Source organism: Carcharodon carcharias, chromosome 5 (assembly GCF_017639515.1).
Source record: "Carcharodon carcharias isolate sCarCar2 chromosome 5, sCarCar2.pri, whole genome shotgun sequence".
NCBI lineage: Eukaryota > Metazoa > Chordata > Chondrichthyes > Lamniformes > Lamnidae > Carcharodon > Carcharodon carcharias.
This window is the reverse complement of record NC_054471.1, coordinates 93,812,995-93,885,083: the sequence shown is the minus strand read 5'-3', so window position 1 is coordinate 93,885,083 and position 72,089 is coordinate 93,812,995.

The window sequence follows — 72,089 nt, the reverse complement described above, 5'->3', positions numbered from 1 at the left end:
CACAGGCAGACGATACTCCAAAAGGTAGGCGAGTATATTGATACAGGCCCTTGTGTGTGTTGAGGTCAAGTATCCTCCAGACATACTATCCAGCTTTAATTGTTGGTAAGTGTGGCTCATGTCCAATTTTGTATCGGATTTGCCTCCAGCTAGCTTTGTGTATAAGTCATCTATCCTCGCGATAGGATATTTATATTTATATATCCACCATATGAACACAGTCGACATCTCCATCCAGCAGCACCGCCACACCCTTTTCAAAGCTGCATGTGCCACCAGTTGCATTTTATTTTTCGTATCATCCGACGCCTCAACAAGAAACTTTTTCTCTTTCTCTCAAGTGCTAAGGAACGCAAGCTCCAACAACTCATCGACACCAACACCCATCCAGGACCCTCCAACTCTGCCTGTCCATCTGTCCGCACCCCATCTTCCAATCCCAGCCCTGGCCGTGTATTCACTATACCCCCTGACCTTCCCCTCTCCGACACTGAACTTTCAGTGCTCAGCAAAGGACTTAGTTTCATACCTTTACGCCCTCATCTCAATGAGTTTCAGGCTCTGCATGTTGCTGAACTCTTCTTCCTCCGTCTTCGTGCTCACTTCTTTGGACAGTAGTCCTCTCCCCATTCAATGGATCCTTTTACCCACCTCCAATATTTTCCCTCCACCTGGACCCCTCCCTCTGGATTCTTATCTTCTCTTGATCTATTCATTGAGAACTGTCGGCGTGACATTAGTCATCTCAATTTCTCTGCTCCTCTCACCCATTCTAATCTGTCTCTCTCTGAACTTACTGCACTCCATTCTCTCAGGTCCAACCCTGACACTGTCATCAAACCCGCTGACAAGGGTGGTGCTGTTGTTGTCTGCCGCACTGACCTCTACCTCGCGGAGGCTGAGCGTCAACTCGCAGACACTTCTTCCTACCTCTCCCTGGACCATGACACCACCACTGAACATCAAGCCATTGTTTCCAGGACTGTCACTGACCTCATCTCCTCTGGAGATCTTCCTTCCACAGCTTCCAACCTGATAGTTGCCCTCAGACGGCCTGCTTCTATCTCCTACCCAAAATCCACAAACAGGACCGTCCCAGCAGACCGATCGTGTCAGCCTGTTCCTGCCCCACAGAACTCATTTCTTGCTATCTTGACTCCCTTCTCTCTCCCCTTGTCCAATCCCTTCCCACCTACATCTGTGATTCCTCTGACACCTTACGTCACATCAACAATTTCCAGTTCCCTGGCCCCAACCGCCTCCTCTTCACCATGGACGTCCAATCCCTCTACACTTCCATCCCCCACAGGGATGGTCTGGTGGATCTCCGCTTCTTCCTTGAACAGAGGCCCGAACAATCCCCATCCACCACTACTCTCCTCCGTCTGGCTGAACTTGTTCTCACACTGAACAATTTCTCCTTTAACTCCTCTCACTTCCTCCAAGTAAAAGGTGTGGCTATGGGTACCTGCATGGGCCCCAGCTATGCCTATCTCTTTATTGGGTATGTGGAACATTCCTTGTTGCAGTCCTACTCTGGCCCCCTCCCACAACTCTTTCTCCGGTGCATCAATGATTACTTCAGTGCTGCTTCGTGCTCTCATTGGGATCTGGAAAAATTTATTAACTTTGTTTCCAATCTCCACCCCTCCATCATTTTCACATGGTCCATCTCTGACACTTCCCTTCCTTGACCTCTCTGTCTCAATTTCTGGTGATAGACTGTCCACCAATATCCATTACAAGCCTACCGACTCCCACAGCTACCTCGACTACAGCTCATCACACCCCGCTTCCTGTAAGGACTCCATCCCATTCTCTCAGTTCCTTCACCTCCGTCGTATCTGTTCTGATGATGCCACTTTCAAAAAAGTTCCTCTGAAAAGTCCTCCTTCTTCCTTTACCGAGGTTTTCCACCCACAGTGGTTGACAGGGCCCTCAACCGTGTCTGGCCCACCACCCGCGCAACCGCCCTCATGCCTTCTCCTCCCTCCCAGAAATATGATAGGGTCCCCCTTGTCCTCACTTATCACCCCACCAGCCTCCGCATTCAAAGGATCATCCTCTGCCATTTCCGCAAACTCCAGCATGATGCCACCATCAAATGCATCTTCCCTTCACCCCCTCCCGCGGCATTCCTTAGGGATCGTTCCCTCCATGACAACTTGGTCCACTCCTCCATCACCCCCTACACCTCAACCCCCACACATGGCACTTTCCCATGCAACTGCAGAAGATGTAAAACCTGCCCCTTCACTTCCTCTCTCCTCATCGTCCAAGGGCCCAAACACACCTTTCAAGTGAAGCAGCTTTTCACTTGCATTTCCCTCAACTTAGTCTACGGCATTCGTTGCTCCCAATGTGGTTTCCTCTACATTGGGGAGACCAAACACAGACTGGGTGACCGCTTTGCAGAACACCTTTGGTCTGTCCGCAAGCATTACCCAGACCTCCCTATCGCTTACCATTTCAACACTCCACCCTGCTCTCATGCCCACATGTCTGTCCTTGGCTTGCTGCATTGTTCCAGTGAAGCTCAACGCAAACTGGAGGAACAGCACCTCAACTTCCGACTCGGCACTTTATAGCCTTCCGGACTTAATATTGAGTTCAACAATTTTAGATCTTGAAATCTCTCCTGTATCCCCACCCCCTTTCTGTTTCTTCCCCCTCCTTTTTGTTTTTTCCAATAAATTATATAGATTTTTCTTTTCCCACCTATTTCCATTATTTTTAAATGTATTTCCACCCATTGTTTATCTCTACCTTATAGCCCTTTTAGTATTCCTTCACCCCCACTAGAGCTATCTGTACCTTGTTTGTCCTGCTTTCTACTCTTAATTAGCACATTCCTTTAGATAATATCACCACCTTCAACACCTCTTTGTTCTTTTGTCTGTGACATCTTTTGGTTATCTCCACCTATTACTGGCTGCTTGTCCCAACAACCATACCACCCCCTCCCCCCACCCCTTAAACCAGCTTATATTTCACCCCTTTCCTATTTTTACTTAGTTCTGTTGAAGGGTCATGTGCTCCCCACCGATGCTGCCAGACCTGCTGAGTTTTTCCAGATATTTCTGTTTCTGTTTTTGTTTTGGATTTCCAGCATCCGCAGCTTTTTGCTTTTATATTTATATTAGGATATTTATATTGTTTGGCTGCCTTGTTCACAGTCAATTTATAATCCCCACAAATGCATATAATTTGGTCTGGCTTCACTCCTGGGACTATGGACGTTGCCCATTCGGAGACTTGGACTGGTTGGATGATGCCCAGCTTTTCTAACTGGCACAGTTCTGCATCCACCTTCTGCGTTAATGCATAAGGCACAGGTTCTGGCCTTAAATAAATAGGGTATCACCTGAGAATCCACATATATTTTTGCTTGCAAGCCTTTTCCTTAATTTGTCATGAAATACACTGCCATATTTCCTTAGCAGTTCAGGAATTCCTCCTGTTCTCAAGTAAAATATTTCAGACCAGTTACACTTAATTTTTTTGTAACCAGTCTCGGCCCAGAAGACTAGGTCCTTCGCTTGTCACTATGATCACTGGCAGCTGGGCTATCTGTTGCTTATAAGACAGTGATACTGTGGCAATGCCCTTTACCTGTATAGATTCTCATGCGTTTCCCTTCAATTGAGCTGTTTTCAGCTCCAGATTCAGTGGCTGGGTACCTTCATTTAGGTATTTAAATGTGTGCTGTCCCACCACTGTGGTTAAGGTTCCTGTATCTAACTCCATTATTAGCGACTTTCCATTAACTTGGATTGTGACAGTAATAGGTTTGGTTTTACAGCTGTGGCATTCTGTAGGAAATGGATGTCAGTATCGGCAGCTTCAGGTTAAGTTGTATTATTCAATTCAATCATATTGTTTCGATGCTTTATGGGCTGTTTTGGATTTTGTCCTGCATTGCTTTACTATGTGACCTTTCTTATGGCAGCAATGGCACTCTGCCTCCTTGAATTTGCAGGTGTCCAGTATGTGGTTACCCCCACATCTGTAACAGATTAACCTTGGAGTTTCTGCCTGAAATGCTTCTACTAGGTCTTTTTGTGTTTCTAACAGCGGACATTGCCTCTCGCTTCGCTGCAGTGTCTCTGGTTTTCGTGCCACGCCCGGCGGTAGGTTCCCACCCCACATGAAGAACAGCGCCATGTTGTGTTCCTGTCAGCACTTTCCATGGCTAGTGCTATTTCCATGGCTTACTTCAAATTGATGTCACCTTCTGCGAGTAAGCAACACTCAATGGTGTCATCGTGAGATCCACAAACTAATCGGCCCCGCAGCATATCATTTAGTGTGCTTCGCAGTCACAGTATTCTGTCAACTGCTTCAACTTCGCTATTTCGGTTGTGATTGACTCTCCCGATGCCCTAATTCTGGAATTAAACTTAAGCCGTTGCATTATTATGGATGGCTTCGGCTGGAAATGCGTTTTCATGAGGTTCACTAATTCATTAAAGGACTTAGAATTGGGCACGTTCGGGGCTGTCAGGCTGCAGATGAGATTGTATGTCTTGTTACCACATACACTCAGAGGATTGTTTTCTGCTTTTCCTCTGCAGTAATTTTGTTCGTTATGAAATAAAAAACAAGGTTCTCCACTTACTGGCTCCAGCCTTCTACAGCTGCGTCATAAGGGTCGATCTTGCCGAAGAGTGGCATGACTGGCGAGTAGTCTTTTCTTTTTTCTTAAGATTTGATGTACTCAAAGTAACGAGGTGAAGTGCAGCATCAGAGCTAATTCACCCTCGTTGCCAAATGTAATAACTTGACATACCAGAGAGGTCTCAACAAGAAACAATTAACTTTATTGTAGAGAGCTTTTCAGATGCTACATGCTTGAACCAGATCCTCGACAAGAAAGTCCCACCCCCGCGCTTAGGGCACATTGGTTGGAGCCAAGAGGAACAATCATGTGATAACCAGACAATAGGAGAGGCTATACCTTCAGTTACCACACACTCTGAGTGCAGATAAAGCTAAAAATATTGGGAGCAATCTGAAGCATATTTCTAGAGGACTAGTTGTCAATCAACAAGGATCAATGGTGCAATCTTGTTTAAAATGCTCAATGAATAGGTTTGCATGCCACCTGCTTACTGAGGCCTTGATAAAGGTTCAACCAACTACAACTTAATTACTACCTATATCCTGACTAATTACCTGATCAAACAGCCAGGTTTATATCTCATAGCTTATGGTTTTCATCTTAAAACTTGACCATGAAAGATAGCTTCCATTTTAACTCTGGTCATTTTTGAAATGTTCTATGACAGGAGAAAAAATGTTCTTAGCTGGTGCAATGACAAAAACTCTTTTTTTTTAAGAAGTACTTTAGCAGTTTCACTTGCTTGAGGCAGGGAAGCTCACATATTTTGGGCATGCGAAGCAAACAGGAGGTGAGTGTTTGGAAAAAGAGGCTATGCAAGGCAAAACACCTGGAAAGTGTGTACCAGGAAGATCCAAGATGGCATGAATGGATAATATCAGAACACGGGCTGGCCTTTCTATAGGACAGGCAGTGATGGCAGCAGAGAATGGAAATCAGCCGACAAAGATAATTCATTGTGCGGCCAAACCTCAGAATGAGGATAGATGAAAGACAAGACAAGGCAAGACACTTTACCGGTTGTGTTACACCAGATGAATGGTTTGAAGCAAAAAAACACGGTTTCCTTAGAATTACTTACAGCAATGGATATTCCACGTAATATGAAGGACGAAATTAGATAGCTGAAAATGAGAGTGATGATTGCAATGTTCAATGTAACGTAGGCAAAACACCAATTTCATGCTGCCTGCTCATTTGAATAATTTCTGCATGCAGTCAGTGCTAGCTGTTCTGCACATTGGCTGCATATATCAGCAGGGAACCTGGATCTTAGCTTCGTAGCGGCACTTAAAACTAGTCTTTACTGCTTAAAGCCAACCTGTAAAGCATCAAGCGAGGGATGCATTGTGGCTAGAGCAGGTGCTGGAACTCTTGCAAGAAGTGAATGTGTCATAGGAAAATGTGGGAAAGACAAAACATGTGAGAGTGCAGGCTCCAAGTCTTTCAGATCCTGCTCTGAAAGCCTTTCTGCATGAGGTGGAAAGTAGGAGAGATGTCCTTTATCTGCGGGGATCAGGAGGTCCTCCAGATGCAAGGCCATGGGAGTAGGTAGCCATAGGGGTCAATAGCAGGAATCAAGCCCCAAGGACCTGGATACAGTTTCATAAGAAGATCAATGACCTTGAACAAGGTGTCAAGGTCAGTGACTGCATTTTCAAATGTCGTATTCCATCACCTGTGTTACCAGCTTCAGACACTGCTCCGTGTACCAAACCCTCAACATCACCTATTAACAATCTCTATCTTCAAAACTCATACCTAACATTCATAGTTTCACCTCACCATCACACACACAGCATTGCTGCAAGCCTCACGTGCACAGCGCACATCTTGCACAAAATGTTCAAATAGGATGTCCAAACCGGTCAAGCAGATTGTACCACACTCACTAACACTTGTCCCTTTCTCTTGCAGGGCAAGGCAATGCATTACTAGAGCAACAGGAGCTACTTGGAGAATGATATGCATGCCTGCATGGCCTAATCTCCATGGAAGAGATGGTGCTGGGAATGCAGTTACTGGTGTTGCCATTGGATGTGTTGCTCACAGACAGTCCCAGCAGAAAGGGGCTATCTCCACTATCCTGCTAATGCTCCTGTTCCTCAGCTGCTCTGGTGGCAGGAGCTTTCCCTTCATTTTGTTGAGGCTCTACAGCATGCAGAGGATCATCACAAATCTTGACATCTGCTCTGCTGGGTACTGCAGAGTGGTCCAAGTAACAGATATTGTGCTTCGATATGCTACTGGTCACTTTTCGTGTGGCAGAATTGTTTCCAATGAATGCATGTTGCACACTGGATTCATCAGCCATGTGGATCGCCTTTCTCATCCAGTAGCCAGCCTTTTGCTTGCTACGGTCACCCGAATGGAATTGGCACAGCAGACTATCACAGAATGAAAGCATCATGGCTGCTGCCTGGATACCAGGCAATGACTGCATGATTTGCTGCATGTGGTCACCTACCAGCTAGACACTGAGCGAGTGCGATCACTTTTGGTTCCAGAATAAAGCAGAGTTGACATACAGCACCAGCAGTGTGATGTGTACAGTCAATGGCACCCTGCATTGTGGGGAAGCCTGCAACCCCAGTGAAGTCAGATCCTTGCATCACCTGCTGGAATTTGGGAAGAGAGAATGATATGCGGTTAGTTCAAATTGAATAGTGAGCTTCACTGCCCTGCCCCACACAACAGTGGGCAGCAAACTGAGATTTTGCAAACATCACCCGTTTCAGCCTGGAAGGAAACAGATGTATAAAAGTTCTTTGTCATTATTGATAGCTCATTGTTCAGTCTTGGATTGTGGACCTCAAAGCATCTAAAGCAGGACTCTGAGAATTTACAAGAAATAGCCGTGCTACACCATGATGCTTGCATTTATGTCGTCCGTTATCATGTTGAAATATCTCAACCCATTTCACTCAATCACTGGGATTTTCCGTGCCCGTTGGCGTCGGGTGTGTTCAGTGGCATGAGCGGACAATATAGCGAGAAGGCCAAAAATCGGTTTCACAATGTCGTGGAACCAGTTTGCAATCGTCCGCTGATTGCGGACTGCATTCCCCACCATTGGACATTGGGAACGTTATTGTAATACATCAGCATAACATTATAAAGCCAGCCAACTGGATCATCTGCCCATGTCAGTGTGACGACATGCTGATGTGGTTCACAACAACATATAAAAGGTGTGCACTTGGCAGGCTGCACTTTTAGGGGAACTTGGAGGTGGCTCACCCAGGTCGCCTGTTGGACTTCAATGCTGAGGTGCCGGGGGGTGGGCAAGGGCTGCCCTGCGGTTGAGGTGACTTGGTGGGGGACAAGAGCTGCCCTGTGGTTGAAGGTAGCGCACAAGCCCAAGCGGGGTGGCAGGACGGTGGGGCGGACGAGGGAAGTGGCCATGCATTAGGGACACCTTGTATAAAGTGACCATTATTCTGCAGCTGAGGCAGTTCAGGCACAGCCACATTGCTATAATTGGATAAAAACAAAAAAACTGCGGATGCTGGAAATCAAAGTTCTGTCGAAGGGTCATGAGGACTCGAAACGTCAACTCTTTTCTTCTCCGCCGATGCTGCCAGACCTGCTGAGTTTTTCCAGGTAATTCTGTTTTTGTTTTGCTATAATTGGAGTTGAGCCTCTAGCTTATCTGCCCACTCAAGAAATGCAGAGGCATAAAAGTGTCATTAAGTGATCCAGAGCTTTTCACCTCTTGGGCACAGACTGCAAAATAATGAGCATTTTAGTAGACTGCAGAACAGTTGGATGACTGGGTACGTTGTACAATCTCCTTGCTAAAGCTGGCCATGGAGCAGTTACTGGTGGAGGTGCTCACAGCCCCTTGCAATGTCATCATCCTGGTTTGGACCAGTCTCCCCCATGGTTCAAGCTAACAATGTAGCCTTGCAGTGCAGGTTAGAAGAATCCTTGCACTGGAGCTGAGAGCACAGCATGTAGTCCAATGGGCAAAGCTGCTGCCAATCAGTCAGGTGAATTGGGGCGGAAGTGTCAGGGGTTTTGGGCAGCCATGCAGTGTACTAATCTCTGGCCATCCAAGTGATGGCCAGCACTCTCCAGGATGTGTTAAAGGACCTTCAGATTTAACCAAGAGAGATTTTTAGAATACCCAGGCTAACTCTTTTTCATCCTGCAGTGGGAGTACTGTGCGGCAGTGGCACCCTCCTCGGCCTGTGGAGCTGGAGCGGTTGTGGTAACAGGAAGAGGGGATTCAGATGGGCCAGACACTTCCGGAGTCAACTGGATGGATGCCTCCGGGGGGTACATCTGCTGATCCTCTTCTCCATGGGTGCCTGAGGCCCCTGGCTGTCACCTTGAGGAGAAGGGGTAGCTGGAGTGAGATTGAGCTGCCCAGCACCCCTCTTGCATACACACTGTTGGAGGCCAACTATGGCATCAGCGATGGAGTTGAGCTCATGCAGCAGTGCAGGAGTGACGTCCTGGACCAAGGTCTCTATGGCAGCCGCCATCCTACCAGTTTTGACCTTGGTGCATTGGCATGCCAACACTATCACCTCAGCCTGAAGGCAGACAGACTCCTCCATCGTGCCTTGCAATCTGAGGAGTGTAGCGGACATCCCTTCCTGATGTTCCTCAGCTTGCCTTTGCAGCTCCAGCAACTGTGACATGATCAAGTCCAGAGGTTTGTCATCTGACTCAGACTTAGCAAATTTCTGGCCTCCAGCAGTCCTCCGAGTGCCGTACACCTGGGAAGTCCCTGCCATCGCCTGCTGTGCATCAGGCTGTGTGATGTGCTCACCAGATTGTGATCCTGAGGCTATTCTAAAGCTAGGTCTCACTGAGGTGTGTGTCTCTGGGCTGGTGGAAGGTGTGGGTAAGCGCTGTGATGGGTCTTCCAGGAGCGTTCCTCCAAATTCAGTAGTTTCTTCGGGGCTTGATTGGAGGCTCTGGGTCATGGAATCTGTCAGCTATTTGGCAGATGTGTCTGTGAAAGCAAGGGGAGATAATTAGCGCATGGCAGTGGCCTGTGAAACAGGACACATCACTTACGGCATGGTTGTCTAATGGATGTTGCACTGCTGGATCCTCACCTAGTAGAGCAGCGCCGACCTCACCGTCAGCTCAGGAAAGGTCCAGATCCTCACCAGCCAGCTGGATGGCTCTGTTTTCAAAGTCCGTGAGGACAATGATTTCGGGCAATTTTTGAATATTACAATGTTTCATTCAAGCATTGAAGGCACTCTTATTTAAAATTTTATCTGGTGAATATATACTTCATGTCCTTATTAAGAAAGGGGATTTTCTGGCTTTAGTTTCTGTTATGACCGGTCCCTGAGCGATGTCCCCCAATTTGTTAACTTCCCGAATGTGACCCTAATTTAGTTATGCTCCTGAGTGAGGAAGAATGCGCTGGCTCCCCTTCTCTATTCAACCCCCTCAGCTGGTCACAACAAGGATAATTTAAAAAGGATCCCTTTCCTCGTGGATATGTTTTCTCAGTCCAAATGTATTTATGTTTTAGAAGGTGCCAATTTAACCAGACTTTCTAGAGTCAAAGGAGGGTAAGTTGATTAGTTACTAAAAAGACCCGAGAAAAATAATAAAAACGGAACACACACACTTACAGATCAGAGTTTTTTTTATTCATCCAAGGGATGAGCTTCACTGGCTGGGCCAGCATTTATTGCCTATCCCTAATTGCCCTTGAGAAGGTGGTGGTGAGCTGCTTTCTTAAACTGCCACAGTCCATGTGGTGTAGGTATACCCACAGTGCTGTTAGGGAGGGAGTTCCAGGATTTTGACCCAGCGTCAGTGAAGGAACAGCAATATATTTCCAAGTCAGGATGGTGAGTGGCTTGGGGGTTGGGGGGGGGGGGGGGGGGTTGGTGATCTTCCTGATGGTGGTGTTCCCATCTACCTGCTGCCCTCGTCCTTCTAGATGGTAGTGATCATGGATTTTGAAGGTGCTGTCTAAGGAGCTTTGGTGAACTCCTGCAGTGCATCTTGTACATGGTACACACTGCTGCTACTGTGCATCAGTAGTGAAGGGAGTGAATATTGATGGTGGCGGATGGGGTGCCAATCCAGTGGGCTGCTTTGTCCTGGATAGTCTTGAGCTTCTTGAGTGTTTTTGGAGCTGCATTTATCCAGGCAAGTGAAGAGTTTTTCCATCTCACTCCTGACTTGTGCCTTGCAGATGGTGGACAAGCTTTGGGGAGTCAGGAGGTGGGTTACTCGTAGCCTCTGACTGGCTCTTGTAGCCACAGTATTTATAAGCCTAGTCCAATTCAGTTTCTGGTCAATGGTAAGCTCCAGGATATTGATAGTAGAGATCAAGCAATGGTAATACCATTGAATGTCAAGGGTCGATAGTTAGATTCTCTCTTGTTGGAGATGGTTATTGCCTGGCAGTTGTGTGGTGTGATTGTTATTTTCTACTTGTCAGCCCAAGTTTGGATATTGTCCAGGTCTTGCTGCATTTGGACATAGACTGCTTCAATATCTGAGCGAATGGTGAACATTGTGCAATCATCAGTGAACATCCCTACCCTTGACATTATGATGGAGGGAAGGTCATTGATGAAGCAGCTGAAGATGGTTGGGCCGAGGACACTACCCTGAGGAACTCCTGCAGTGATGTCCTGGGGCTGAGGTGACTGGCCTCCAACAACCAAACTTCATTTGTGCTAGAAATGAGAAGTCGAGTAACAAAATAAAAGTAAACAAATGTACAAATCGGTCTTTGGCTTGTTGGTGAGAAGTAGAAGGTGAACCGTTGTGGCCATGAAGTCAAATGATTCTGGTAGAGCTGACTTTGGCAGTTGAGCAGATGTTTTGGAGACACTTGGTTCTGCAGGTTAGCTGAAGGTGTTGTCCTGTTTCCTTTATGACTGTAGCTTTGCTGACTTCTGACTTGCTTCTAGCAACAAAGAAATACTTTTTTACCTCTAAGCTGCAGGGATGCCTAGTTGATGTTCTTCAGCTGTGACCTTCACAGCATGCACTAGCACACCAGAACAAGAACACCAGAACTAGCACACACAGACTAAGTTTGCAGCTGGCTTTTTAATCCCTTTTCTTGTGTATTCATGGAAGGGAAAAAACAAACAAACATGTCTATCGCAAAGAATCTGCTTTCTTTCTACCCAGACCGTTTCCATATTCTGAGATATAACTCAACAGGAGATGGTTTCTGTTGAGATGGCAATCAATCTCCATTTTCTCCGTAACCACTGGAGATTAGAGTTCAGACTTTGGCATTGCATTCCTCCCTTTCAAATGGCTCTGTCTGAAGTAGGCCTTGACACCTTTCAGGTGCGACATTCTATTCTCTTTGGACTAGTTGGTCAAGTGTAATCCACATAGGAATTTTCCAGCAAGTGGTTACTTTACATTCCCAGCCAAATTTTGCATGTAGGTCTTTTTAAATAACACGTCTTTTTTAAAAAATGTTCAATATGTCCATAAGCAATTTGGACTGTGATCTGCTGTCATGACAGTTCACTGTCTTCAAGTTTGTAGAAGTTTCTTGAGGGACCCGGACCAACATGGTGACATCCAAGTTCATCCCATTGGTAATTTTCTGCAAGTCCATTGAGCCTTGAAGAAATTCATTGAACAATCTCCCAAATCAAAAGTGCAACACCTCTCTCAACTACACTTTCAATTAAACCATTGAAGTCCTAGTCACTGAATCTCCGCCAATTCTTTCCTTTTAGACTTTGATCTCTCCCATGCTGGAAGAGAGAGTACTTTCACCATTGATCAAAATTAAATGGAAATTTAGGAACATTACTGGTGTGAAGACAGCATTACCCTGATTAGACGATTCACTTCTGTTAAGTCACAGTTTCAAAAATCACAGTCCCACAACAACATAGGGCAGAATTCCTTTGCTAATTTGTATAAAATATGGGCTATTAAATATACCCTGATAAAAAAGCAAGATAGCTTTTAGAGATGACTTCAAAAGCAACAAAATATTTTAGTGCACGACAACATATGCCTGTCTATTATTAGTTGTGTTCAATTATTTTAGTATCCTAATTCAAATTCTTGAAATGCTCTGTCATTTCAGTTCTGCTATTTATGCATTTGGATGTTAATAATATAACCAAAATAATCCAAGCAAGCTATCATTTGATACCTCACTTTAAAAGACTGTTGTCTTTGGAAATGAGCAATTATCTGTTGATTTGCATGTTAAGTTTCCCATTTTAGTTGAGTTATGAGTCTCATGCTTTAAAATACACACTCACACAAAGGGCAAGAGACAAATGTGTAAATAAAAACACAAAAGAAAATCAGACATAAACTAAAGAACAGCATTGTATGTGCTGCTGCCGCAATAACGATTCCTCTTTAGGCTGCTGTTGGGGTACCATTTAACTCAATTTATTTGCAAAATTACATCCTTATAGACTTACAATGATTTTTATTGTCTGGTTTGACAAATCTTTCTTGTTTGGCCTTGTAATTACGTTGTACCAGTTACATACAATTAATTCAAAGCTGTTTTTTTCAGGGCTGGATGCCTCTTTAATTAAAAACAAATTGAATAAAACAACAGCTGTTAATGCGTTGGCCCAAGCAACCGTTACAGAGGTTGTTCTCTTAATCCACTAAAAACTGATCTTTTGTAATTTCAACACATTGATTTTCTTTCCTTTTTTATATCACTTCTAAAAGTAACATAAAAATTGTGACTGCTGAATATCATGAAGTATAATTGGGAAAATATACAAACATATATAGAACATTTTTTAAGTCATAGTATTCCTTCAGTAAACATAATGATTGTAAAATTCCATTTTTGGCATATCAAAACTATTCTAATCATTTAATGATTAAGCATGAGATGAAAACATTTTAAATGGCTTGGAATGAGAACTTTTTACTGTATTGTGTTATTGTAAATATAGGCACAATGGTAACATTGCTTTTCAGTAGAAGATTACTCAGGCTTCACTAATAGGGGATGCAAAAAAGCACAAGTGAACAGCTGATATCTTGAATGAGAACTTACTTTTACAAGCAGTTGATTTAGAAAGATGAACGGGTACAGCACATACTATATATACCAATGTTTGAAGTGCTCAATGTACAAGCTAACCCCCCACCGCACCACCCCCAACCCCCCAAACCCCCAGGAAAACTGTGCCCTCATAGAAGGTGAGGGTCAGCATTACAAAACCTCCATCTGCCACTTTCCTGATGGTTGGTAACCACAATGCATTTTCTTCTATTCTTTCTTATTTCAATCACTTCACTTCTTCGGGGCTTTAATACATGAGTGGTCTTTCAGACTTATTACTTCATTCCTGACTACTGCTGATGATTTGAAGTCTTTACATTTTATATCTGTCTTGATAAACCATCCCAAATTTTAATTCACTTGGATTTTAACAATCTCATTCCTGTTTCTAATTACCCCATGACATCTCCCTTCTTAATTTCTGTAACTCCTACAATGTTAGCTTCGAATGCACCCCCAATTTTAACTGTTCCACCATTTACAGCTTTGCCAAGCCCTAGGCTCTGTAATTCCTTCCCTAAACCTCTCTGCCTCTTTGCTTCTCTCTTCTCCTAAAGCCTATCGCTTTGGCCAAGCTTTTGGTCATCTGTCCTAATATCTTCTTCTGTTGCTTGGTATAAGTTTGAAATGCCTTGGGAGATTTCAGTTTTTTTTAAATCTTTGTCAGAATATGGTTCTTTGTGAGGATGCGGGTGCCTTGGGGCCAGCATTTTTATTGCCCACCCCTAATTGCCCTTGAGAAGGTGATGGTGAGCCACCTTCTTGAACTCTTACAGTCCATGTGGTGTAGGTACACCCACAGTGCTGTTAGGGCAGGAGTTCCAGGATTTTGACCCAGTGATAGTGAATGAACGGGTGATAGGTTTCCAAGTCAGGATGGTACGTGACTTTGAGGGAAACTTGCAGGTAGTGGGTTTCCCATGTCTGCTGTCCTTGTCCTTTTAGGTGGTAGAGGACATGGATTTGGAAGGTGCTGTCAAAGGACCCTTAATGAGTTACTGCAGTTCATCTTGTAGATGGTACACACTGCTGCTACTAAGCGTCGTTGGTGGAGGGAGTGAACATTGAAGGTGGTGGATGAGGTGCCAAGCAAGCAGGCTGCTTTGTCCTGGACAGTGTTGAACTTCTTGTATGTTAAAGACACTATATATTTTTGTTGTTCTCCATATTGTTGGCGTACAGGACTGATATATGGTTTTGGGAGGAAAATAATTAAAATACAGAGCACTAAAGGGGTCAGCAAGAGCTTACAGCAACAACTGATAGAAATCTACTGGTATCTATCATTGAAAATAAAATGGCTTCCCCTAGAGGTAAGCTGGGAAAAAGACCTGAGCACTTATACCCCTACCTTGAGCACTAAATGGATATACTTATTTTAAGGGTGAATAGGTACAGTACATACCTTATGCCTTGTAGAGCATACCTTGTTTTAACTATGTCTTTTATCCACACATTTTATCCCAAGTGCTTCACTTGGGGCAGAATTTTTCGTTTGGCGGACTGGCATGTGCTCGACCTGCTCGAACTTGAAATAATGTGCGTTGACATTGGCCGAGTGTGCCAATGTCAACCCGCACTCTTGCAATGTTTCACTCGGCAGGCGTGCGTGGGAGACGGAGGCACACCCGCCATTAATTAAGAAGCCAGTTAAGGCCCTTGACACACCAATTGTCGCCAATTTACATAGCCCGTGTGATTTTTCAGCCGTCGTCGGGCAAAATGGGCAGGTCACAATTTGCAAAAGCTCATCCACGAGCGGGATAAAAAGGGTCAGCTGCATTGTCAATGTGAGTAATGAGGAGCTTTGGAGCTGCTGGTTGCCTTTGTGAACTTCACAGCTTCATCTTGCTTCAGAGCTGCATTGTGATCATTTCTAGCTTTCATTTCAGGACTCACCGTTGTCTTCCAGGCCCCCAGAGGATTCAGGCTGTGTGGGCCCTTCCAGGTATTAGACAGCCTTGTGTAACCCTGGGAATGGGGAGTGTGGCCTCTGCTGGAGACACCTCTTCGGAGAAGGAAGAGAAGTGCAGAAGGGAAAGGAGGCCAGGTATCCCAATGCAGATTCCAGGGGAGCAAGCTTTGGGAGGGGAGGCACGGGTGGGGCAAAACCAGCAGGGCAGCCCAAGGTAGAGGGGCCCCAGAAGACGGCACTATCCTGCTGCCAGGGTTTACAGGCGACGATGCAGCTACCTCAACATGTCTGAATTGCAATGCCGAAGGAGGATCCAACTCTCCAGGGAGACTGTCAACTCCATTTTCAGAGGTTCGGGCCTGAGATCAGTTCCGACTGTATGGGTGGACACCCCATGCCAATGGCTTCGAAGGTCACAGTGGCCCTCAACTTCTATGCTTCCAGCTCTTTCCAGGGCTCAGTGGGGGATTTGTTTGGAGTCTCCCAATCAGCTGTCTACAGTTGTGTCAAGCTGGTGACAGATGCTTTGTTCAGGCAAGCATTGACTTTCATTCATTACCGCATGGACAAGGCCATCCAGACAGAGCAAGCCAGAGGCTTTGCAGTGATTGTTGGGTTCCTCTGTGTCCAGGGTGCAATCGACTGCACACATGTGACCATCAAGGCGGCAGCTGGTGAGCCCGGTGCCTTTGTCAAGAGGTAGGGATTCCACTCCATGAACATGCAGATAGTGTGTGATCACAAGATGCAGATTCTACAAGTCTGGGCAAGGTACCCTGACAGCTCCCCTGAAGCATAGATCCTGAGACACTCCCAGATGCCGAGGCACTTCAGTGCTCCAGCCCGACTGGATGTTTAGATGCTGGGTGACAAGGGCTATCCATTGAAAAGGTGACTCATGACACCTCTCCACCATCCAAGAACAGAGACCTAGCAGTGGTTCAACAGGAGTCAGGCCTCCCCAAGGGTGGTGATAGAAAGGACCATTGGTCTTCTCAAGATGCACTTCCGATGCCTGGACCATTCATGGGGCCCACCACAATATGCCCCAGGACAGGTGTCACGAATAGTGGTGGCATGCTGCACTCTCCACAATCTGGCACTGGCAAGGGGGGGACCCACTGGACGAAGAGGATCTTGAGGCAGTTGCACAGGCCACAGAGGATGAGTCTGAGAGCATAGACGCAGACCTGGGTAACCTACAGGGAGGCAGGGACACCCAGGATGCTTTGATCCAATGCTCCTTCAGCTAGGCTACCAAGTAAGAACCACCCCATGCCAGGGCTGCAACCTCCATACTCCATCCCAGAGAGGAGCATTTCCTTGGCCACCAACATACACCCTGTGCCTGTGCAATCAAGTTTCAGGAGACACAATCCATCATTACATAGGGGGAGGCGATGGGATAGTGATATTGTCACTGGACTAGTAATCCAGAGACCCAGATTAATGCGCTGGGGACCTGGGTTTAAATCCCACCACAGCAGATGGTGGAATTTTAATTCAATAAAATTCTGGAATTACAAGTCTAATGATCACCATCAAATCATTGTTTTTTGTCGTAAAAACTCATCTGGTTCACGAATGTCCTTTAGGGAAGGAGATTTGACACCCTTACGTGGTCTGGCCTACTATCCTAATATCAACTGGGATTCAAACAATATAAGGGGCACTGAGGGTGAAAAATTCATGCAGTGTGTTCAGGAAAATTTGTTCAATCAATTCAAACAAACCCAATGAGAGGAGATGCAATTCCAGACCTAGTCTTGGGGAATGAAGAAGGGCAAGTGGGTGAAGTGACAGTTGGCGACCAAATCGTGGACAGTGATCACAGTTCAGTTAGATTTAGCATTACCATGGAAAAGGACAAATATAAGGCAGGAGTAAAAGTCTTGAACTGGGGGAAGGCAAATTTGCAGGAATGAGAAGGGACTTGGCTGCAGGGGACTGGACAGCACTGCTGGAGGGTAAAACAGTGGAAAACCAGTGGGAAGCACTAAAAAGCGAGATCCTAATTGTACAAAGTAGACATGTCCCCTACAAAAATAAGAGTGGTACTGCCAAATCTAGACCTCCCTGGTTGTCTAGAGGAATAAAGGGGAAGATCAAACAGAAAAAGAAAGCGTACAATAGGCACAAAGAACTAAGCGCTGCAAATAGCCTAGATGAATATGGGAAGTGCAGGGACGAAGTAAAAAAGGAAATAAGGAAATCAAAGAGAGGGCATGAAAAAAGATTAGCAAGTAAAGTTAAAGATAACCCAAAGATGTTTTACCAATACACTTATGCTAAAAGGTTAGTTAAGGAAAAAATGGGACCTATCAGAGATGAAGATGGAAACTTGTGTATAGATGCAGAGGCCGTGGGAAGGGTTTTGAATGAACATTTTGTCTCCGTGTTTACAAAGGAAAGGGAGGATGTAGATATATTAGTCCAGGAGGAACACTGCCAGATATTGGATGGGATAGTCATAAAGAGAGAGGAAGTACTCGAAGGGTTGAAATCCTTGAAAGTTGATAAGTCACCAGGGCCAGATGGATTGTTTCCGAGGCTGCTGAAGGAAGTCAGGGAGGAGATAGCAGATGCTCTGAGGATGATTTTCCAATCTTCACGAGATACAGGGGAGGTGCCGGAGGACTGGAGAAATGCATACGTAGTTCCATTGATTAAAAAGGGATCAAGGGAAATGCCAAACAATTATAGGCCAGTTAGTCTTATATCGGTGGTGAGCAAATTAATAGAAGCAATCCTAAGAGATAGGATTAACTGTCATGTAGAAAGGCATGGACAAGTCAGGGATGGTCAGCATGGATTTGTCAAAGGAAGGTCTTGCCTCACAAATTTGATTGAATTCTTTGAGGAAGTGACAAGAAGGGTTGATGAAGGTAGTGCAGTGGATGTTGTGTACATGGCATTTGATTAGGTCCCACATGGCAGATTGGTCAGGAAAGTAAAAGCCCATGGGATTCAGGATAATGTGGCAAACTGGGGTTGGCTTTGTAACAGGAAACAAAGGATAATGATCAATGGATGACCTTGTGAATGGAAAGTTGTCTCAAGGGGTGTTCCACAGGGCTCGGTGTTGGGACCCTTGCTGTTTGTGTTATATGTTAACGATTTAGACGTGAACATGGGTAGCACGATTGGGAAATTTGCAGATGACACAAAGATTGGCCAAGTAGTGGATAGTGTAGAGGATAGCCATAATCTCCAAAATGATATAGATGGGTTGATGGAGTGGACGGTAAAACGGCAGATGGATTTTAACAAAGAGAAGTGTGAAGTCATACATTTAGGGGGGTCAAACAGTTACAGGGATTACAAAATAAATGGGGATATACTAAGAGGGGTGGATGAAGTGAGAGATCTTGGCGTACAAGTACACAGGTCCCTGAAGGCAGCAGTTCAAGTAGACAAGGTTGTAAAAAAGGCATATGGAATGCTGTCCTTCATTGGCAGAGGTATAGAATATAAAAGTAAGGATATAATGTTGGAATTGTATAAAACACTGGTGAGGCCACAACTGGAGTATTGTGTGCAGTTCTGGTCACCATATTACAGGAAGGACATAATAGCTCTGGAGAGAGTGCGGAGGAGGTTTACAAGAGTGTTGCCAGGGTTAGCAAAGTGTAGCTACGAGGAGAGATTGGATAGGTTGGAGTTATTTTCCTTAGAATAAAGAAGGCTGAGAGGTGACTTATTGAGGTGTACAAAATTATGAGGGGAATATATGGACTGGACAGGATAAAATTGATTCCCTTGATGGATAATTCTAGAACCAGGAGACATAGGTTGAACATAAGTGGCAGAATGTGTAGGGGGGACATGAGGAAGAACATTTTTATGCAGAGGGTAGTGGGTGTCTGGAACTTGCTGCCAAGAGGCAGAAACTTTAAACCCTTTTAAAAAGTACCTAGATCTGCACCTAAAGTGCTATAAGTGGCAGGGCTATGGGCCGGGTGCAGGAAGGTGGGATTAGAAAGGGGACTTGGGTGTCCTCGGGCTGGCATGGACAAGATGGGCTCAAAGGCCTCCTCCTGTGCTGTACCTTTTCTATGGTTCTATGGTTCCTTGTGACTCCAGACCCACAGCAATGTGGTTGACTCCTAAATGCCCTCTGGACAAGGGCAATTAGGGGTGGCCTAAATAGTGATGCCCACGTCCCATGAATGAATTAAAAAAAAGGCCTACCCTACACCTACAGAACAAATAAAGCATACACAGGCCAATAACACAAAATAAAATCTCATTTAATGTTGCATGTGACACATTGCTGAACTAAACATCAACAGGTGTTGCTTAAAAAACCTCAAAGCAAAAAGAGGGAACAAAATATCACCTGTGAGAAGCCCGTGTTGTGCTTAAGGTGCTTTAAATTTATATTTGCGGGTGCTGTGTCCAGGTGCTCCCCCTCACTGGCAACGTCTGCTGATTCTGCTGTTCTGTTGGCATTGATGAGCTTGGTGGTCGTTCTCTGGCCTGTGAAGCCTGTGCTGGCCCTGCCTGGGTGCAGCCAGTGTCAGGGCTGGCATCTCCCTAGTTGCCGCAGCCTCACCAGGTGCCACAGTCACTGGCGGAGGGGTGTATGGGCTGCTCCTATGATCCGGAGCGTTCTAAGAGGAGCCCGCAGAGACAACAGGCAGATCATGCGCCAATGTAAGGTCACTCTGGACCTCCTTGCTACCATTGATGGATAGGCATCTACCTGGAATACTAGGTACCCCATCCATTTCCCAATCGAACACTGACCACCTGAGGTCATTGCCTGTGTGTGGGCTTGCAGGCTTGAGTGCATCCCCAGGGATCTTTGGAGCAGCCTCTCCATGATAACCGCCACTCTCTCCATGGAGGAGTCATTGCGCTCGGTCATGAGTGTCAACGCTGTGGTCATGCGCTGCAGGGACTCCTCCCAAACGGAGACCATATATCTCATGTAACTCCACCAGATCCTCCTGCATACCCTGCTGGACTTCCAGCATCTGCTGCCTAATGGACACCTCCAGAGGCCCATCATCAGCCTTCGACTGAGCATCGTCCTGGTCTCCAACAGTCCTCCGACTGCCGGCGCACTGGGCATACTTTACTTCTGCCTGCACCTCAAGCGAGTGTGTAGTGCCCTCACCGCTGTGAACCGAGATACTAGACGGCAATCTAATGCCCAACGAGGTGCTGATATCTGTGCTGGTGCCTGCTTGACAGAGAGGATGTGATGCAGGTGCGTAGGGAGCATGTTGACCCTTCGGGGTCAGGAGTGGCCCTTCAGGGTCCTGAGTGCGACCGCCTGCTGGTGAACCTGAAAGGGAGAAGAAGGACATGTCATTAGTGAAAGTCACTGTGCATGCCAGGCACCCTGGTGAGACAATGGAGATGTCCTTCATGGTGTCCTCGTCCTTCGATTATCCATGGGGACTCCAGGTTCGAGGCTCACATCAATATGGCGGCTACACTAGAATGGTAGCCCTATCCGAAATTCTCACCTCAGTGCACTGCACCCCATTGACACCCCACTGTTGCTGGTTGATCGAGGTGCATTCTGCCTCTTGAGCTCCAAGGTCTCCTGCTAATAGCGGGTGAGGATGAGAAGGTGTGGCTAATTCTCGACCTCTCGATATTGTTATGGGATGTCTTCTTCTGAAAGGATATTGATTACTCCACTCTCTACCTGCAGCACCATTGCAGCCTGGCCAACCCCTCCTGAGGAGCGCCTCACATGCCACAACCAATTCTTGGCCCTCGGCCCACAAGGCACTCAGTCTAAACAGCAAGGCCTCACACCCTTGACCAGCTCCGGCTTCATTGACAGTTGCCACTCATGCTCTAACACCCCTAAGGTCCACGGGGGGATGGCCAGCCCTTAACTGTTCTCCGCACTGACCCATGTCAACACGGTACTCACCCTACCTGAGCGTAGCAGATCATTGAAGCGCTTCCAGCACTGTACCCAATCTGCACCTTACCATATCATGGATGCTCACCCATGATGCCACCTCCTCCCAGGCCCTCTTAGTGAGGTGCAGTGACCTCCTCCTCCCGTCTCTGGGGACATGGGTGTCCCTTCTGCTACCTTCTCCAGGAGGGCAGCAAGGCACTTGTCAGAGAAATGTGGGGCCAACTGTGCTGCCGACCTTGCCTCCTGCATGGGTTCTACTTCCTGGATTGCAGCCATGTCGCTGCCGCATCTCTGACGCAGGCAGCTGCCCTGGGGCTGCCTGTGCCACTTTTGATTGGCCACCAGGTCACAAGACCTTGCATCATTATTATTAAGTGAAAGATTACAATGTACTGTTGGAAAGGCCTACTAAAAGTCCATGGTTACTAAATACTTGCTGGCTCATATTTCTCATTAAAAGGTAGCTCAAGTTTTCTTTCAATAACTATCTGGAGTGGGTTTCTAATGACACACTCAGCCACCATTTAGCATGAGTCATAAGCTTCCAGTATTGACAAACAATCTATCTTCTTCTGCAGATAAGGAGGTGGAGGACTTAACTATTGGCAAAACCCGCTCTCATGGAATAGATTTTGTTGATGGGATAAGGATAAATTATAAAGAACACTGATTCTGCATAATTTAATTAAAAGAATTAATGAACTGTGCAATGAGGAAGTAAATGTCAAGTAAATAGAGGGGGCATGTCAGACAGTTCCTTAATGTATGGAGTTATACTTTTTGTAAAGTTCTGCTCAGTGTTTGGTTTAATCTACTGATTTTAAAGCTTCCCAACTGACCCCAGCTAGTAAGATCGTTAATCTCTGTTTCAAAAGAATATTACAAAAAATAAAAGTAGATTTGTTTAATTCAGAGAAAAATATTTCTTTATCAAAATTCTGCTCAATTTAAATGTAGTTGGATGAAAGTCAGTGAAGTTTTGAACCGTAAATAGAAGGGCACATGCCTATTAATTGAATGAACTTTTAACATTGCTTTTTACAAGGCTTGAGGAAGCAATTTGTGTTATATCAGTAAAACAAAAAGAATTTTCTCTTAAATATAGTTTTAATTTTGATTTGTACACAATTTATGTTGACAAATGAATTAAATTCACTTCCCAGCATATTTGTTTTGAGAGGTGAACTATGACTCATATCTCTTCCTGAAGTAATGCCATTGTCACAATAGACATGAGGCACACAGCCTACTCACATTGAGAATATTTTCAATAGCTATAACAGCAGACAGAAAGGGCAAAACATGACCAAACCTCACTTACTCCAAATATTCACTGTCTTACCCAGCTGCCAGATTTCCATTGGTAATCAAAGATGCTGCCAGATTTCCATTGGTAATCAAAGATGCTGCCAGGCACAGAACAGTTTGCTTTGGGAAAAATATGGCAGTCGTATAATAGTGTAATAAACTGAAGACATTGGATATGTTATAAAGTAGACAAAAAATAAGAGTAAAAGGTACAGTGGAAAACAGCTGTCCAGGTTTATGAAATAGTGTTTCCACAGTAATCAAGAAGTATTCTAACCTTAATAACCATAACCAGGCATAAATTAAGCCTTTTACCAATGGAGGGATGTATGGAACTAGGTTTAAAAGGAAAGCAAGATATTCAGACAAAGCAGGAATTATTTAATCTACAGTAGAAGTGAATTGAGGAGCTATCAGTTCAGTGTAATGATGGTTCTCCTGCCTCTTGACTCAGAGAATTCTGGGTTCAAGCTTCAAAACTCCATTTTGCAAACTAAGCTGACATTTTTCAAATGCCTTAAGGTGGAGGCTGAAGATCCTATGATAACATTTAAAATAGCTCCTGGTGTCTTGGCTCCCTAACTAAGCTGCCTTTCTCAATGAACTCTGCTAAAAAGAGATTTACCTGATTATTCATTTCATTACTGCTTGTGGGATTTTACTGTATACAACATAGCTGCTATGTTGACCTACATAACAACAGTCACTCCTCCATGTAAGTACTCCTTTGTAGATCAATTTCTTTATGGTATTTATATATTATGGTATAATCCTGACCCCCATGTGACTATAAATGATAGATTTTGGGTAAAGAGCTATGGGGAGAAATCCATCTTTCTACAGGTCTTCATGAGATTCGATTGGGAGGCAATACAAATATAATACACAACCCTTTGAGCTTACTTTGATGTTAACAGCATATTCCAGGTATGATAATATTTATAGCATGTGTTCATGGCATCATTGTAGAAATTAATAAGGACAGTTTTTCAATTCTAGTTCCGGATGGGCGTGGCTGAATGAAAAATATAATTGAGATTTTTTGCAACTGAGCACATAGAGAGCAGAGTCCACAGAGAGCAGCAAAGCAGGACTGATATCAATGAGGTACATGGAGATGTATAAAGATCATGGTGGTTCAACTGGCTAGTAAAGAGTCTTTTATTTACATCAAAAATTTATTCAGCTTTCTGTCACTAAGTGGTATGTTCCACACATTCACCACCTCTATGTGAAGTGAGCTGTTTGCCTTCTCTTCTTTAATCCTGAGTTTGTTAAAGCTCCTAGTTAAAAAGTTTGTGGTTGTGACAAGCAATTGATGAGTGTTCCTGTATTTGTGATATTGACCAAGCAGGATGCTGGTGAGGGTGTGATTTCTGTTCAGAAGAAAGGGAACAGAAAAGATGAGACTGATGAAGGTTTGAGTGACAGTGTATTGCTGAGGTGTGCCTTGCTAGTGTTAATGGGATCTGGAAAACTCGAAAAGGGAATGGGACAATTGTCAAAGACTACTTAAGGTTTCAATCTGGTGTGACGCTGTTGTGTTTTATGCATCCGAGATATACAAAGGTGACACACCATGTTCCACATGTGCAAGAACATTATTTATAGTATTTTGAAAATTCATTCGTGTGATGAGGGCTTTGCTGGCTGGGCCAGCATATATTGCCCATCCCTAATTGGCCTTGAGAAGGTGGTGGTGAGCTGCCTTCTTGAACCGCTGCAGTCCATGTGGTGTAGGTATACCCAGAGTGCTGATAGGAAGGGAGTTCCAGGATTTTGACCCAGCGACAGTGAAGGAACAACTATATATTTCCAAGTCAGTGACTTGGAGGGGAACTTCCAGGTGGTGGTGCTCCCACCTATCTGCTGCCCTTGTCCTTCTAGATGCTAGTGGTCATGGGTTTGGAAGATGCTGTTGAAGAAGACTTGGTGAATTCCTGCAGCGCGTCTTGTAGATGTTAAATACTGCTGCTACTGTGGGTTGGTAGTTGAGGGAGTGAATGTTTGTGGATGTGGTGTTAATCAAGCGGGCTGCTTTGTCCTGGATGGTGTCAAGCTTCTTGAGTGTTGTGGGAGCTGCACTCATCCAGGCACATGGGGAGTATTCCATCACACTCCTGACATGTGCCTTGTAGATAGTGGACAATCTTTGTGAAGTCAGGAGGTGAGTTACTTGTCGCACGATTCCTAGCCTCTGACGGGCTCTTGTAGTCACAGTATTTATATGGCTAGTCCAGTTCAGTTTCTGGTCAATGGCAAGGATATTGATAGTGCAGATTCAGTGATGGTGATGCCATTGAACATCAAGGGGCAATGGTTGAATTCTCTCTTGTTGGAGATGGTCATTGCCTGTGACACTTATGTGGCGTGAATGTTAATTGCCACTTGCCAGCCCAAGCCTAGATATTGTCTTGGTCTTGCTGCTTTTGGACATGGACTGCTTCAGTACCTGAGAAGTCATGAATGGTGCTGAACATTGTGTAAACCTTCAGCGAACATCCCCACTTCTGACCTTATGATGGAAGGAAGATCATTGATGAAGCAGCTGAATATGGTTGGGCCAAGAACACTACCCTGAGGAACTTCTGCAGTGATGTTCCAGAGCTGAGATGACTGACCTCCAAGAACCACAACCATTTTCTTTTGTGCTAGGTATGACTCCAACCAGTGGAGATTTTTCCCCCTGATTCCCATTGACTCCAGTTTTGCTAAGGCTCCTTGATGCCACACTGGGTCAAATGCGGTCTTGGTGTCAAGGCCAGTCACTCTCACGTCACCTCTGGAGTTCAGCTCTTTTATCCATGTTTGAACCAAGGCTGTGATGAGGTCAGGAGCTGAGTGGCTCTGGCAGAAACCAACCTCTGCATCAGTGCGCAGGTTGTTGCTAAGCAAGTGCCGCTTGATAGCACTGTTGATGACCCCTTCCATTACTTTACTGATGTTAGCGAGTAGGCTGATGGGGCAGTAATTGGCTGGGTTGTATTTGTTCTGCTTTTTGTGTACATACCTGGGCAATTTTCCATATAGCCAGGTAGATGCCAGTGTAGTAGCTGCACTGGAACAGCTTGACTAGGGACATGGCAAGTTCTGGAGCACAAGTCTTCAGTACTATTACCAGAATTATGTCAGGGCCCATAGCCTTTGCAATATCCAGTGCCTTCAGCCATTTCTTGATATCATGTGGAGTGAATCGAATTGGCTGAAGACTGGCATTTGTAATGCTGGGCACCTCCGGAGGAGGCCGAGATGGATCATCCAATCTTCTGGCTGAAGATTGTTGCGAATGTTTCAGTCTTATCTTTTGCACTGATGCATTGGGCTCCTCCATCATTGAGGATGGGGATATTTGTGGAACCTCCTCCTTCAGTGAGTTGTTTAATTGTCCACTACCATTCATGACTGGATGTAGCAGGGTGCAGAACTTAGATCTGATCCGTTGGTTGTGGGATTGCCTAGCTCTGCCTATCACTTGCTACTTATGCTATTTGACACACAAGTAGTCCTTTTTTATAGCTTCACCAGGTTGACACCTCATTTTTAGGTGTGCCAGGTGCTGTCCCTGGCATGCCCTCCGCACTCGTTATTGCACCAGGGTTGATCCCCTGCCTTGATGGTAATGGTAGATTGGGGGATATGCCAGGCCATGAGGTTATAGATTGTATTCAAATACAATTCTGCTGCTGCTAATAGCCCACAAAGTCTCTTGGATGCCTAGTCTTGAGTTGCTATATCTGTTTGAAATCTATTCCATTTATCATGGTGGTAGTGCCACACAACACGATGGAGGGTATCCTCAATGGGAAGGTGGGATGTCATCTCCACAATGACTGTGCAGTGGTCACTCCTACTGATACTGTCATGGACAGATGCATCTACTGCAGGCAAGTTGGTGAGGAAGAGGTCAAGTATGTTTTTCCCTCTTGTTGGTTCCCTCACAACCTGCTGCAGACCCAGTCTAGCAGCTATGTAATTTAGGACTCAGCCAGCTCGGTCAGTAGTGGCGCCACCAAGCCACTTTTGGTGATGGACATTGAAGTCCATCTGCACCAATTCTGCACCTTTGCCATCCTCTGTGCTTCCTCCAAGTGATGTTCAACATGGAGGAGCACTGGTTCATCAGCTGAGGGAGGGTGGTACATGGCAATCAGGGGGGGGTTTCCTTGCCCATGTTTGACCTGATGTCATGAGACTTTGTGGGCTCCAAAGTTGAAATTGAGGACTCCCAGAGCAACTCCCTACCGACTGTATACCACTGTGCCACCACCTCTGCTGGGTCCATCCTGCCGGTGGGACAGGACGTACCCAGGGATGGTGATGGTAGTGTTTGGGACATTACCTGTAAGGTATGATTCCGTGAGGATGACTATGTCAAGCTGTTTCTTGACAAGTCTGTGAGACAGCTCTCCTAATTTTGGCACTAGCTCCCAGATGTTAGTAAGGAGGCTTTGCAGTGTCGACAGGGCTGCGATTGTCGTTGTCGTTTCCAATGCCTAGGTCGATGCTGGGTGGTCCGGCCGGTTTCAATCCTTTTTTGTGACTTTGTAGCAGTTGCAACCGAGTGGCTTGCATTTCAGAGGGCATTTACGAGTTAACCACATTGCTGTGGGTCTGGAGTCACATGTAGGCCTGACCAGGTAAGGATGACAGATTTCCTTCCCTAAAGGGCATTAGTGAACCAATGAATCACAATTGACAATCGTTTCATTGTCATCATTAAACTTTTAATTCCAGATTTTTATTGAATTCAAATTCCACCATCTGCCAAGGTGGGATTCCACCCTGGGTCTCTGGATTACCAGTTCTGCGACAATACCACTGTGCCATTGCCTCCCACATTTTAAAATGTCTGCTCTCTCATGCTTCCCGCTGCTTGCTTTAGTTTATTTTCTGTTTCTCTGTCACCAGACACAGGCTTAACTAACAGCACAGAAAACAATCAGCAGACATAGACAATCAAACACCAAATAATTAAACGATTGAATACTACGGGCAGGATTTTCCAGCCCCACCACTGGCAGGCCTCATTGAGGGTAGGACGGGAAAATTTGGAAAGCCATTAAAAACCAATGGCTCTCCACATTTTCCCATCCCACCAGCGGCGAACATTGACGCTGGTGGGGCCGGAAAATCCCGGCATATATCTTTTCCCTCTTGTTTAACTAAAGGAATTCAATTTATATTAAAGCATCATAAACAACAAACATTGAGTCATTTCATAGAGTTCAGTGTGTCAATTTTCTCTGAGTATGAAGCTTCTTGATGACAGTATTTAGATCTACGAACTTGAGGTTGTGGTTCTACATGATCAGTTCAATGAGGTGAATAATTAACATTGCAGCCAGTCATCAGAAAAGGAAATGAATCCTCATAATCACTGTCCTTGCAATATCCTGATCTGCTTGCTGTCAAGCATCTCACGCTCTACTTTGTGTTGTTATTTAACAGATAAATGTTGGTGTTGAGCAACCATTTAATCTGCTTTGGTCCAGATAGAGATGATAGCGCTCTGAAGACGAGTCATTTGGGCTCGAAATATTAACTCTGTTACTCTCTCCACAGAGGCTGCCAGACCTGCTGGGTCTTTCCAGAATTTTCTGTTTTATTTCGGGCTTCCGCATCTGCAGTATTTTGCTTTTATGCTTTTGCCTCACCTTGTCACCTTGCAATTTCTTGTGTTTTCACCCTGACATTCTTGTTGGATAGCAGTGATGGTTTAAGAATGGTCAGTGGCATGTGCAAGTTATGACCAAACATAAGTTTGGTTGGTGTCTTCAGTTCAGAGAGTTGGGGTGGATCGATAGTTGTGAAGTAGGATATGAATGGACTGTTCAAATGTTTTTCCCTCAATATGCTGGTTGGCAGAATGCCCTTGATCATCCTGTTGAATCGCTCAATGCCTCTATTTGAATGCATGCCATTTCACAATGCCAGGTGTTGGTGAATTCTGTAGCTTGCTAGGTACTCCATGAACTGACTGGAAACAAATGGTGCTCCATTGTCTGTAGAGGTAGTGTCCGGAAAACCCCATTTTGTAAACAGCTTGTCTAAAATGTCTATGACTGAAGTGGTGGCTCTGGAATTTGCTGCAGTGATTTCTGGCTATTTGCTACATAGATCACGAAGAACAATCAAAAAACGTTGATTCCTAGGGGCTTCTTGAAAAATATCAATTTGGAATAGTGGCTATGGTTTTGGTGGGCAGGGGGTCGGTTGTGGGGCGTGGTTTAACAGAGTTTTCACCGATTGTATATGTTACACAGTTTCTAATGAATTCTTCCATGTGGCAATCTATTGCTGGCCATCAGTCTGTGTTATAGAGTTGATCTTCCAGACAACGTTTCTTGGTGGACGCATTTAACTTTATTTACAAGACAGCAGCAGCAACTGCACGCATGCATCAAAATCAATAACTAAAGAAGAGCTCTCTCCTAGACGTTACCCGCGCTGCTAACACATAGGTTTACACAGATCATGTGATCTTACCATAAGACCATAAGACGCAGGTGCACAAGTAGGCCATTCGGCCCATCGAGGCTGCTCCTCCATTCAATGAGATCATGGCTGATCTGATAATCCTCAACTCCACTTTCCTGCCTTTTCCCTATAACCCTTAATTCCTTTACTGTTTAAAAATCTGTCAATCTCAGCCTTGAATATACTTAATGATCCAGCCTCTACCGTCTTCTGCGGTAACAAATTCCACAGATTAACTACCCACTGAGAGAAGAAATTCCTCCTCATCTCTGTCTTAAATGGGTGATCCCTTACCCTGAGATTATGCCCTCTGGTCCCAGACTCAACCACAAGGGGAAAAAACCTCTCAGCATCAATCCTGTCAAGCCCCTAAGAATCTAATATGTTTCAATAAGGTGGCCTCTCATTCTTCTAAACTCCAATGAGACATGCTCAACCTACTCAACTTCTCCTCATAAGAAAATCCCTCCATCTCCCGGATCAACCAAGTGTATCTTCTCCAGACAGTCTCCAATGCCAATAAAACTGTTCACAGTATTCTAGGTGTAGTCTAACTAGTGCCTTGTGTAGTTTTAGCAAGACTTCCCTATTTTTATATTCCATTCCCTTTGAAATAAAGGACAACATTCCATTTGCCTTACCTATTACCTACTGACCTTGTATGCTAGCTTTTTGGGATTCATGCATGAGGACCCCCAAATCCCTCTGTGCTGCAGCTTTCTGCAGTCTTTCTTCCATTTAAATAATATTCAGCTCCTCTATTCTTCTTGCCAAAGTGTATAACCTCACAATTTCCCACATGATATTCCATCTGCCATGTTTTTGCTCACTTACTTAACCTGTCTATATCCCTCTGTAGACTCTTTGTGTCATCCTTACCACTTACCTTCCCCCATATTTTTGTGTCATCTGCAAACTTGGTGATGGTACATTCACTTCCCTCATCCAAGTCATTAATACATATTGTAAATAATTGTGGCCCCACCAGTATTGATCTTATGCTTAACAAAGCTATTTTTAAGAAAGAGAAAATCAGGAGTAGAGATCTACCTATGGACCTTAATTTTAATCTGAAGGCTAGAAATACTCACCAGTCCAACTCACCAATCAGTTGCTCTCTTAGCTCTTTTTAAATGAAATCTCCCCGCTCTGTTTTAAATAAAGTCCACAAACTCACTCACTCTGTTTTAAATAAAGTCCGCAAACTCACTCACTTTCTGCTTTAAGTAAAGTCTACAAGCTGACCGACAACCCAGTAATAATCACCAGCTCCTCTCCATCTTGATTCCTCCCCCAGTTTCTGAGCCATGGTCTTGACACAAGATTATTCTTAAAGCTACAGGCCTAAGTTTCTCAAAACTATAATTACTAAATTCCTCTCCCTTTAACATTTCTGTACATTTGTTTTTACAAAAATAATTATCTCATGATATCATAATATTTACACAATTACAAGTTCAGTCTTTCAGGTGGTTCCTGCTCTGTGTGGGATGTCGCAGCTCCACAACTTCTGATTCTTTTATAGGAAACACATTCTATGGAACCGTATTAACATCAGGTACTTCATTAGGCACACGCAGTTAAGTGTATTCCACTCCGACACAGACATTGGGCATGTCCATCCTTGGTTGAACAACTTCAACAGGAACCACAGGTTCAGCAATGGTTAGAGTTGGAACATCATTTTGTTGGGGTATCTTCCATTTTCTTAAATGATCCACATGTTTACGGGTGATCCGGCCCTCCACTTCCATGTGGTATGATAATGGTCTGGTCACAGAGCTTACTTTACCAGGTAACCACTTCGGTCCTCCACCAAAATTCTTTACATATACCGCTTCTCCAACAGTAAGTTGACGCTCATGACTATGCAAATCATGATTCACCTTTTGGTTCCCTTGACTTTTCTCCACCTTCCCCTCCAAATTTGGAAGTATTAGGTTTAGTCCTGCCCGAAGATGGTGCCTCATCAATAATTCTGCATCCTCTTCCTATGTGTCTTCTTCTTTTTACTACAGAATTTAGTCTCGGCCTTCTTTTTGACTTCACTGTTGGCCAGCTTTCTCTCAGATGCAATCTCAACTAGTCTTAGTTCAGTAATTGAGCTATCCATGCCTTCATTATCTATTTGCATCACGGAAAGTTCTACAACTTTTGCTTTCAAAGCCTCTTTAGCTGATCCTTCAGCTCTTCATTTCCTTCTTATATCTGTTGGCGTTCTCCTGGAAACTTGAACATTGTTGCATCTTCTCTGCTAACCAGTTGTTCAATTTATTCAGTGAGGTGTTAATTTCTTCCTGTTCTCTTAGCACTTTTCCAAAGGTACAAACTTTGACCTAAGGGATCCTTGCAGTGTGTAAAGATCTTTCAACAAGTTTTCCTTTTCTTTGTGAAGCTCACTCACTTCATCTTGAATTCTGTCATTCACCTTGGGTTTTGTCTGTTGTTCTTCTTTGTCATTGTTTAAGACAGTCTTCATTTCTTCAGGTTGCTGAATGGTTGCACACTCCTTTTTCATCCTGTTGTGGTTCTTGGACTCTCCAGGCTCTTTCTGAAGCACTTTGCCTTGTTCCGGTTTCAAGACATGAACTCTTCTAGCTTCCTTTTGAAATCTCACTGGCCGATCAGGGTTAATTTCCTTCAACCACTTTCATCTTAGAAGGCTTAGTCCTCTACGTCCTAATACCATCACTGGTAGTTGTGCTGTTTAGTGTCTATAATGAACAGTTACTCTGGTGATACCTTTTACTTGGATTTCTTCACCAGAGTATGTTTTCAACTCGGCAGATGTTTGTCCAAAATTTAATTGTTGATCACCTTTATTTAAATATCTGAAAGTGTGTTCTCCTTTTACAGTGATAGAAGCACCTGTATCTATTTCCATTCTTAAGGGTTTACTGTTCACTTGCACTGTGACAATACTTGACTCTGTCTTCCCAACTTTCATGTTGAATAATGAATAAATGTCAGAATTTGTTGCTTCTGGCTCTTCTATACTATATGCTTCATTGGACACTGTTTAAAACTTGCTTTGTACTGTCTCATTTTGTGTCCATTTCTGTGACAAAAGTAATACTACTTTTTTTAAATTGCCAATTGTTAGTTTTTGACCTTGTTACTAAGCTGTTTCCTTTCATTTTTCAGTTAGTAGGGGCTGTTTTTTGCTTTGCGGCAGAGTCCCGGCTTTCCATGCCACTTTTGGCCAATTGCTCCCACCCAACTAGGAAAACAGTACCATTTTGCACCCTTTGAATTGCTTGTGAATCCCTTACAGCACTTTCCATCACAAGCGCTCTTTCTAACACTTTCTTAAAATCAAGATTCACTTCAGCCAGCAATCTTTGCTAAATAGCACCTTCCTGCACAGTACATACTAAACGATCCCTGAGCATGTCATTCAGGGTTTCACTGAAATCACAATAGTTGTTTTAATTTCATTATATAGGTAGCAATGGTCTCCCCAAGGGTTCTATTCCATGTATTGAACCCGAACCTCTGCATTGTGACTGAAGGCTGGTGTTGAAAATGTCCCTTAACAAGATCTACTAATTCACTGAAAGCCTTTGAATCTGGGGCACTGGGGGCTGTCAAGCTTTGAATTAAACTGTAGGTCTTGCTTGCACAAATACTCAGGAGTATCGCTCTCCTACTTTCCTCCCCCATGATTTCATTGGCTTGAAAGTAGAACACAAGACGTTCTATATATTGAGACCAATTGTCTGTAGCTGGCTCAAAGGGATCAATTCTGTCAAACTGTGGCACTTTGGATGAGTATATCTTCTTTCCTTTTTAATAAACTTAGATACTCACAAGCGCTGGGCAAGGTACAACACCGAATCTGATTTATCCTCATCGCCAGTTTGGTATAGAGTTGATCTTACAGACAACATTTCTTAGTGGATACATTTAACTTTATTTACAAGACAGAAGCAGCAACTACACATGTGTATCAAACTCCATAAATAAAGAATAACTGTCTCCTAGAGATACCCTGCACTGCTAACACATTGGTTTACACAGATCATATGATTTTACAACGCAGGATTATTCTTAAAGCTACAGTCCTATGTTTATCAAAACTATAATTACTATAGTCTGCTTCATCCGATCATTGTCTTAGCTTAGCAACACCTAGATAGCAATAATCATGGGTGATTTTAATCTACATTTAAACTGGAAAAATCAGATTTGCGGTAGTAGCCTAGATGAACAGTTCTTAAAATGCTTTCAGGGATAGTTTCTTAGAGCGGCATGTTCTGAACCACCCAGAGAGTAGATTATATTAGACTTGATATTGTGTAACATGACAGGATTAATTAATGACTTCAGAGTAAAGGCACTGCTTGATAGCAGCGACCACAATATGATTCAATTTTACATCCAGTTTGAAAGGGAGAAGAATGGGTGTAAGATTAGTACCTTAAACTTAAACAAGGGAAGTTATGTGGGAATGAAAGCTGAGCTAGCTGAAGTGAACTGGGGAACTAGGCTAGAGGATATATCAGTAGGGAAGCAGTGGCAGACCTTTAATGGGATATTTCAGAGTATTCAGAATAAGTACATTTCTACTATAAAGAAAAATTCTAAGGGGAGGACCCACTATCCATGGTTAACTAAAGAAGTTAAAGAAAACATCAAACTTAAGGAAAAAGCATACAACTCGGCAAAGATGAGGGGCAGGACAAATGATTGGAGAGATTATAAAGAACAGCAGAAAATGGCTAAAAGATTAATCAGGAGAAAGAAATTAGAGCATGAGAGGAAGCTAGCTGTAAACGTAAAAACGGATAGCAAGAGTTTCTACAGGTACTTAAAAAGGAAACTAGTAAGTAAAGTGAGTGTTGGTCCTCGAGAGAGTGACTGTGGGGATTTAATAGTAGATAATAAAGTAACGGCGGAAGAAATAAACTAATATTTGTCTTCTGTGTTTGCTATAGAGGATACAAAAAACATTCCAGTAATAGCTGAAAATCAGGAGGTGAATGGGGGAAAGGAACTTGATGAAATTAAAATCACTCAGGAAATGGTACTGAGCAAATGCGAAGCAGAAAACAGGAAACTATAGGCCAGTTAGCTTGACGTCTGTCGTGGGGAAGTTATTAGAGTCGATCATTAAGGAGGTTATAGCTGGGCACTTAGAAGAGCTCAAGGCAATCGGGAAGAGTCAGCATGGTTTTGTGAAAGGAAAATCATGTTTAACCAATTTCTTAGAGTTTTTTGAGGGGGTAACATGTGCAGTGTATAAAGAGGAGCCTGTAGAAGTACTGTACTTAGGTTTCCAGAAGGCATTTGATAAGGTGCCACTTCAAAGATTATTACAGAAAATAAAAGAGCATGGTGTAGGGAGTAACATATTAGCATGGATAGAAGATTGCTGGCTGGCAGAAAGCAGAGACTCTGCATAAATGGATCTTTTTCTGATTGGCAGGGTGTGACGAGTGGAGTCCCACAGGGGTCTGTACTGGGGCCTCAACTTTTTATGATTTGCATCAACGAGTTAGATGAGAGGAGTGAAGATATGGTAGCTAAGTTTGCAGATGACACAAATATAGGTCGGAAAGAATGTTGTGAAAAGGACATGAGGAGATTACAGGTGAATATGGGTAGGTTGACTGAGTGAGTGAGCAAAGATCTGGCAAATGGAGTTTAGTGTAGGAAAATGTGAAGTTGTTCACTTTGGCAGGAAGAACAAAAAAAAAGAGTATTACTTAAATGGAGAATGGCTGCATAATTCGGAGGTGCAGAGCGATCTAAGTGTTCTGGCACATGCTAGTACATGAATTACAGAAAGTTAGAATGCAGGTACAGCAAGTAATTAAGAAGGCTAATGGAATGCTAACCTTTATTATGAGGGGGATTGAACATAAAAGTAAGGATAAAAGCAAAATACTGCAGATGCTGGAAATCTAGAACAAAAGCAAAAATACCTGGAAAAACTCAGCAGGTCTGACAGCATCTGTGGAGAGGGATACAGTTAACGTTTTGAGTCCAAATGACACTTCATCATGATGTTAACTGTATGCAATGGTGAGACTGCACCTCGAATATTGTGTGCGGTTTTGGTCTCCTTATTTAAGGACGGATGTAAATGCATTGGGGTGGTTCAAAGGAAGTTTAGTAGATTGATATCTGGAATGAGTGGGTTGTCTTATGAGGAAAGAGTGGACAGACTGAGCTTGTTTCCACTGGAGTTTAGAAGAGTGAGGGGTGATTTGATTGAAGTATACAAGATCCCGAGCGGCCTTGACAATGTAGACATTGAGAGGATGTTTCCTTTTGTGGGTCAGTCCAGAACTAGGGGACATTGTTTTAACATGAGGGGTCACACTTTAACGACAAGGACAAAGAGATTTTTTTCTCTCAGAGGGTTATGCGACTTTGGAACTCCCTGCCTCAGAAGGTGGTGGAGGCAGGGTCATTGAATTTTTAAGGCAATCGAAAAGTTGAGGCCACAGTACAGACCCCTGTGGGACTCCACTCATCACATCCTGCCAATTAGAAAAAGACCCATTTATGCATAATCTCTGCTTTCTGCCAGCCAGCCAGCCAATCTTCTATCCATATTACCCCTACACCATGCTCTTTTATTTTCTGTAATAATCTTTGATGTGGCACCTTATCAAATGCCTTCTGAAAACCTAGATTCTTGTTAGGCAAGGGAATTAAAGGTTATCGGGGGCAGATGGGAATGTGGAAATCGAACACAAGAAGATCAGCCATGATCCTATTGAATGGCAGAGCAGGCTTGAGGGGCTGAATGGTTACTCCTGTTCCTATTTCTTATGTTCTTATGTTCTTAATGAGCAAGATGCAATACACACTGCTGTGGTGCTTTCAGGATAATGGTTCAAGTTCTGCATGCGATACAGTTGTCATCAAACAATGTGAGTTCAGTGTGTTACAGGATCAGTTCTTCCTCTATTTTGCGAGGCCACTCAGTTTTTACGTGCCAGTTTATTTTCCACAGTGTGCTATCTGTCACCAATTCTGCCTTCAATTCCTCTTGCATAACAAAGATTTGCAATCACATATAAAATAAGCGTGATCATGTAGTCTTTAATATTGCAAGCTGATTCGTTATTGCTGATGCTGCCTCAACATGACAGCTAATCGGTTACGTGAACTTGTGAGATATTCAACCTCAAAGTTGTACTGATGAAGACATTCTGACAATCTGTAGATACATAGAGGTTGACAACATGACTAACAATGGATTCAGCACTTGGCGATCGGTGTGGAGAGTGAACTTTATACCATAGAGGTACATGTGCCAAAGTTCATAGGTGTAGGTACAGGCTAGTATCGGTGAGGGTGGGGGTAGGGGTGTTTCTGCAGAAGTAGCTCTTGTCACAGGTTGCCCAACCAGGAGAGCTCCAACATCCCCCGAACCCTCAAGGAAGCCGGAGGGTTTTACAAGGCGGTCTCCATGCATGCTGGAAGGCCCGCCCTGCCATCGGTAAAATGCTGGCGTCGGCAGGAAAAGGCCATTAAGTGGTCTTTAATTGGCCAGTTAAGGACCTCAATTGGCCTCCCGGCACAAAGGCTGGTCACCACCTTCCCCACCATTGAGATAATTACATGCATCAGGAAGGCGAGAGCACTCCAGCTGCCTTCCCTCCTGATTACTTGCCTTCCCTCCCCCACTTACCATCCCAGTCCTGATGGTCCCATATAACCTGAGTACTGGAATGTATTGCTGGATTTATTTAATTAAATCGCATTGCCCCACAACAAGTTAACCTACCTCTTTTGGTTGCTGCTCTACATGCTGTGCGTTTTTATCTGTTATATGAAAACTGAAGTGTAGAATTCCTTTAAGGTTATTGTTCCTGTCTATTGTAGCAGAAAGGTTCCTGTTTTAATAAAAAGGCAATTTGCTTAATCTAAAATATTTAAACAAATCATAGCTAATTATTTATGGTTTCTCAAGGCATAGCAAAAGATACATACGTCACTATGTTTAAGACAATAAATTAATACATGCTGCAGCAAAATATATTTAAATCAGCTATAGTGACTCAACTATGTTTGACATTCAGTAAGTATATTATGCCTGCTGCTATGACGAGGTGAATTACGTTTGTTAAGGCTAATATGAAATGTATGATTTTACCAAATTGATAACTCTAATTATGGCACAAAATGTTGAATTACAAAATTAATTTGATGTCCATTATGAAAAGGTTTGTACTTTGAAGCTAGATAACATTTGGCAAAAAAACAGAGTTAAAACTCTTGTGTTGCAGAAAGTGTCAAAATGTATTGACCTGTTTTGTAAGTAGTTCAAATGTAACCCATGTTAAGCTTGCCTTGGACAGTACTTTGAAAGCTAATATAAGGAATTCAATAATCTTGTTAGAATAGCCACAAAGGACCAGGAATGGACCATTTAGCCCTCCAAACCTGTTCTGCCATTCAATAGATTATGACTGATCTGTATCTTAACCGTGCCTTGGTTCTATAACACTTGATAGCCTAACAAAAATCACATCATAATCTTAGCATGAGGGCTATATTGTGACAAAACATTGTCATTCCAAATGTGTATCAAGGTACAAAGTATTAGTAGCTTTATGGTAAATTATTTAAATTGACTTTATACCACACACATGGGCTGAATATCAATAGTTTAGTTGTGATTTAACTCTATATTGAACACTTCTCTGACTTTTTAAATTGTATCATTTTCCTGCTCTCCCTCTGTCCCAGTACTGGATTGAAGCAGCACACCCAGGGTGCTGTGTTCCTGATTTGAGCCATTTACTTGAAGCTGCTGCGTTTGATGGTGATCAACAAGGAGAAGATGCCAACTGCAGGCATACATCCTCTGAGAGCTTCCTTAGAGGACAGGGATGTGGAGCTAGGATTACATTAGTTGCAAGCCAATCATGGCTTGACTGAGGCAGGGGCAGGTTTTTTGACTTTGCACTCATTTTCCGGAGATAATATCAGCCAGATGCCCCAACACGGAAATAAATAAAAATAAATGACTCTATGATCTGTCCTTATATTGGCATCAAACCAAGTTTTTTTGGGGGAAGATGACAGAGTTGGTGGGGCTGGGTACGGTCTTCCCTATGGAAGCTACAGATATGTTGGGCCCACTTAAAGGCAGCAGAGACATTGACCAGGATTCTGTCAGGCCAACTGGGTTGCCCGCTGGCTGGAAAATTCTGTGGGATAGGCCGGATGGATTTAAGTGCTTTTTAGGCAGTTAAATGGATGCTATCGGGTCTCCCCCATGATTGAGGTTCCAGTTGGTGGGAGTCCCGCCTGGCTTCAACTCCATTAATGTGTTGAAGGTGAGGCCGTAGGCAACCAGATAGGGTTTGCAGGGTGGTCTGTGGAAGGCACAGGAGAGCCATATGGCCTCCATTTAATCCCAGAGCCACCACTAAATTGTGGTGCATTCAGGAATAACGGGTGTCAGTTGGTCCATTAATGATCTTGATTAACATCCCACCGCTGGCAGCCGGGAATCAAGCGTCAGCCCTTTCCTCCCTTCCGATTTAATCAGGGGAGGCTTTCCCACTGCTGGGAGACTGATTTGGGGGACTCTGCCATGAGTACATGAGCCAGGCTAGCATGTTTCCTACTGTGAAAGGCTGCATTAAATCAAGGCCATGAAAGGCGACCTCTTTCCCTTTCTCTTCTGGCCTGTTCTTTGGGGTAATGGTCATTCCCCAACATTAGATGTCAACAAAACCTACCATATCACCTGATGGTAGTTACTGCTTTTTGTTTCTTTCCAATTTTCTCATCAATTGAATGGGATGATTTTTGTTGGCCTCTCAGCCTACACCTGGTAGAAATGCATGTCCTTGTTTGCACCAATGACGTCTTAGGCTGACTGGTCCTGATGGAACGCAAATTGAGCATCAGTTAGCAGGCCATTGCCAGGTAAGTGCCATTTGATAGCACTTTGCTGATGATTGCAAGTAGACTGATGGAGTGGTAGTTGTCCAGATTGGATTTTTCCTGCTTTCAGTTGAAGCCAGACCCATTTTGAGGGAAAAAATTAATAGGACATCAGATTTATCAGATACATTTTAGTGTTCAGATAGGGGGGTGGAATTTTCTGTGCCTGCTGGTGCTGGGCATGATTGGTGGTACGACCGGTTTTACGAAGACGGGAAACCAGTTCGCTTTCATCCGCTCGGCCTGCCAAAGGTGGGCCGCATTTCCCGCCATTGGACATTGGGAAGCTCATTGTAATACATCAACATATCATTATCAGGACAGCCCGCCAGATTCATCACCCCACAGTGGATTGTCCGTCCACATTGGCAGGAAAGGATACAGATATGTTTCACAACAGCACATAAAAGGCATGCGCATTGGAGACCTGCGCCTTGAGGGGAACTCGAAGGTGGGTACACAGTAACATTACGCAGTGCTCGCCAGGGTTGTCTGTTGGACTTCAAGCTTCAGGGGCATCGGGGGGGGGTCTGGGTTAAGGGCAGCCCTGCTGTTGAGGTGACTGATGGCAGGGAAGGGGGCTGGAGGCAAGGGCAACTCTGCTGTTGAATGTAGCGCATAAGCATTCAGGATGGACGCTATGGTGGGTGAGGGAAGCAGCCAACTGTATAAAATGACCATTCCTCTGCAACTGAGACAGTTCAGGCACAGCTACATTGATATGATTGAGGTTGGGCTCTCTGCCCACTCAAACAATGCAGGGGCATCAAAGTGCCACCAAGTGCTCCAGATCTTCCCCCACCGCCCAGGCACAGAGCATTTTGGTGGACTGCAGAACAGTTGGATGAACGCACATGTTGTACAATCTCCTCACTAAAACTGGCCATGTAACAGTCACTGCTGGGGGTGCTCGCAGACTCTTGCAATCTCAGCATCCTGGTTTGGACCAGTCTCCTCCATGGTTCAAGCTACCAGGGTAGTCATGCAGCACCAATCTCTAACCATCCAAGCAGTGGCCAGTGCTCTCCAGGAAGTGGTAAGGGGCCGTCACACTGAACCAGGACAGGTTCTTAGTACACCCATGCCAACCATATGTCTTGTTCTTTCATCCTGCAGGAGGACTTCATCAGGATCATGGAGTCTGGTGAAATACCTGTATGCCTGATGGCCCACAGAGTGTGAAGATGACAGAGGAGAGAGCAACTGAGGCTCCTGGCTGCACAGAGGCAGAAGCAGCAACCTCAGGAAGAAGGGGTGGTTGGGGCTCCCACAAATGCCACCCAAGAGCCAAAGCAAGGCATTGTAGGCCATTGCAGTCACTCATAGGCTGGAACCTAAGGCCACCAGGGTCTATAGATGCCGCCTTTCATTCCCCCAGGTGACCGAGAACCAGTGTCGCTGAAGAATGCACATGTCTAGGGAACTGGTGAGTCACATCTGCCACCTGCTGCAGGATTTGGTGCCACGGGGACATGGAGGGCATCCACAGACAGTGGCCATGAAAGTGAAAGTGAAAGCAGTGCTCAATTTCTATGCCAATGGCTCCTTTCAGGGCTCCACAGGTGACCTCTGTGGGATATCACAAGCCTCCACCCACAAATACATCCATGAGGTCACAGATGCCACCTTTGTGAGGGCACACAACTTTGTGCATTTTGCCCAGGACTGGGACAGCCAGGATGCAAGAGCGATTGCATCCACCCAGATCTCGGGTTTCCCACAGGTGCAGGGTGCACTTATGTGGCGCTCAGTTCCCGTCGTAACACACGGTGGACTACATCAACCGCAAGGGCTTCCATTCGCTGAATGTGCAGCTGGTGTGTGACCACCAGAAATGCATCCTGCAGGTGTGCGCACGGTTGCCAGGGAGTGTGCACGATGCCTACATCCTCAGTCTGTCACAGATCCCTGGCATCTTCCTGGGTCCACAGAAGCTGCAGGGATGGCTCCTCGGGGACAAGGGCTACCCGTAGATCCATGGCTGATGACACCCATGCGGCGGCCTCAAGACTGCAATAGAATTTTGATGCATTTTATGTTTTATCAAATCCAATTAAAAGAGTGGCACTCCTCAAAATTTTAATTATTTTTATATATATAAAAAATGTCCAGTGTAGAAAGGCAAAGTATTTTTCATTTTAAAAAACACACACGCACATTACAAGTAATTACAGAGCAATGGGTATAACGAGACTAATGCTGCAGCTCACAACTTGGTGGAGCAAACCATCAAGATGCTGAAAATGAGATTCCAGTGCCTGGATTAATCTGGTGGAGCCCTGCAAGACAGTCCACAGACAGTATCATGCATCATTGTCGCCTGCTGCACAACTTATGACATGCTGCTGCAATAGGGAAATGAGCTGGCTGAGGAGGAGATGAAGGAGCTGGAGGTCTCCTCCAATGAGGAGGACGCTGATAGGGATGAGGGTGAGGAGGTCCTTGGAGGCAATGATGTTGGGGATGAGCCCCTCACGTTGGCTAGATGAGGCAGGCACGGGCAGGATGCAGTGAGGTGGCCCAATAGATCCTCACATTGCACCTATGAACGTTTGCCTCCAGTCTGGCTTATGGGCAGTGTGAATACTATCTCTGAGAATGCTCCTTTCATGGAGAAGCAGTGGAGGCCCTAATAGTTGTTTGAGTGCGGGAGGATGATGATGACACGCATTGCAGTCACTCCATAAATCCTCACATAGCCTCTGAGAAAGTTTGACTGCTGTCTGGCCAAGGGCAGCTCACTTGTGCTCCGTGATCAGGGTAATTTAATAGAGAAACAGCCATGAAACTGTAGAAGTATTTGATGCTTTGTCTGCCTTCAGCACCTGAGCTCTTCAGGAGCTGGAGCAAGCATCACTAGACACAGATGCTGAAGAGATGGGGTACAGGCCCTCCTTAGAGGTGCTAAGAGCACACCAAGAGAATGAGAGAGCTCTGTGGTACCTACCCACTACCTTCTGTCAGCAATGACAAGCAACGTCGGGGTGCAGGCATCAGTAATGTGTACAGTGAGTGTGAGGCTGGACCAACTTTTGGTCTGAAGGTTGCACAGAGCACAGGGAAGAGGCCCTGGACTGAGACACTTGCCTTTATCTTGAGTAGAAAGGTTTCACATCTGAGTGACGAGAATACTGCTCATCAGAACAAAGAGCCATAGGCAGGGAGACATTCTTGGGATTTTATTGACAATAGGGAACAGTATGTACAAGTGATTAACACCCATGCCAAGGCTGTGCAACTAATTCCTGCTCCTGGGCCTGGCTAAGTTGGCCATTAACAGTTCCAGGCAGCGGGCGATCGAGGGGGTCGTCCGACCCGACTGTTTGCCCCTCTTCCGCGGCTACATTCGCAGCCGGGTGTCCCTGGAGAGGGAGCACATGGTGTCTGCCAGCACTGTTGAGGCTTTCCATGCCCGGTGGGCACCGCAGGGACTAGGGTGTTTTATGACCCCCTTAATCACATTTTGATTTAATGTTTGAAAATTTCCTTTAAAATCTGTCTTTGGTTTTACAGTTCCCTAATTTAGGGGCTGTGTTTACTTTGTCCCAGATTTTGTTAATTTAGTTTATTTGGTTGACTCCAAAAGAATTAATTAATAACTAAACTATAGTTGTCATGAAGGTGATCACAGTACAAAATAAGTTTAAAACCTGCTCTTAAAAACATTCCTTTGGTAAAGTTGGCCATTAACAGGTCCAGGCAGCGGGTGATCGAGGGGGTCGTCCGACCCAACTGTCTGCCCCTCTTTTGCGGCTATGTTTGTGGCCGGGTGTCCCTGGAGAGGGTGCACATGGTGTCTGCTGGCAGTATTGAGGCCTTTCATGCTCAGTGGGCACCGTGGGGACTAGGGTGCTTTATACACCCTGTTAATCAAATTTTGTTTAATGTTTGCAAGTTTCCTTTAAACTTTGTCTTGTTTTTGCTGTTGCCCTAATTTAGAGGCTGCATTTATTTTGCTCCTCATTTTGTTAATTAAGTTTATTTGCTTGACTCAAAAGGGTTAATTCCCATTAACTTGTAGACCTGAGGGGCCTTCGTGGCTCCTTGCAGGTGTTGCCTGTCTCTTACCAGGACCTGATCAAAGCCTGGAGACACAGCTCTCCCCCGTCAGGAGTAACGGCTATTGTCAGAGAGCCTCTGCTCAGGAATCTAACCCTCTGTCCTTTTCAGTGGCTGGCAGAGAGGAGGGCAGTGGCTGCTGGGGTGACCAGGATTGGGGACGTGATGGGTGGTGGAGGAGTGGGCTGAAGGCTTCCACAGGAGTTGGCGCATCACGCATCCATGGATGTCCGGCTCACGGCCAATTCCATTCATGACCTTAGGACAGTCGTGCTCAGACCCAACGCCATCCTGAGTCTTGCAGTGGCGCAGGTGTGTAGTGGTCTTCTGTCTGAGTGTACCCCTGTTCGGACGGAATTTCACATTGACCCCGAATACCCTCTCAGGAGCCAGTGCCTCACATCCTGAGTCATCTCACAGAAATGCCCTCCATGTCCTTTAGCACGGCGCGGAAGGGTTTCCTGTTTGGACTGATGCTGCATATCCTTCACTTCATTGCCCTCGCTCGCTGCCCAGACATGCCCTGGTGTGCCCTGTTACTGTCCGATGATGGAGGTACCCAGTGGTGGTCCCTTTACGGGGATGTTCTCCCACTTTCCATTGGGGACCTGGGGTGAAGGGCGTTGCACGCAGCAGACCCATACAACCATAGATTGTGTCGGTTCACAGACTCCCAAGAGACCTGCGTCTTTTGCGGCCTTGTGGAGTCTGTGGGCCATGTCTATATAGAGTGTTCTAGGCTGCACTCCCTTTTCAGTTATTTAAAAAATCTTTTACTGATGTTTTGTTTGCACTTCAGCCCCACATTCCTGATCTACAGGCACCCGGTGTGGAGGGGGTGGGGGGAGCAGCGAGGTGGACCTCTTCGTGAACCTGCTCCTGGGCCTGGGCAAGTTGGCCATTAACAGGTCCAGGCAGAGGGCGATCAAGGGGGTCGTCTGGCCTGAATGTCTGCCCCTCTTCCACGGCTACGTTCGTGGCTGGGTGTCTCTGGAGAGGGAGCACGCGGTGTCTGCCGGCACTGTCGAGGCCTTCCATGCCCGGTGGGTGCCATGGGGACTGGGGTGTCTTATAGACCCTGTTAATCACATTTTGGTTTAATGTTTGCAAGTTTGCTTATAAATTTTGTCTTTGTTTTTGCAGTCTCCCTAATTTAAGGGGCCACTTTAACTTTGTCCCTCATTTTGTTAATTTCGTTTAATTGGTTGGACTCAAAGGAGTTAATTCTTGTTAACTTTCCTAACCCTGCCGCTACATCTTGTTGCTCCCTGGACGTCCACAGCGGAGGTGGAGGCAGCCTGCTGACTGTGAAGCCCTGTCTGTGATGTCCTTGGCGGGCATCCTCTAGAGAGCAGAGACCTGGAAGGCCTTGGCCTGCTTTCGGGGTCCTGCTGTGTGGCAGTGGCTCCCTCCTCGGCCTGAGGAGCTAGAGCTGCTGAGGTCACAGGAAGAGGGGAATCGGATGGGCCGGACACTCACGGAATCACCTGGACATATGGGCTTGGAGTGTGCACCTGCGGATCCTCCTACCTAAGGGTGCCCAGGGGTCCCAGGCTGACTCCTTGAGGACCAGGGGTAGGTGGAGTGAGATTGAGCTGCCCAGCACCCTTCTTGCATACACACTGTTGTAGGCCAACTATGGCATCAGCGATGGAGTTGAGCCCATGCCAACAGTGCAGGAGCAAAATCCTGGACCAAGGTCTCCATGGCGGCCATCGTCTGACCAGTGTTGACCTCGGTGTGTTAGCATACCGGCACTATCACCTCAGACTGAAGGCGGATGGTCTCCTCCATCGTGCCTTGCAATCTAAGAAGTGCAACGGACATGCCTTCCTGATGTTCCTGAGCTTGCCTTTGCAGCTTCAGCAACAGTGACATGACTGAGTCCAGAGACTCATCATCTGACTCAGACTCATCAAAATTCTGGCCTCCATCAGTCCCCCAAGTGCCAAAAACCTGGAAAGTCCCTGCCTCAAACAAAAACAGAAAATACTGGAAAAACTCAGTAGGTCTAACAGCATCTGTGGAGAGAAAAGAAACAGAGTTAACGTTTCAAGTCCATATGACTCTTCTTCAGATGAAAAACTCTTTTTTTTCTCTCCACTGGTGCTGTTAGGCCTGCTGGGTTTTTCCAGTATTTTCTGTTTTTGTTTCAGGTTTCCAGCATCCGCAGTATTTTGCTTTTATCATAATGCTTAAGTCCCTGCCTCCACCTGCTGCGGATCGGACGGTACAATGTGCTCACCAGATTGTGATCCCGAGGCTATTCTAAAGTTGGTCTCACCGAGGTGTGTGTCTCTGTGCTGGTGGAGGGTGTGGGTGAGCGCTGTCACAGGGTGCCTCCAGATTCCTCTTCAGAGGTTTCTTCGGGGCTTGACTGGAGGCTCTGCGTCATGGACTCCGTCAGCTGTTTCCCAGATGTGCCTGCGAAAGCAAGGAGAGATAATTAGTGCATGGCAGTGGCCTATGAAAGAGGACACATCACTCACAGCATGGTCGTCTGATGGATGTTGCACTGCTGGGCCCTCACTTGGTACAGCACAGGACAGGTCCAGATCATCATCGGCCAGCAGGATGGCTTGGTTTTCAAAGTCCTTGAGGACTTTGATTTCAGGCATTCCTCCACCAGTCTGCGGCTTCTTCCTCTCATTGTGTTCCAGCTTCTCCTGCTTGCATAGATATGGAGAAAGTGTAAGCAGGATGCCTGCCAGACCAAGTGATAAGTATGCCTGGCCTGTGTGGGTGGTGACTGGTCCCATGGATGGGATGAGGGCAATGACGGTGCGTGTGAGAGAATAAATGGTGATGTCCCTTGAACCAGCAGTAAGTGAGGTCCCTGTGGATGTGTGATGAGTTTGTGAGTGTGTGAGTTGAGAGTGATGAGAAGAGTGACTTACCCTGGCGGAACAGAGGAGATCATTCATCCTCTTGCAGCACTGGGTGGCTGTCCCCTTTTGCAAGGCATTGGCACTGACCACCGCTGCCACTGCCTTCCAAACCAGATTAGTGCTGTTGCTGCCTATCCTTTAGCCAGAGCAGGGTAGAAGACATCCCAGCGGACCTCCAATGCGTCCAAAAGGTGCTCAAGGGACAAGTTTCTGAACCTGAGGGCTGCAGTCTCCTTCACTTTCAGGGCCATGTCTTCCACGCAGCAGTGGTGAGCTGGAAGCACTGAGATGCGTGCTTGTGGCTGGACTTTTAATATGGTGCCCGGCATGATACAGCGATGGTGTGATGGCCGGCGGGTGAATGAGATCCCACCTGCCATGGAAACGGCGTGTTTCCTGGGAGTACATAAATAATGAGGTGGGTTTGGGACGATATGGCGCCATTGCGGCCAGTGCGTAAAACATTGTTTTACCTGCCCGCTACCACACTTAGTGCAAATCTGGGACAATTCCGACCCTGTATCTATAACCAGCATACTGGAGACAATGCAATTGTCTGTGACTGCTGGCGCTGGCGTGTTGGGCGGCACGAGCGGACAATGTGGCCAGAAGACCAAAAATCGTTTTCTCGACATCATGTAACCAGTTTTCAGTCGTCCGCTCTGCCCATCAGTGGCAGGCCATGTTACCTACTGTCGGACGTTGGGAACTTCACTCTAAATACATCTGCATATCGTGCTGGAATCTTCTCCCCCACGTTGGATCATCTGAGCACAAGTCACGCCAGCATGTTTCACATCTGTACATAAGTGAAGTGCACCTGCCGAGCTGCACTTCATTCAGGACTTTGAGGTTTGTTTGCCTACCTTGCTTCAGGCAGCATTCAAGATCATCAGCACCAGGCTTCGCAGATAGCGCCACATCGCTTTTAGCAGGACTCATGGGCAGGTCTCTACCCTCCAGAACAGCCGTAAGGCGGGGGTGAATTTTCAACAGCTGCAGGGCAAGGGCTTTCTTGGATAAAGGGGAGAAGTGGCCTCAGGCAAGGGAAGAGGCTGCAGGGTGAGGGCCTGGGGAAGGGGGTATCCCAGGGTGTGTGTGGGGGCACATGTTGATCTGTGCGAATGGCCTCAAGATGTTGAGAGCTCAGAAGGTGGTCTCCAGTGGAGATGAGGCCAAATGGACATATGAGGGTATATGTAAGAGAGTGACTAGTAATGTCCCTTGAGCTGGCAATGAGTGAGATGCCAGTGAATGTGTGATGGGCTTGAGCTTGTGAGTTAGAGTGATGAGATGCTTGCCTTACCCTGCTGGCATCAATGAAATCATTTATCCTCTTTCTGCATTGGATGGCCGACTTCTTCTGTGCAGCATTGACACTGATCACTACTGCCATCACCAACCAAGCCAGAATGGTAATGTTGCTGCCCATCCTGCAGCCAGAGCAGGGATAGAGGACATCACAGCAGGCTCACTAAACCAGAGGGGCTGCAGTCCTCTTGCCTTTCGGGGCCATGTCTCGTTTGCAGCAGTCCTGGGCTGGAAGTGCTGAGATGTATGCATGCATCTGCACTTTACATGTGACGCCTGGCATGATGAAGCAACGAGGTGATGGTGTGGTGGGCAAATGAGAGCCTGCCTGCCAGTGAGATGGTGTATTTCTCGTGAATGCATGATTGATGAGGTGGGATTGAGGTGATACTGTGTGAAAAGCCGCCATTGCAGCCGGCTCATAAGAAGTTCTTTTTCCTGCTCATTGCTGCACCTAAGCGCAAATCTGGGACGATTCCACCCAAAGAAAGATAATTGGACATTTTGGTGATAAGATACACAAATCTGGCAGAATGTTAACCGTCAAGAAGAGGACTCTGTGTGGGAGTGGGATTAAATCCACAAAAATTGGCAATTTGTTTGCCCCAGGGAGAGATGGCACTATAGTGATAATGTTATTGGACTAGTAACCCAGAGACTCAGGCTAAAGTTCTGGGCACATGGGTTCAAATCCCATCACAGCATTGGTGGAGTTTATCTTTAGTTAATTCTTCAATCTTCATAAAGATTGAAGAGTTCCATGTATGAAAGACATGAGGATCTGATATAGATCACAAGGGGATGCTTTTGTTCCATCAACAGGTTACGCTATTGTATAAGTACATATGAGTACATATAAGTAGATATAGATGAATCAACTCCCATTAAAATATAAAACTCTACTTAAAGAAGCCCTGACACCACTGAACCCAAGAAGATACCTATGGCAGATCCAAATTGTCAGTATGGCTCTGGGACTTTCTGGTGAGAGTGCATATTTGTAGTTGTGGGGGTTCTCCCAACAATATTCCACCCAATAGAGTTAATGGGTGCAATGTTATGAGAATGAAAATTTTTTGGAATCTAATGTGATTTCTTGGCTTGCACATCTTGGGGGAAGGGAAATTGAGGCTCCTTCATGGGAGCTCACTTTCCAAAAATCAACACCATTAACTTTACTAATCTTGTGGCTGTTTTTAATTCAATGATCAAGTTATTAAGTCTGGATGTTACAAATACCGGAATCAAAAATGCATTATAGTCCCTTGAGTTAAACTGTGCTATTGCTTTGGACGATAGACAGACCAGCATTATTAAAAGCAAATAATTGAAAGTAACTTGAAAAAATATATTTTAAGTGATTCCAGTTTTAACAATAAGCACTTCTTTATTGGGTTTTAATAGGTCAATTCTGTCTGAAGTATGAAAAGCTAAAGTTGATCTAGTTATTGTTATGCAAGTTAGGAGAGAGGGTATAAAACGTAAAGTTAAGAATTACAAGTTAATTTTACTGTCATCAGCAGAACATTCACTTCATGTTGGGCAGCTAGTATGTGGCAGCACATACATCAAAGGACTAGACTGATGTCAGACTTATCTGTTAGCATCAAAACACAAGACCCAAAATTTGAATTTCAGAGGTTCAGTTAAACTAAATCAATCGAACATTCTACTTGCATAATATTTTAATTAAATAGCCTCAAAATTGTAGTGATGGGGCTTGCGGATATATACCATTACATTTTCTGTAGCTGTTCATCTACCTGCTAATGCATGCTTTTTTTTATTATTCTAACTTGCATATTAAGATGTTAGAAAACACAGCTTGGAAGTCACCCAAGAGTTCATTTATGCAATAGTAATTATTAAAACAAAACATTTTTATCTCCACGCTTGTGATCTTTGAGTTCATGAAGAGGACAAATCATAGGGTAATAGAACACTGAAGGAGGCCATGCAGCCCGTTGAGCCTGTGCTGGCTCTTTGAAAGGGCTAACCAATAAGTTCCATTCCCCTGCCCTCTCCCCATAGCCCTCCAAATTCTTCCCCTTTTCTGTATAATCCAATTACCTATTGAAAGTTATTATTGAACATCCTTCCATCACCTTTACAAGCAGTGCATTGTAGATCATAACAACTCGCTGTGCAAAACTTTATCTCACCTCTGGTTCCTTTGCCATTCACCTTCAATCTGTGTCCTCTGGTTACTGCCCAATTTGCTTGTGCTTTCTTATTACCTACTGATTTAAACACTTCATGATTTTCAACACTATTAAAATCTGCTTTAATTGTCTCTTCACTAAGGAGAACAATCCCAACTTCTCTAGTCTTGCCACGCAACTGAAGTTCCACACCCATGGAATCATTTCGGTAAATCTCCTCTTCAACCCCTTAAACGCCTTGGTATCCTTCCTAAAGTGTGGTGTCTAGAATTGGACAGAACACTCCATCTGGGGCCTAACCAATGATTTATAAAAGACTTACTATAACTTCCTTGCTTTTGGACGATATGCTTGCATTTATAAAGCCAATGAACCTATATGCTTTTTACAAGGGAACAATTAATATTTTTAAAATTTGTGCACGCATATTTTACAGTTTTGCTATTTTGCAATTCAGCTAATGCATCTTCATTTGCTGGAAAAATGAGGATATTCTAAATGTTGTTCTTTTATTTCTTAATTTGCCCTTTCATACATACATATATCTAATGATTGCAATATGGAATTAATTGATGAATTGACAACAACAACCTACATTTATATGGCATCTTTAGCATAATAAATCAGCACAAGATGCTTTGCAAAGTGGCATCAAACAAAATTTGACATCGAGCCACAAAAGGAGATATGAAGGTATCTCCAAAACCTTGCTGAAAGAGGTAGGTTTTAAGGAGTGTCTTAAAGGAGGAAAAAGAGGTGGAGAGGCAGAAAGGTTTTGGGAAGAAATTCCAGAGCTTTGGGCCTGGGTGGTTGAAACCATGAATGCCAATTGTGGAGTCATTAACCTTGGGGATGCTCAAGAGGCCAGAATTAGAAGTGCAGATACCTATGGGCTGTTGGGCTGAAGGAGATTACAGAGATAGGGAGGGGTGAGGCTATTGAAGGGTGGGAAAACAAAAGAGGCAAACAAACTGACATGTTCCTTAACCTGGAGACAGTACAGATCAGTGGCACAGATGGGTAATGATGAAGGTGGGTGAACAGTACTTGATATGAGTTAGGAAATAGGTAGCAGAATTTTGGATGACCTTAAGTTCATGGAGGGTAGAATATAGAGGCCAGCCAGGAGTCCATGGGATAGTGAAGTCTATTTGTAAAAAATGCATGGATGAAGGTTTCAGCAGCAGATGAGCTGAGACAGGTGATGTTACAGAGATGAAAATAGGTGCTCTTAGTGATGGGCTGCATATGTTGTCATCCTAGGGCCAGATATGATGCCAACATTGCAAACCATCTGGCTCAGCATTAAACAGTTGACAGGGAGAGAGATGAAGTTGGTAGCCAGAGAATGGAGTTTGTGGTGGGGACTGAAAACAATGGCTTCTCTTTTCCCAAAATTTAGTTGAAAGAAAATTCCCTTCATCTGGTATTGGACATCGGACAAATAGTCTGACAACTTAGAGATAGTGGATTGGAGGAGAGAGGTGGCGGTGAGGTAGGGCTGGGTATCATCAGTGTACACATGGAACCTAATGTTTTCAGATCATGAGGGACAACGTGCAGATGAAAACAGGAGGGGATAAAGGATAGTCTTTGGGAATACCAGATGTGATAGTATAAGAGTATAAGTGTGTTTACAAATGGTTTACATTTGCCTATCTTTATTTTAAAATCTGCTTTCCTTTTGTATTATCGATAAGTAGCAAGCTGTAGATTTGCTCCCTCTCAAAGTTAATAATTACAGACCCAATTTTAACTCAAGGTGAATGGCAATATGGGGCCAGCAGAATGAGCAACAAGCTCAACCCAACTTGCCAATATGGGGTCTGAGCCATTTTAATTCCATGGCCTTACTTAAATAGACCAGACCCAACACACAACCGATCTTGACTGAATGGTGGCAGGCTGGCAGGTTTGATTTGGACGAGCGTGGAATGGTCCCCAGAAAGGTAAATATAGGGGTATGGCGTCAATCTATTGCATAAGGTAAGGAAATCAAAGACAAGGGAGGTCCAAAGATTCTTTGTGGTGCCCTGTGGATAGACTGCTGATCCTTGGCACTGGGTTTCCTTGGCAATTTCGTCATCAAACACTGACCTTGCTTCTGCCAGTTAGAATGTGATTGGCTTCTGAATGATGCCATCATCTGCCTAGATATTATTAAAAATAAGGTCTTTGTAGATTAAAAATAGTCAAAAAAGTGACATAACAAACAACTGAAATGGTGGTGAGCTGGTGCATAAAGACCCGTCATCTCAGAGGATTGCATTACCAGCTGTGAAGAAGGCTTGGAAAACTCAGAATCTTCAACCTTGTAGATGTTGAAAGGATGAACTTGGATTTATAAATAAACCATAGAACGTAGGTACAAACTGGTTAAAGGTAATTTCACACGAAGAACATTCATTGCCTGGAATGGTATTCTAGGTAGGTAGTGCAGACAAAAACAACAGAATCATTCAAGCAGCTGTCATAAATGCTATGAACATAGATTTCCACAGAAAGGAGAGCTAAATGAGCTCCTTCATCTAAAATTTTCAGTGTGGAAATATTTTTCGATTTGACATCCATTTTCACCTTTGTGGTATAACTTAGGGACCTAGAGTTTCTACTCAATTTTGTGTTTTTTCAATTAATCAATCTGAGTAATCAAAGACAGGTCCATTGACCCATCAAATTCTCCATCCATTCGTTATCTAGAAGGATTGCAACAAGAATAATAAAGGTGTAGTAAGTGGTGTGACTCGCTTACAAGAGAATGGCTAGTCAAGATAATATCAAATAGTAATTGCCATAAACAATCACAATCCTTCAATAAAGATAGAAAATGTTGCAAGCATTCAACAGGCCTGCCAGCTTATATGGAGAGAGAAAGAAAATTAAACTTTCAGTTATAAATGCAATAGATTTTGATTAAATAAAGGGGGGTGCGGGGGGGGCGGGTGGGGGCGGGTAAAAGAACCAAAGGGAAGCTTAATGTTCAATTATTCTCTGTTTGATTATTTGAGTCTGGTGGCAGATATATGCTCATTATGCTTGATTGGTTAAGATTGATTGTGGAGTCTGAACAAAGAAAACAGACACCACAGAAACTAAGCTGAGTTGTAAGAATGAATGTAGATATTTTATGTTTGCAGAGATATTCAAAACTCATAAATAAAACCTGTTGAACACTAAGAAAGGAGTGTCATCTCTGCATTACATATACAACAGCAAGGCCTATGATAGGATAGAGGGCATGAAAGATTAAATGGCAACAGTGATCATGGTGCAAGGTCTAAGGGGATGATAATGGGACAAGTGAAGAAACAAAAGATGTGTCAAGAGGTGGTGTGAATAGCAGGATCCTGAATTGGCTGAAAGCAAAGAAAACGAAAAATAGAGAAAGAAGAGAGAAAAAACAAACCAGCAAAGAAAAAGGAAACAAAATCAGGAGCAGAGATTGAATTCAATCTTGAATTCAGAAGGCTATAAAGTGTCCAGTCAAAAGGTGAGGTGCTGTTCCTTGAGTTGGCATTGGAACACTGCAAGGGACTGAGAAGAGAAAGGTCAGAATAGAAGCAAAGTGGAGAATTAAAATAACTTCTTCTGCTGCATCCCTCCCTGCATTGCGCTTGCTGTGGCCAGCTTCCTCGAGTACACAGCAGCTAAATCAACAGCTGGTAAAGGGACCGCTGGGGGCTGGCACCAAGAAGGCAAATTTCTTAATTGAACATAGAACCAGGAGGAGCAGGAGAGCTCCTTCTATCTTCACATTAAAACTGCAGCTATCTGTTGGCCGTTGATAAAACTATTACCTACCCCCGCAGCCCACAGCCAGCCTCACATGCAGTCACGAGAATCTCGGGCAGCATCTAAGTCAAACAAGGACCCCCAAGGCCAGTGGGCTGCCTCTGGGCTTGTGACTGGCACCCACATCTCGATGGTATGTGCTATGGCTTTGCCACTGGTCTCATTTGGGGTGTGCATTGTGCTGAACCCGAATCACACCCTAATTTGAGTGTGATCCAATTTCCAGGCCATCGTCCTTAGCAAGCTTTCTCTGCCCCTTAATAAAACTGAGTGAACACTAAAGTTTCAGCAGTGGGAAAAATAAAAACTCTCTTGGTCACAACAGTTTTCACTTATTAACTCAGGTTTACTTTGAAATTGATTAATTTTTCAATTTTGGCAACAACCTGAAAAGAAGTTTTCAAATAAAAGTCATGTTCCTCTGTCAGTCTGTGCTTACTCACAGACAGTATGGTTCCTCTTTCACTTAGGCAGTACTGACACATTTCTTTCCATATAGATGGAAGGTAGAAGTCGTTTCTCATTTTCTTTAATCTTGTGTGCCACAAGCAATGTCAATACCACTTAAGCTCATCTGAAAGTTACACTGTCCTTTTTCCACAGTGATCACTCTTTGTTCCAGGGTCACAGTATTATATACTTAGATATTTTATTTTCCTCTGGCCTGACAAGATCACTGGATGGAATTACTAACTCCATTATCAATAAAAATCAACTTTTATTTCTCCCTCTTCTGAGAAGCAAAAATATATTTACCACAAAAACTGTGACTTTTTCAGCCATTTAGGATAGCCTAATGTCAAATTGTTCAAATGGTAAGGTTACAAGTTTGCCCCCACAAGGGTTGCTTAAACAGTGAGGAGAGTGCAATCAACAGTCGCTATTATAAATAGTCTTGTGGTAGTACAGACTGGTTAAAGGTAATTTCACACGAACTTGAGTATTGCTGAAAATAGTGACATTTTGTCAAAGCTTTTTACCTTGCACTCATCAGGACAATCACATTTCAGCACTCTCAAACAATCAGCACTCTGTTTTCATACAGTATAAAATTGTTGCTTCTCATGCCATTGGTATTCTTGCAATTGTCCTCATCTGCTGCTGATCTCATCTTAAAATTCATCATCTAATGGAAGGAGTTTAGGAAGCTCTTTGCCTTTCTAATGTGTCATGTATTCAGACAATGAAAATATGGATTGATTTTAATTCCTGCTGGACCCATTGAGAAGATGGAATCATGGGAGAAAATATTTTAAGTAAACGGTTTCTTGAAATGCACCACAAAGTTTATCTCCAGAATTAACATCGACTTAGCAGAGCATTCTTCGTCCATTCATCATGTGTGACACCTTAAGGGAAAATCTTACACTTTATAAGCAAAACATAAAACATGGCAACAAAGAACATGCTAACCTCTATTACAGCCGCGATCAGTCTATTCATTTTGCCAAACAAAAGTGGAGAAAATAAACATAAGATTAAGGATTTTATCCCCTTGTCTTTCTCACAAACCCATTACCAAGAAGAAAGAATGTACAATGGTAGCTGTAGGTACTAACAAATACATATCCATTTATATTTCTTTTGAATTTTCTTGTTCTCTGTAATTGCATCAATAGAATAAATGATCTGGTGAAATCAAAGTGATTAGCTGAAGATATCTTACCTTCAATGTCAGTTTTTGAAAGCACTCGTCTCATATAAACTTTCCATGTACATGAAGTTTTTATACTTTTGGTGTCTGTTTCAGGCAAGTCTTTTAGATGTGCCTTTGCACCTTATATCATTGAGAATGCTTTCACTCACTTTAATATCTTCGTAAAACATTGTTGAGTGCCAGCATGATGAACAGAAGTCCTTTGTAATTTTGAATTTCTATGGTTACTGAGTCAATTTCATAGATCTACAGAATCCTCCTTTTCTTCAAATTACACGTTTTTGAGCTTTAATAACAACATTTTTAAATAGTAATTAAACAAGTGACTAGAGGAAACATTTATATATATATATATTTACAGTAGTCCGATATTGTGAAATATCGTCGGGGGTTTTAATTGGAGTTGGATTAATTGGAGTTTGCACAGTTGGAGTAGTTTTCAGTTTTTGTTTATCTATTTTGGACTGGAGAATAAGCACGAGGCCTTCAGCTTTGGGTGTGCACCTCACTTGTCGAGGATTCATGGAAGTGTGTCCAATGCCATTTTGAGTTATCTTTTAGTTGTCTAAGAGAATTTCCTGGAACTAGTGGATGTCTAACACACATATGAGAATGGAAGTCCTGACTGTTATTTTCATTTTCCTCAGAACTGAATTTCCCAAATTTAAAGCTGCCCACAAATCTTAGGCGTGAATAGTCAAAAGGGATGCTGCATCAGCATTCAAAAGGATCCTCAGCTGCAGTCAGGCAAGCACTTTAACACAGCTACAACATGGGGGGGGGGGCGGTGGAAAGCTGCCATCTATCTAAGGAGGACACTTGAAATGGCTGCCATGGATGATCTTCAGGAGCTCAAGGAGTGAAAGGGTTTGACGGCCACAGTAACATGTGATCTTCCTGGCACCAGTAGAGGAATTGCTAAAGGGGTTGGTGGGATTCCCACTGACTTCAATTTTTTTAGGGCTTCTTTGATGCCACATTCAGTTAAACGCTGACTGGGTACAAGGGTAGTCATTCTCACCTCATTTCTGGAATTCAGCTCTTTTGTCCATGTTTGGACCAAGGCTGCAATGAGATCTGGAGGCAACTTTTTTTTTATTCATACACAGGATGTGGGCTTCGCTGGCTGGGCCAGCATTTATTGCTCATCACTAGTTGCCCTTGAGAAGGTGGTGGTGAGCTGCCTCCTTGAACCGCTGCAGTCCATGTGATGTAGGTACATCCACAATGCTGTTAGGGAGGGAGTTCCAGGATGTTGACCCAGCGATAGTGAAGCAACAGTGATATATTTACAAGTCAGGATAGTGAAAGGCTTGAAGGGGAACTTCCAGGTGGTCATGTTCCCATGCATCGACTGGTCTTGTCATTCTCAATGGTCATGGGTCTGGAAGATGCTGTCTAAGAAGCCTTGGTGAGTTCCTGCAGTGCATCTTGTAGATGGTACAAACTGCTGCCAATGTGCGTCGGTTGTGGAGGGAGTGAATGTTTTTGGATTGGGTGCTAATCAAGCAGGTTGCTTTGACCTGGATGGTGTCAAGCTTCTTGAGTGTTGTTGGAGCTGCACTCATCTAGGCAAGTGGGGAGTATTCCATCACACTCCTGACTTGTAGATGGTGGACAGGCTTTGGGGAGTCAGGAGGTGAGTTACTTGCCACAGGATTCCAATCCTCTGACCTGCTCTTGTAGCCATAGTATTTATATGGTTGGTCCAATTCAATTTTTGGACATTGGTAGCACCCAGAATGTTGATAGTGGGAGATTCAGTGATGGTAATGCCATTGAATGTCAAGGACTGATGGTTAGATCCTCTCTTATTGGAGATAGTCATTGCCAGGCATTTGTATGGCATGAATGTTACTTGCCACTTGTCAGCCCAAGCCTGGAAAATGCTGCAGAAGCTGAGGAATCCCGAATGGCACTGAACATTGTGCAATCATTCGCGAACATCTCCACCTCTGACCTAATGATGGAGGGAAGGTCATTGATGAAGCAGCTGAAGATGGTTGGGCCGAGGACACTACCCTGAGAAACACCTGCATTGATGTCCTGAATCTGAGATGATTGACCTCCAACAACCACAACCATCATCCTTTGTGCTATGTATGACTCCAGCCAGCGGAGAGTTTTTCACCTGATTTTCATTGCCTCCAGTTTTGCAAGGGTTCCTTGGTGCCACACTCGATCAGATGCTTGCCTTGATGTCAAGGGCAGTCATTCTCATCTCACCTCTGGAGTTCAATTGTTTTGCCCAGGATTTCAGTGCAGGAGTTCCTCAGGGTAGTGTTCTAGGGCCAACCATCTTCAGCTGCTTCATCAATGACCTTCCTTCCATCATAAGGTCAGAAGTGGGGATGCTCGCTGATGATTGCACAATGTTCAGCACCATTCGCGACTCTTCATGAACTGAAGCAGTCCATGTCCAAATGCAGCAAGGCCTGGACAATATCCAGGCTTGGGCTGACAAGTGGGAAGTAACATTCATGCCACACAAGTGTCAGGCAATGACCATTTCCAACAAGAGAGAATCTAACCATCACCCCTTGATGTTCAGTGGCATTATCACCACTGAATTCCCCTGCTATCGACATCCTGGGGGTTACCATTGACCAGAAACTGAACTGGACTAGCTGTATAAATACTACGGCTACAAGAGAAGGTCAGAGGCTAGGAACTGTGCGATGAGTAACTCACCTCCTGACTCCCCAAAGCCTGTCCACCATCTACAAAGCACAAGCCAGGAGTGCAAAGGAATACTCTCCACATGCCTGGAAGAGTGCAGCTCCTACAACACTGCCTCCTGAAATTTCTTTCTGTCCAGTAAGAACAAGTTACCAATAACCAGCATGATTTGAACTGTTTTCCATTCATATCAAAATGAGGCAACACACTGTAAACTGCACCTCTCACCCATATCATTGGGCAACTGCCATGGTTACCTTTCCCACTTCACACCAGTTTTGGAATTAAGCTGGAATTCTACCCTTCTTTATTGTTTTTGTCACAAAAGTCCACCACATTATTCTTTCTAACAGAACTGAGAAAATGTGTCAGTGCTTGAACTGAAGTTAGGGATTTGAAGCAATGAGCAAAAAAACTTAGACACTTAACTGGAGCTGGTGTTGGATAGTCACTAACACGTGAGGTGGTTGTAAACAGCCTGCAGCTGAGGGTCTACAAGCCTCAGCTGTTACCTACAGGGTCTGATTCATATTTGCTAGAACTAAAAGTAGGAAATAAATTGCTGCACAGAGTGGGTTAACTGCCTTTGCTGCTACAAGTCTGGATGTAAGGTGCAGCAAAGGAAGATTGTCCTACTTGGCTTCCCTGGCCATTCAGCCGTGAATAAATCTGTGTGCTATTTGACAGAAGGTGGTGGATGGACTGAATACTTTTTCCAACATATAGGAAACCAGAGGCAGATAAAGAAAAGAAACTCAATCGCCTCAGGAAGTCTTGCAAGGTAAGGCAGGCTGGTATTGTTCTGTATCAAACAGATGGACAAAGCATAAGGCCACCAACAGTCTCCTCTTACTCTGTCACATCTAGTAGGTTGCAGGCTATTAGAAAATAGGTCTTCCTAAGTTTCACATACGTGCTCATACTACTGCATGTATATACATTGTTATTTCGACTTAAACCATAACTGTGTTTGTTGACAAAAATGTGTCCCTCAAAACCAGACTTTGCACACAACTAGTCTACATGACATAATGAGGTACTTACACATAAGTTGAGATAAAGGGTGGCTACTGGGATGTAATTCATCAATATAGTATTCAACCTCTCCTATTTTACGACCGCTTTTGTATTTGGAGACCAGTGCCGATCTTAAGAGGAGCAAATAGCTCTGACCTGCTGGAGGGCTTACATTTGTTGCCATGTAAGCTGGCCACTGTTGTATATTTTATGTATACCAAAGCAATGCAGAGATGACATTAGTTTTTATGTGTATAACAGGTCTTATTCTCAGTGCTTTAAAACATCTGCATGCTTCAGCTCTGGATTCCAGCCTTGTTTTTCTACAGCCTTGTTTACTTTTCCCTGAGTCTGCACCCAGGCCTAACCAATCAAGCACAGTGAACGTCAGCTGTAAACTGACTCACCTAATCAAACACAGAACAATTCAACACTACAGCCACATTCAACAAGAATGGTGCTGGTGAATCGGTAGATCTTGTACTATCCTTTTCTTGTCATTTTTCCTTCATCCGTTCATGTACTTTGTAGGGAACCATCATTGCATCATTTAGTTGTATAAATTTTGTTTCAGGGGAATGCTTTTCAGACACCATTATGATATAGTCTTCTGATCCTTAAATGGCAATAAGAAGGAAGCCATAAACCCAAATCGCAAACATGTAAGGCAGCTTCTTGCAATATTCAGCATCATGCGTTACACCTATAGCAAATGTACAGATAAATCCCACCCCAGGTGGTTCAACTGGGTAGTTTGAGCACCATCAAAAAAATCATTATATATATGATGGGCTGAATGGACTCATTCTATGCTGTGAACCTTTATGATCCTGGTGGGTTCAACAGGTGAAGTGCAAATGAGAAGAAACATATAGTAAAGGCAAAAAAGAACAGTGAACCTGATTGCTCATCAAGTTGAGCGCTGCTTTTCATAAAGCAATACGGGGACACAGGACTACCCCAGTGTCATCAAGCAAATTATTCCCTTGTTTAGAGGAGCACAAAAAATAGAGAAATAAACTTCAAAGCAAAGGAAACTTATAAAATTAAATAATATTATTATCCACTATATTTTCTAGCCTCTGCAGAGTCCACTGGTCATGGAATGCCTCAAGTGTACGGGCAGACACCTGTTCCTTCTCCGGGGCAACCTAGGCGGGAGTGGGGGCACAGCAAGGCCACAGAAGAGAAGCAGGCAGCCAGAGTGGCCATTCCCATAGGTCTCATCTAATCTTAGCCAGGCCCAGTAAGTGACCCGTGAGGAGATCCTCTGACTCTCCCACCCACTCTCCCCAAAGATCAGGAGTTTGGCTCTGAAATGGAACCAGAGGTTGAATAGGAATTTTTTTGCTGGACAATGGAATTTTTTCCATTGAGCAAGCATCCTCAGGCAAAGGCAGGTGTAGAACACCCAGATACACAGTAGAACACCCTCAATTTTCCTGCAACAACATTGCTATACTGCATCATTTCCCATGTAGACAACCTTACCTTGATATTCATGAAACTCTGTCATATTACTGATTCCATGCTGAAAATGAAGTTAAATTTCTAGCCTCTTGTCTCTGATTGAGATTGCTATATTGTGCCAAATTAGGAAGCTTTTTTTTAAAATTTAGGTTAATAAGAACATAAGAAATAAAGGCAGGAGTTGGCCATTTTACCCTTTGAGCCTGCTCCGCCATTCAACAAGATCATGGCTAATCTCCTACCTCAACTCCATCTTCCTGCACGATCCCCATATCCCTTAATTCCCTCAGTACCCAAAAATCTATCAACCTCTGTCTTGAATATTCTCAAAACCCTCTGAGGTAGAAACTTTGCGTAATGAAATTTTTCCTCATCAGAATCCTAAGTGGCCAACCCCTTATTTAGAGACTGTGACCCTGTGTCCTAGATTCCCCAGCCAGAGCAAATGTCCACTAGCTACTGGCTTGAGACGACCTAAAATAATTTCATACAGGATCCTTGCCACTTTCAGAGAGCGGAGCCTTTTATCCTATCAGTTTGGATTTACATCAAGGTTACAGAGATGAAAGGATATCCCACTCTACTATCCAGTTCCTTATTTTTAGCACTGTACTTTAATTCTCACATTTTATAATGCCATTGCACTTCACCTTTTATGGTAATTCACAATTACTGTAAGCTTCACTTTCTTCCACATTCCAGCAGACTTGCATTGCTGAGGCGAGCATTCTGCTGCCTGTTCACACCATCAGCTTCACTAATTTGGAACATAGAATCATTGAATGATACAGCACTGAAGGAGGCCACTCACCTCATTGCGCCTGTGCCAGCTCTTTAGTAAAGCTATCCAATTACTCCCATTCCCCTGCCCTTTCACCATAACACTGCAAATGAAAAATTCCCAAGCTTTAATGCTTGCTACTTAACAAAAAGTGGTTGTGTGAGTCTAGTGCTGTTAGCAAACATTTGTCCAACTCTTAACATAATAACGCACATTAAATTTGTTGAATTCAATAGGTAGGACAGCATTCCTGTAATGTAGTCTTCTGGGATTGTATCTCAGGAATAGAGATGAGTGCCACCTATGATTTCCTGTCCATTTTTCAGGGTTTTGTCAAAAAGATGGATTTCTTTGTCAGAAGTTTATAAAGGCAGGAGAGAAAGAAGTTTAGGAAGGGAATCTGACAGAGTAGCCATCCTCTAATACCAAGCGAGGAATGTCAGATGCCTGCACTCGCATTCTTCAAGTTGTAAATTTCAACCACCTTCTCGTTTAGCTGCTCTTGTTGCAGTTACAACAAACTAGTCCCATTCCTCTAAACTCATGCATGCTGTGTCCAATCTACACTAGGTTAGAGGAACAGATTTGAGAGCCACCAAGGAACATTCAAAATATGCAGAAGAGAGACTGAAGGTGAGGGATTTATGATGAGGGAAAGGACTGTGATGGAGGGATTCAGAGAGTGAGAACAAAAGGTAGGAGATAAAGCTAGAGAGTAATATGAAAAATAACTACTAAATGGTAATGTAGTAAGACAATTACAGGTTGAAATGTATAATTAATCCATGAGCAGGAGAAATCAGCCATGCTATAATGTATTTTGGGTTACCTGGTAGAATGCTCCTGTAATTAATTGTTCTCTGTGTACCCACTGACTCATTTGAACAACACCATGGGTGCTCCAGTAGTCTTTATAAACAAAAGCCATATGAGTATGTTTTGGTGTTTTTGGTAAGAGATTGATTATTACAATGGAATGATCACAAGAAGTGGTGATCATGAAAAGGCTATTGTACACAACTTGCTTCCCAAAAGATTGTCCAAAATGTTACTTTTATGGAATATAAAATTTGAAACTATAAAGAGATAAACATTAACGTACTGTTTAATTAAATAAAACTGTAATTGCCATGCAATTCTTCTATTTGAATTTTACACACAAAGCAAAAACCACTTGAAAGCTAAAAACTATAATTTATTACCAACTGTTTGAACTAGGTCCTGCAGATAACTGTGTTGAAATACCAATTAAAGGTATGAATTAGGATAAAGATGACATTTTATTTCCGGTCTATGTTAATTTTAAAAAGAAGAGCAAACTAAAATTTTAAAAAATGTGGTATGCTGCAATAGGTTTGTGAGGTACAGTCAAGCAGTTTATGCTATTGAACCAGCAGGCAGAGGCCATTAGTTCAAATCCCACCATGGTAAATTCTGAAATTGAATTCCATAAATCTGGTCATTTATAGTCTGGCAATAGAAAAATAAAAAAAAATTAGAATGAGAACTACCAGATTGTCATAAAAACTGACCTAATTTCATCAAGATCATCCAGGAAAAGAAATGTGTCACGACTGTCCGGTCTGGCCTACAAATAACCTCAAGAATCGTACCAGATTTGCTCATTGTTTTACCAGTCGCTGCAATGGCGGCTTTTCACGCCGTGTAGTCCCAAATCCGCCACATTAATTATGCATTCCCAGGAAACATGCTGTTTCCATGGCAGGCAGGCTCTCATCCACCCTCCACGCCATCACCTTGTCGCTTCATTTCGCCGGACGCCATTTTCAAAGTGTAACTATGCTCACAACTCTCAGTGCTTCCTGCCTACGACTGCTGCACAGAAGGCATGGCCCTGAAAGACAAGAAGACTACAGCCCCTGATTCAATGTTGGGTCCCTTGAGTGCTTTTTGGACGTAATGAAGGCCCACCATGATGTAGTCCACCCCCGCTCTGGCTGCAGGATGGGCAGCAGCATTACTAATCCTGCTTGGGAAGCAGTGGCAGCGGTGGTCAATGCCAATGCCCTGCAAAACAGGACAGCCACCCAGTGCCGAAAGAGGATGAATGGTCTCTTCTGTTCTGCCAGGGTAAGTCACTCTCCTCATCACTTTCAGCTCTCTCACTCACAAACTCATTGCACATCCACAGGACCCTCACTCACTGCCAGTTCAAGGGACATCAGCATTTACTCTTTCACACGCACCATCATTGTCCTCATCCCATCCATGGGACCACTCACCACACAAACATGCCAGGCATACTTATCACCTGGTCTGGCATATGTCCTGATAACACTCTCTCCATTCCATATCTATTCACGCAGGACACAAGCTGACACACCACAATGGGGTGAGGTCGTAGACCGGTGGGGAATGCTTGAAATCAAGGTCCCCACAGACTTTGAAAACAGCCATCCAGCTGGCCGGTGATGACTGGGACCAGTTCTATGCTGATGGTGAGGTCAGCGCTGCTCTACCTAGTGAGGATCCAGCAGTGCAACTTCCATCCGACAACCATGCTGTGAGTGATGTGTCCTGTTTCACAAGTGACTGCCATGCACTATTTACCTCTCCTTGCTTTCGCAGGCACATCTGGGAAAGAGCCAAGAAGGTCCATGATCCAGAGCCTCCAGTCAAGCCCCAAGGGAAGCTCAGAAGAGGAATCTGCTGAAACCCTCTCTGAGGACCTGTCACACAGCTCACCCACACCCTCCACCAGCATAGAGACACACACATCAGTGGTACCTAGCTTTAGATTAGTCTCAGGTTCACAATCTGGTGAGCGCATCACGCTGTCTGATCAACAGCTGATGGCGACAGGAACTTCCCAGGCGTCTGGTACTCAGGGGACTGCTTCTGACGTGCCTCTGGACTTGGTCATGTCACAGTTGCTGGAGCAGCAAAGGCAAGCCAGGGAACATCAGGAACGGATGTCCTCTGCACTCCTCAGATTGCAAGGCACAATGGAGAAGTCTGTCTGCCTTCAGGCTGAGCTAATAGCGCTGGAATACCAATGCATCAAGGTCAACATTGTTAGGATGGTGGCCGACATGGAGACCTTGGTCCAGGATATTGCTCCTGCATTGCTGTGTGGGCTGAACTCCATCACTGATGCCATAGTTGTCCTCCAACAGTGTGTATGTGAGAGGGGTGTGGGGCAGCCCGATCTCACTCCAGCTACCCCTTCTCCTCCAGGAGTCAGCCAGGGGCCTTTGGGCAGGCATAGGGAAGAGGATTTACAGGTGCACCCCTGGGGCCATCCATCCAGGTGACTCCAGGAGTGTCTGGCCCATCAGAATCCCCTCTTCCTGTGACCTCAGCAGCTCCAGCTCCACAGGCCAAGGAGGGAGCCACTGCCACACAGCAGGACCTTGACAACAGGCCAGAGCCCTTTAGTTTTCAGCCCTCCAGTGGCAGCGTATGAACATAAGATCATAAAATGTAAGAGCAGAAGTAGGCCATTGAGTCTGCTCTGTCATTCAATGAGATCATGGGTAATCTGATAATCCTCAATCCACTTTCCTGCCTTTTCCCCATAGCCCTGGTTCCCTTGCTGATTAAAAATCTGTCTATCTCAGCCTTGAATATACTTAATGACCCAGCCTCTACAGCCCTCTGCGGTAAAGATTTCCACAGATTGACTATCCTCTGACAGAAGAAATTCCTCAATAAGTCTTAAATTAAGTGGGTGCCCCCTTACTCTGAGATGTTGCCCTCTGGTCCTAGACACTCACACAAGGGGAAAGAACTTCTCAGCACCTACCCTGTCAAGCCCCCTAAGATTCCTATGTGTTTCAATAAGGTCGCCTCTCATTCTTCTAAACTGCAATGAGTACAAGCCCAACCTACTCAACCTCTCCACGTAAAAAAATCCCTCCATCCCTGGGATCAATGTAGTGAATCTTCTCTGGACTGCCTCCAATGCCAATATATCTTTCCTTAGATAAGGGGACCAAAACTGTTCACAGTATTCTAGGTGTGGTCTAATTAGTGCCTTGTATGGTTTTAACAAGATATCCCTATTTCCATTCCTTTTGAAATAAAGGCCAACATTCCATTTGCCTTCCCTATTACCTGCTGAACTTGTTTACTAGCTTTTTAGGATTCATGCTCCAGGACCCCAAAATCCCTCTGCGCTGCAGCTTTCTTCAGTCTTTCTCCATTTAAGTAATATTCAGGTCCTCTATTCTTCCTGTCAAAGTGCATAACCTCACACCAAAGCCTGTCCACCATCTACAAGGCACAAGTCAGGAATATGATGGAACACTCCCAACATGCCTGGATGAGTGCAGCTCCCACAACACTAAAGAAGCTGGACACCATCCAGGACAAAGCAGTCGGCTTGATTGGCACCACAACCACAAACGTTCACTCCCTCCACTACCGATGCACAGTAGCAGCAGTGTGTACCATCTACAAGATGCACTGCAGGAATTCACCAAGGCTCCTTAGACAGCACCTTCCAAACCCACGACCACTACCAGCTAGGAGGACAAGGACAGCAGATAGATGGAACACCACCACTTGGAGGCTCCCCTCCAAGTCACTCACCATCTGACTTGGAAAAATATTGCTGTTCCTTCGCTGTGGCTGGGTGAAACTCCTGGAACTCCCTTCCTAACAGCACCAAAGGTGTATGTACACCACATGGGTTGCAGAAGTTCAAGAAGGCAGCTCACCATTGCCTTCTCAAGGGCAACTAGGGATGGGCAATAAATGTTGGCTAGCCAACAAAGCCCACATCCTATGAATGTATAAAAAAAAAACTTTCCCACATTCATTGCCTTAATCCAAGTCATTAATATATATTGTAAATAACTGTGGCCCTGGCACTGATCCCTGGGGCACTCAGCTAGTTGCAGGTTGCCATCCTGAAAATGCCCCCTAAGGCATCCCAACTCTCTGTCTTCTATTAGTTAGCCAGTCCTCTATCCATACTATATACTACTCCCAACATCATGGGCTCTTGTCTTATTAAGTAGCCTTATATGTGGTACCTTATCAAATGCCTTTTGGAAATCCAAATATATTACATCTACTGGTTCCCCTTTATCTATCCTGCTTTTTAACTCTTCAAATAATTCTGATAAATTTGCCAGGCATGATTTCCCCTTCATGAAGCCATGTTGACTCTGCTTGATTATATTATGCATTTCTAAATGCTCTGCTATTATACCCATTATAATAGACTCCAACACTTTCCCAATGACAGATGTAAAGCTAACTGGCCTATAGTTGCCCCTTTTTTGTCTCCCTCCCTTTTTGAATAAGAATGTTACATCGGCAGTTTTCCAATCCTCTGGGACTTTTTCAGAATCTAAGGATTCTTGGAAGGTTACGACCAATGCATCCACTATCTCTGCTGCTATTCCCTATAATATGCTAGGATGCAACCCGTCAGTCCAGGTGACTTACCGGCCTTTAGCCCTATTAGTATCCCTCATAATTTTTCTCTGGTGATAGTAAAGGTATTTATTTCTTCCCCCACTTTTTCCCCATGATTATTTAGTATTTTTAGAATGTTATTAATGTCTTCTACCGTGAAGATTGAAGCAATGTATTTATTCAGCTCCTCTGCCATTTCCTGGTTCCCCATTATTATTTCCCTAGCCTCATTTTCTAAGGAGCCTAGATTGACTTTGGCCTCTCTCTTCCATTTTATGTATTTAAATAACTTCTTTCTGTCCATTTTTATATTACTTGCTAGTTTACCCGCAAAGTTTTTTTCTCCCTCTTTATTATTTTTTGGTCATTATCTGTTGATTTTTAAAACTTTTCCAATCCTTTGGCTTACAATAATCTTTGCCACATTGTATGTTTTTTTCCTTCATTTTGATACAATCCTTAGCTTCCTTGGTTCACCATGATTGGTTTATCCCCTTCCTACAACCCTTCTTCCTCACTGGGAAGTTGTGAGTCATTATTTTCTTAAACTTCTGCCATTGTTCATCAACCCTCTTTTCTGCTAAACTCATTTCCCAGTCCACTGCAACCAATTCTGCCCTCATTCCTTTGTAATTACCCTTATTTAAGTTTAGCACAGTAGTTTCTGAACTAAATTTCTCACTCTCAAACTGAATGCTAAATTCCACCATGTTACTGATTCCTAGGAATCTTTTACCCTGAGATCATTTATTAAACCTGCCTCATTACCCATTACCAGATCAAAATAGCTTGATTCCAGTTGGATCCACAACATATTGTTCTAGGAAACTGCCCTGAGTCATAGAGTTATAGAGGTCTACAGCACAGACAAAGGCCCTTTGGCCCATCGAGTCTGCACTGATCAAACAAGTACCTAACTATTCTAATCCCATTTTCCAGCACAAGGCCCATAGCCTTGTATATGCCATGGCATCGCAAGTGCACATCCAAATCCTTTTTAAATGTTATGAGGGTTTCTGCCTCTACCACCCTTTCAGGCAGTGAGTTCCAGATTCCCACCACCCTCTGGGTGAAAAAATTCTTCCTCACATCCCCTCTAAACTTCTTGCTTCTTATCTTAAACCTATGCCACCTGTTTATTGACCCCTCCACCAAGAGGAAAAGTTCTTTCCTGTGTACCCTATCTATGCCCCCCCATAATTTTATACACCTCAATCATGTCCCCCCTCTAACTCCTCTGCTCCAAGGAAAATAACCCCAGTCTATCCAGTCTCTCCTCGTAACTAAAACTCTCCTGCCAAGGCAACATCCTGGTAAATCTCCTCTGCACTCTCTCTTTAAGCAATCACATCTTTCCTATAATTCGGATTCCAGAACTGTGGCCTAACCAGCATTTTATACAGTTCCAGCATAACCTCCCTGCTCTTATATGCTATGCCTCGGCTAATAAAGGCTAGTATCCCATATGCCTTCTTAACCACCTTACTACCTGTCTCACTACCTTTAAGGGACCGGTGGAAATGCACGCCAATGTCCCTCTGATCCTCGGTACTTCCCAGGGTCCTACCATTCATTGTGTATTCCCGTGCCTTGTTTGTCCTGCCTAAGTGCATTACCTCAAATTTATTCAGATTACATTCCATTTGCCACTAATCAGCCCATCTGACCAGCCCATCCATATCCCCCTGTAATCTATGGCTATCCTCCTCACTATTTACCACCCCAGCAATTTTTGCATCATCTGCTCATTGTGATATAGTGAAAGGACCTTATCAAAAGCCTTGCTGAAGTCCAAGTAGGCTACGTCAAATGCATTGCCCACATCTACACACCTGGTCACCTCTTTGAAAAATTCAAATTGGTCAGACATGACCTCCCTTAACAAAACCATGCTGACTGCCCTTGATTAATCTCTGCCTCTCCAAGCGTAGATTAATTCTATCCCTCAGAATTGCTTCCAATAGTTTCCCCACCACTGAGGTTAGACTGACTGGCTTGTAGTTCCCTGGTTTATCCCTTACTCCTTTCTTGAATAATGGTACCACATTGGCAGTCCTCCAGTCCTCTGGCACCTCTCCTGTGGCCAGAGAGGCATTGAAAATTATAGACAGTGCCCCTGATAACTCCCCCCACCTCACTCAACAGCCGGGGATACATTTAATCCGGGCCTGGAGATTTATCTACTTTTAAGCCTGCCGGACCACTTAGAAACTCCTCCATTTCTATGCTACTTTATTTACCTACATCACAGTCCTTCTGCCTGATTTCCATACCCACATTGTCCTTCTCACGTGAACACCGACACTAAGTATTCATTTAGAACCCTACCTACGTCTTCCGGCTTCACACACAAATGACCACTATTGGTCCTTAATGGGCCCTATTCTTTCCCTAGTTATCCTTTTACCCTTAAGGTACTTGTAAAATAACTTTGGATTTTTCTTTATTTTACCTGCTGATGTTTTTTCATGCCCCCTTTTTGCTCTCCTAATTTCCTTTTTAAGGTCCCCCTATACATTCTATACTCCTCTAGGGCTTCCGCTGTGTTGAGCCCTCAGCATCTGCCATAAGCCTCCCTTTTTCTCTTTACCCAGTCCTGTATATCCATTGGGTTCCCTGGATTTGTTCGTCCCACCCTTTATCTTTACTGGAATATGTTGGCCCTGTACTCTCCCTATTTCCTTCTTCAATGAGTCCCACTGCTCTGATGCAGACTTACATAAAAGTGGCTGCTCCCAGTCCACTCTGGCCAAATCATATCTGTCCTTATTAAAATCAGCCTTCCCCTAATTTAGAACTCTGATTTCCTTGTCCTTTTCCATAACAACCTTGAATCTAATGGAGTAATGATCACTATCTGCAAAATGCTCCCCCACTGATACCTCTACTACTTGTCCGACTTCATTCCCTAAAATTAAGTCCAGGAGCACCCCCTTTCTTGTAGGACATTCTACATACTGGCTTAAAAAGCTCTCTTGGATGCATTTTAAGAATTACGCTCCCTCTAAACCTATCACACTATGACTAACCCAGTTAATGTTGGGGAAGTTGAAATTCCCCACTATTACTACCCTATGGTTTTTACACTTCTCTGAAATTTGCCTACATATCTGCTCTTCTATTTCTCTTTGACTATTTGGGGGCCTTGTTAGGGAAGTTAGCTAGGCAACAGTTAAAAATTTCACAGCAAGTGATGAAAATGAAAGCAGACAGGAAACCTACAGCTCTTAGTTTTGTTGCTGGTGAAAAAGTACTAGTTCTGTTACCAGTACTGGATGATTCATTAAAGGCAATGTTTAGTGGGCCTTACAGGATTGAAAAGAAGCTGAGTGAAGTGAATTATTTAATAAATACTCCAAATAGAAGAAAGAAGCAGAGGTATGTCATGTAAATATACTTAAAAAGTACATTGACAGGGAAGAGGACCTAAAGAAGGTATTACTAGTGGTAGGTAATGAGAAAGAATTGGGAATGCAGGATTCTGAAACTGATTTTCCTCTAATCAAATTGGATAGTGAGAAGGTACTTGAAAATTTAAATGTAATATTGAGTGACCTTCCAGACAAGTGTCAAAATGATTTAGAAAAGTTATTGTGGTCACACAAAAATATTTGTGGAAAAAGGCCTGGAAGGACAAATTTAGCTATACATGATGTCTCTGTAAAAGTTTCATTTTTGCTAAGGCAACATCCTTGTAGATTAAATATGGCAAAGTTATGACAAGTACAAAAATAAATCAAATTCATGCTTCAAAATGATATCATTGAGTCTAGTTGCAGTAACTGGAGTTTGCCTAATGTGCTCGCACCGAAACCAGATGGAACACAAAGACAAGTGTATACTATCGAAAGGTGAATGCAGTAATAAAAATGGATTCATATCCTATACCATGGTTGAAAGATTGTATTGAGAAAGTGGGACAATCAAAATTTATCACAAAGATTGACTTACTGGAAGGGTATTGGCAAGTACCGTTATCGAGGAGAGCAAAGGAGATATCAGCTTTTGTGATGCCAGATGGACTATATTAGTTTACAGTCATGCCAGTTGGTATTAAAAATGCACTTGCAACATTTCAAAAACTGACAAACACAGTAATTGCAGGTCCAGGCAAATGTGCTGTTTATATTGGCGACTTGATAGTTTTCAGTCAGATATGGGAGGAGCATTTACACAATCTGGAAGAATTATTTGCTCGATTGCAAGAAGCTAATTTTGTGGTGAATTTGGCTAAAAGTGAATTTGCAAAAGTGCAAGTTATGTGCCTAGGCCACACCATTAGACATGGCAAGCTGGCACCAAGAGATGTGAAATTCAAAGCTATCGTGAATTTTCCTGTGCCTACAATGAAGCGAGAAGTTTTGAGATTTCTGGACATGAGCGGGCTTTATCAGAAATTTGTACTAAACTTTAGCATTGTGGTTGCTCCACTGACTGAACTATTAAAAAAGAACAAGAAGTTTCAATGGACACAGGAGTGTCAGACGTCATTTGACAGTTTGAAAACTGTATTAACTATGACACCATTTTGGCAGTACCCAATTATGCCAGGCCAAGTTGGCCATTGACACAAGTGATATAGGCATTAGGGCCGTACCTTTACAAGAAGATGATACTGGAATTGAAAAACCAATAGGGTATTGTTCATAGAATTTGAATGAACAACAAAGAAGATATTCAAGGATCAAAAAGGAAACTTTGGTTTTTGTGTTAGCATTGCAGCATTTTGAGAGTTACGTTGCAAACAATTCGTCAGAAACAATTGTTTATATAGACCACAATCCTTCAAAGTTTCTGGACAGATTTTGAGACAGAACTGCAATGCTATTCAGATGGAGTTTATTATTGCAACCGTTTAATCTACAGATTATACATGTAGTGGGAAAAGAAGATCTGATTGCAGATGCATTATCAAGAGTTTGAAGCTTAAAGGGAAAATTGGAAATTTAAAACCTGGACACTGGACTGAAATGATGCCTGTTGATATGAAGGACTTGTGTATAAATTGTTGCGTTAGTGCATGCATCTGTCAATGTAATAGTGTAAGTATATAGATAAGGATAGGAGATAGTATAAGATGGGTTAATAAAAATGAAGTCTTTTTAAAAATTATGATGGTTCATTTTTTAATAAGGAGGGGGATGTCAGGTAGATATAATAATTATCGTAATTGGGTTTAATTGTAAATTAGTGGTATCTGTGTCTGTATGTGTGTGTGTGTGTGTGTATGAGACTTAATTGGATTAAAGGCATCTGGTCTATAGCCTTTGATGTAAACATGGAAAACATGGGGGAAGTTTAGGACTGTAAGGTGTAAAAGGACATCTGCGTTTTTAAATAAACCAGGATAGATTGTTTTCAAAGGAGGGGTGAAATGTGTCATTTAGCCATGTGAAGTTTAGAAATAGTGGACTGGATTTGCCGTCGGCGAGCATGGGGGGGCTGCGGGGGCCTGCTCACCGATGGCAAAATGATGCGGGATGACGTTGGAGGAACGCCCGTCATCCCACCCCATTTAAATTTTCAGGAACGCAGGGGCACAGAGAGATCAGCTGTCCGCCATCCGACCTGTCAATGGCCAATTGAGGCTTTTGACAGGATATGTGGAACAATTAAAGACCTGCCCGGCCAACATTAAGGTTGGCGGGCAGGCCAGGAGCCCCGATGGGCTTCTGAAAAAACATTGTCACATGAGGGGGACATGTTAAGGATTTTATTATTTTTCTATTTTTAAAGTTTA